Source organism: Toxorhynchites rutilus, chromosome 2 (genome assembly GCF_029784135.1).
Source record: "Toxorhynchites rutilus septentrionalis strain SRP chromosome 2, ASM2978413v1, whole genome shotgun sequence".
In the NCBI taxonomy this organism is placed as follows: Eukaryota; Metazoa; Arthropoda; class Insecta; order Diptera; family Culicidae; genus Toxorhynchites; species Toxorhynchites rutilus.
In genome coordinates this window covers 60,568,514-60,640,602 of record NC_073745.1, presented here as the reverse complement: position 1 = coordinate 60,640,602, position 72,089 = coordinate 60,568,514, and the positions used below count along the sequence as shown (strand labels likewise).

Genomic DNA, 72,089 nt, shown 5'->3' with positions numbered 1-72,089 from the left:
ATATCTCAACTTTACTCAAAGTTTTTGATATTTCTTCCCAAAAAACACGCTTTTTTCATTTGTTTGTCATTCTTTCTGTGGCAAACATAAAAAAAGTTTGTTGACGGAATTTGAAAGAACAGATTTCACTCTATGTAATATGTGATTTTCATGCACGGTTTTTTTTGTTTGAGTAAATTAAAATTGAAATCATGAGTTTTTGAATGAAAACTCATCAGTAACTTTGAGCAGGATTAAGATATTGACATGTTCTGCATCGCAAAATATTGGTATTGATAAGGTCCAAAAGTCGTACGAAGACCATTTTGATGTAGAGTTTTAAATATAAAAGTTAGAGTAGAAAAACTCGTTCTTTCATAGTTACCCTAATGCAACCCAGATAGAAAGCGCTAAAAACAACTTTGTGGGAGATATTTATTGTTTAGACAAAAACTGTCTTAGGAAAAGCTGTTACATAGGCTAGAGCGCCCATTTTTATGTTATCAAAAATAGGGTGACCAAAATTGTCGATGAAATGAAAAATCTAACTTTCTTATCTTTATAAATTGAGATAAACATAGTTTAACAATGTTGTAGCCCCAGTTATTTTAAACAACTTTGTACAACAAAGCTTTTTTCTATCTTTTAAAATAATCGATTTTGCGCTTTTTTCTAAGTTGCATTAGGGTCACCAAGAAAAAACGTGTTTTTTCTGCTTTAACTTTTATATTTCAAATGCTACATCAAAACTGCCTACGTACAACTTTTAGAGCTTATTGATAGCATCATTTTGCGATGCAGAACTTGTCTATATATTAATCCTACTCACAGTTATTGATGGGTTTTCATCCAAAAACTCATGATTTTAATTTTAATTTACTCAAACACAAAAAATAACAGAGTTTTGATAATCACATATTATATAGAGTGAAAATCTGTTCTTTCAAATTCCGCCCAACAAACATTTTTTATGTTTGCCCCAGAAAGAATGACAAACAAATGACAAGAGCATGTTTTTTGGGAAGAAACATCAATAACTTTGAGTAAAGTTGAGATATTGACAAGCTCTGCATCGCGAAATGTTTGTATTAGTAAGCTCTAAAAGTTATTCGAAGACAGTTTGTAGGTAGAATTTGAAATATAAAAGTTAGAGCAAAAAAAACCATTTTTTTCATGGTGGCCCTAATGCAACTTAGAAAAAAAGCGCTATATCGGTTATTTCAAGAGATAGAAAAAAAACTTTGTTCTTCAAAGCTGTCTCAAATAACTGGGTGTACAACATTGTCGAGCTAGGTTTACCTCTATCTGTAAAGGTTATAAAATATTTTTTTTTTATTTCATCGAAAATTTGGTCGCCCTATTTTTTATAACGTGAGGATGAGCGCTCTATCATATGTAACAACTTTATCGGAGACAGTTTTTGTCTAGAAAATAATTGTCGTCTAACTTTCTTATCTTTATAGATAGAGGTAAACATAGTTCGACAATGTTGTAGCTCCATTTATTTGAAACATCTTTGTAGAACAAAGTTTTTCTCTATCTCTTGAAATATCCGATATAGCGCCTTTTTTCTAAGTTACGTTAGGGTCACCATGAAAAAAACTGTTTTTTGCTCTAACTCTTGTATTTCAAATTTTACATGCAAACTATCTTCGAAAGACTTTTAGGCATACTAATACAAAAAAAATTCGATGCAGAACTTGTCAATATCTCAACTTTACTCAAAGTTTTTGATATTTCTTCCCAAAAAACACGCTTTTTTCATTTGTTTGTCATTCTTTCTGTGGCAAACATAAAAAAAGTTTGTTGACGGAATTTGAAAGAACAGATTTCACTCTATGTAATATGTGATTTTCATGCACGGTTTTTTTTGTTTGAGTAAATTAAAATTGAAATCATGAGTTTTTGAATGAAAACTCATCAGTAACTTTGAGCAGGATTAAGATATTGACATGTTCTGCATCGCAAAATATTGGTATTGATAAGGTCCAAAAGTCGTACGAAGACCATTTTGATGTAGAGTTTTAAATATAAAAGTTAGAGTAGAAAAACTCGTTCTTTCATAGTTACCCTAATGCAACCCAGATAGAAAGCGCTAAAAACAACTTTGTGGGAGATATTTATTGTTTAGACAAAAACTGTCTTAGGAAAAGCTGTTACATAGGCTAGAGCGCCCATTTTTATGTTATCAAAAATAGGGTGACCAAAATTGTCGATGAAATGAAAAATCTAACTTTCTTATCTTTATAAATTGAGATAAACATAGTTTAACAATGTTGTAGCCCCAGTTATTTTAAACAACTTTGTACAACAAAGCTTTTTTCTATCTTTTAAAATAATCGATTTTGCGCGTTTTTCTAAGTTGCATTAGGGTCACCAAGAAAAAACGTGTTTTTTCTGCTTTAACTTTTATATTTCAAATGCTACATCAAAACTGCCTACGTACAACTTTTAGAGCTTATTGATAGCATCATTTTGCGATGCAGAACTTGTCTATATATTAATCCTACTCACAGTTATTGATGGGTTTTCATCCAAAAACTCATGATTTTAATTTTAATTTACTCAAACACAAAAAATAACAGAGTTTTGATAATCACATATTATATAGAGTGAAAATCTGTTCTTTCAAATTCCGCCCAACAAACATTTTTTATGTTTGCCCCAGAAAGAATGACAAACAAATGACAAGAGCATGTTTTTTGGGAAGAAACATCAATAACTTTGAGTAAAGTTGAGATATTGACAAGCTCTGCATCGCGAAATGTTTGTATTAGTAAGCTGTAAAAATTATTCGAAGACAGTTTGTAGGTAGAATTTGAAATATAAAAGTTAGAGCAAAAAAAAACCATTTTTTTCATGGTGGCCCTAATGCAACTTAGAAAAAAAGCGCTATATCGGTTATTTCAAGAGATAGAAAAAAAACTTTGTTCTTCAAAGCTGTCTCAAATAACTGGGTGTACAACATTGTCGAGCTAGGTTTACCTCTATCTGTAAAGGTTATAAAATATTTTTTTTTTATTTCATCGAAAATTTGGTCGCCCTATTTTTTATAACGTGAGGATGAGCGCTCTATCATATGTAACAACTTTATCGGAGACAGTTTTTGTCTAGAAAATAATTGTCGTCTAACTTTCTTATCTTTATAGATAGAGGTAAACATAGTTCGACAATGTTGTAGCTCCATTTATTTGAAACATCTTTGTAGAACAAAGTTTTTCTCTATCTCTTGAAATATCCGATATAGCGCCTTTTTTCTAAGTTACGTTAGGGTCACCATGAAAAAAACTGTTTTTTGCTCTAACTCTTGTATTTCAAATTTTACATGCAAACTATCTTCGAAAGACTTTTAGGCATACTAATACAAAAAAAATTCGATGCAGAACTTGTCAATATCTCAACTTTACTCAAAGTTTTTGATATTTCTTCCCAAAAAACACGCTTTTTTCATTTGTTTGTCATTCTTTCTGTGGCAAACATAAAAAAAGTTTGTTGACGGAATTTGAAAGAACAGATTTCACTCTATGTAATATGTGATTTTCATGCACGGTTTTTTTTGTTTGAGTAAATTAAAATTGAAATCATGAGTTTTTGAATGAAAACTCATCAGTAACTTTGAGCAGGATTAAGATATTGACATGTTCTGCATCGCAAAATATTGGTATTGATAAGGTCCAAAAGTCGTACGAAGACCATTTTGATGTAGAGTTTTAAATATAAAAGTTAGAGTAGAAAAACTCGTTCTTTCATAGTTACCCTAATGCAACCCAGATAGAAAGCGCTAAAAACAACTTTGTGGGAGATATTTATTGTTTAGACAAAAACTGTCTTAGGAAAAGCTGTTACATAGGCTAGAGCGCCCATTTTTATGTTATCAAAAATAGGGTGACCAAAATTGTCGATGAAATGAAAAATCTAACTTTCTTATCTTTATAAATTGAGATAAACATAGTTTAACAATGTTGTAGCCCCAGTTATTTTAAACAACTTTGTAGAACAAAGCTTTTTTCTATCTTTTAAAATAATCGATTTTGCGCGTTTTTCTAAGTTGCATTAGGGTCACCAAGAAAAAACGTGTTTTTTCTGCTTTAACTTTTATATTTCAAATGCTACATCAAAACTGCCTACGTACAACTTTTAGAGCTTATTGATAGCATCATTTTGCGATGCAGAACTTGTCTATATATTAATCCTACTCACAGTTATTGATGGGTTTTCATCCAAAAACTCATGATTTTAATTTTAATTTACTCAAACACAAAAAATAACAGAGTTTTGATAATCACATATTATATAGAGTGAAAATCTGTTCTTTCAAATTCCGCCCAACAAACATTTTTTATGTTTGCCCCAGAAAGAATGACAAACAAATGACAAGAGCATGTTTTTTGGGAAGAAACATCAATAACTTTGAGTAAAGTTGAGATATTGACAAGCTCTGCATCGCGAAATGTTTGTATTAGTAAGCTCTAAAAGTTATTCGAAGACAGTTTGTAGGTAGAATTTGAAATATAAAAGTTAGAGCAAAAAAAAACCATTTTTTTCATGGTGGCCCTAATGCAACTTAGAAAAAAAGCGCTATATCGGTTATTTCAAGAGATAGAAAAAAAACTTTGTTCTTCAAAGCTGTCTCAAATAACTGGGTGTACAACATTGTCGAGCTAGGTTTACCTCTATCTGTAAAGGTTATAAAATATTTTTTTTTTTATTTCATCGAAAATTTGGTCGCCCTATTTTTTATAACGTGAGGATGAGCGCTCTATCATATGTAACAACTTTATCGGAGACAGTTTTTGTCTAGAAAATAATTGTCGTCTAACTTTCTTATCTTTATAGATAGAGGTAAACATAGTTCGACAATGTTGTAGCTCCATTTATTTGAAACATCTTTGTAGAACAAAGTTTTTCTCTATCTCTTGAAATATCCGATATAGCGCCTTTTTTCTAAGTTACGTTAGGGTCACCATGAAAAAAACTGTTTTTTGCTCTAACTCTTGTATTTCAAATTTTACATGCAAACTATCTTCGAAAGACTTTTAGGCATACTAATACAAAAAAAATTCGATGCAGAACTTGTCAATATCTCAACTTTACTCAAAGTTTTTGATATTTCTTCCCAAAAAACACGCTTTTTTCATTTGTTTGTCATTCTTTCTGTGGCAAACATAAAAAAAGTTTGTTGACGGAATTTGAAAGAACAGATTTCACTCTATGTAATATGTGATTTTCATGCACGGTTTTTTTTGTTTGAGTAAATTAAAATTGAAATCATGAGTTTTTGAATGAAAACTCATCAGTAACTTTGAGCAGGATTAAGATATTGACATGTTCTGCATCGCAAAATATTGGTATTGATAAGGTCCAAAAGTCGTACGAAGACCATTTTGATGTAGAGTTTTAAATATAAAAGTTAGAGTAGAAAAACTCGTTCTTTCATAGTTACCCTAATGCAACCCAGATAGAAAGCGCTAAAAACAACTTTGTGGGAGATATTTATTGTTTAGACAAAAACTGTCTTAGGAAAAGCTGTTACATAGGCTAGAGCGCCCATTTTTATGTTATCAAAAATAGGGTGACCAAAATTGTCGATGAAATGAAAAATCTAACTTTCTTATCTTTATAAATTGAGATAAACATAGTTTAACAATGTTGTAGCCCCAGTTATTTTAAACAACTTTGTACAACAAAGCTTTTTTCTATCTTTTAAAATAATCGATTTTGCGCGTTTTTCTAAGTTGCATTAGGGTCACCAAGAAAAAACGTGTTTTTTCTGCTTTAACTTTTATATTTCAAATGCTACATCAAAACTGCCTACGTACAACTTTTAGAGCTTATTGATAGCATCATTTTGCGATGCAGAACTTGTCTATATATTAATCCTACTCACAGTTATTGATGGGTTTTCATCCAAAAACTCATGATTTTAATTTTAATTTACTCAAACACAAAAAATAACAGAGTTTTGATAATCACATATTATATAGAGTGAAAATCTGTTCTTTCAAATTCCGCCCAACAAACATTTTTTATGTTTGCCCCAGAAAGAATGACAAACAAATGACAAGAGCATGTTTTTTGGGAAGAAACATCAATAACTTTGAGTAAAGTTGAGATATTGACAAGCTCTGCATCGCGAAATGTTTGTATTAGTAAGCTCTAAAAGTTATTCGAAGACAGTTTGTAGGTAGAATTTGAAATATAAAAGTTAGAGCAAAAAAAAACCATTTTTTTCATGGTGGCCCTAATGCAACTTAGAAAAAAAGCGCTATATCGGTTATTTCAAGAGATAGAAAAAAAACTTTGTTCTTCAAAGCTGTCTCAAATAACTGGGTGTACAACATTGTCGAGCTAGGTTTACCTCTATCTGTAAAGGTTATAAAATATTTTTTTTTTTATTTCATCGAAAATTTGGTCGCCCTATTTTTTATAACGTGAGGATGAGCGCTCTATCATATGTAACAACTTTATCGGAGACAGTTTTTGTCTAGAAAATAATTGTCGTCTAACTTTCTTATCTTTATAGATAGAGGTAAACATAGTTCGACAATGTTGTAGCTCCATTTATTTGAAACATCTTTGTAGAACAAAGTTTTTCTCTATCTCTTGAAATATCCGATATAGCGCCTTTTTTCTATGTTACGTTAGGGTCACCATGAAAAAAACTGTTTTTTGCTCTAACTCTTGTATTTCAAATTTTACATGCAAACTATCTTCGAAAGACTTTTAGGCATACTAATACAAAAAAAATTCGATGCAGAACTTGTCAATATCTCAACTTTACTCAAAGTTTTTGATATTTCTTCCCAAAAAACACGCTTTTTTCATTTGTTTGTCATTCTTTCTGTGGCAAACATAAAAAAAGTTTGTTGACGGAATTTGAAAGAACAGATTTCACTCTATGTAATATGTGATTTTCATGCACGGTTTTTTTTGTTTGAGTAAATTAAAATTGAAATCATGAGTTTTTGAATGAAAACTCATCAGTAACTTTGAGCAGGATTAAGATATTGACATGTTCTGCATCGCAAAATATTGGTATTGATAAGGTCCAAAAGTCGTACGAAGACCATTTTGATGTAGAGTTTTAAATATAAAAGTTAGAGTAGAAAAACTCGTTCTTTCATAGTTACCCTAATGCAACCCAGATAGAAAGCGCTAAAAACAACTTTGTGGGAGATATTTATTGTTTAGACAAAAACTGTCTTAGGAAAAGCTGTTACATAGGCTAGAGCGCCCATTTTTATGTTATCAAAAATAGGGTGACCAAAATTGTCGATGAAATGAAAAATCTAACTTTCTTATCTTTATAAATTGAGATAAACATAGTTTAACAATGTTGTAGCCCCAGTTATTTTAAACAACTTTGTACAACAAAGCTTTTTTCTATCTTTTAAAATAATCGATTTTGCGCGTTTTTCTAAGTTGCATTAGGGTCACCAAGAAAAAACGTGTTTTTTCTGCTTTAACTTTTATATTTCAAATGCTACATCAAAACTGCCTACGTACAACTTTTAGAGCTTATTGATAGCAACATTTTGCGATGCAGAACTTGTCTATATATTAATCCTACTCACAGTTATTGATGGGTTTTCATCCAAAAACTCATGATTTTAATTTTAATTTACTCAAACACAAAAAATAACAGAGTTTTGATAATCACATATTATATAGAGTGAAAATCTGTTCTTTCAAATTCCGCCCAACAAACATTTTTTATGTTTGCCCCAGAAAGAATGACAAACAAATGACAAGAGCATGTTTTTTGGGAAGAAACATCAATAACTTTGAGTAAAGTTGAGATATTGACAAGCTCTGCATCGCGAAATGTTTGTATTAGTAAGCTCTAAAAGTTATTCGAAGACAGTTTGTAGGTAGAATTTGAAATATAAAAGTTAGAGCAAAAAAAAACCATTTTTTTCATGGTGGCCCTAATGCAACTTAGAAAAAAAGCGCTATATCGGTTATTTCAAGAGATAGAAAAAAAACTTTGTTCTTCAAAGCTGTCTCAAATAACTGGGTGTACAACATTGTCGAACTAGGCTTACCTCTATCTGTAAAGGTTAAAAAATTATATATTTTTTTTATTTCATCGAAAATTTGGTCACCCTATTTATGACAACATAAAAACGAGCACTCTATCATGAGTAACAACTTTGTCGAAGACAGTTTTTGTCTAGAGAATAACTGTCAAGCTCTAAATGCTAATTTCCACTTAAATGCATCTCCTGGACCATTGTGCATTGTGCATTGGCCTCACAAGAAATTTCATTACGAAAAAATAAATTCATAATGAAAATAACGCTTACTGGTTATTTTGATAATTGTTACATAAAGATCAACAAGAGAACTCGTACAGCTCAAACTTTTTGAGGTGACCATCATCATTATTTCATTATTTCATAAAGAGAAGAAATTATTGTCTTTTGTGTGTATGTGTGTCCGTGTGTTTTTCATGTCAAGGCTATGGTGATGATGGTATTTTTTTTTGTTTTTATATTTATCTTAGTTATTCAATTGAATTTAAAAAATAATTGTGAAGCCTGCAATAGTTTGAGCCCGCGCACGTTGGCAAGCATAGAGAAACGTGAGATTAAACAAAACAAAAGAATTTTTGTTCGAATAAAACAAAGTCATTCCAAGGGGTTTAAAGTGGAAATCTGAGGTAAGCTAGGAAGCTTCTCAAAAGATAATTATATCAAAACTTTTCTGTGTTGTGGCGGTTCTCATTGCAGATTCAAGTTGACACGTTTATATCCCAGGTTGAATGTAGGGCCTGAAGTATCGGCTGTAATTAGGATAAGGTTTGCTCAGCTGTCTGGTCTCGAAAACGATTAACAGACCGTTGTCGGGTATCCAGTGAAGTGGGAATTCCCTTGTAAATTCAAGGCTAATGCTGACATAGGTATTGGGTTCAATTCCTGATCGATCATGGATTTTTTCGGGTTGGAAATTTTCTTGACATGCCTTGGGATATGTAAAGTAATGGGCCTGAAGTATCGGCTAGATCGGAAACGATTGCAATTGCAGGCCGTGGCCGGGGATCTGATGAAGCGGGATTTCCCTTGTAAATTCATGGCTAATATTGACATAGGCATTGGGTTCAATTCCCGATTGGTCTAGGGTCTTCCCGGGTTAGAAATTCTCTCGACATGCCATGGAATGAATACTGTAGATAAATGCTTAAATTGTTCTTTCGATTAGTAATCTATGTTAGTATGATATAATAAAGAAATACAGTAATTCAATTATTATCAATAAGATAACTCGTTCTGCTCAAACCTTTGTAGGGGAATGAGGGGGGGGACCATCATCATCATTTTTTATAAAAAAAAACTTGATTAGTATTTTATTTTCGTCAATATTTCTGGAGTAAAAATGAGAAAACTCCACCGCTGATACGATAAACTGGAAGAGAAGTCATGGTAGAACATTCACGTAACGAAAAATACTCCAAAAAATTACTCGATAACAATGAGAAAGTTATTTTCTGCAGACGAAAATTTACATCGAGCTGCTCTCTTTGTAGATCATTTTTTTGTTTTTATTTACAATTTTAACAGAAAGCCAGCTAGGTGTACACAGTGAGTGTCAAAGGTATTGATACACTGTATTACAAGTTTGTACATCATTAAAATTTAAAATAAATATGTAATTTATCAATTATACAGGGGTGTCCGTCTTTCCCGACTTTCCCCTACTTGGGTTTTCAAAATATTGCCAACATTGAACCTCGTGTTGGTCAACTATCACTCTGGAGAAATTTTGAAATCTTCGGATGACCAGATAAGCCCGGCGAATCACTGAAAGCTGTGTTGCATACAATCGATTATTGTGCTGGTTATGTTGATCTTGTAGCAAAAACATTTTTTCGTCCGAAAAGAGATCACTCACAAACCACTTGCCGCTTGAGAAGGTTACGACAGCTTTGACCTCTTGCTACCTTCTGCTTGTCAGAGAGGCCATGAACGTGTTGTTTCCTGTAACCTGTAAGCTCATAGCCCTACTTCAAAATGTGTTACATAGATGACTGAGTCATTCACAAATGCCTGGCCATTTAACATCCATGTATTTCGTATTTCGTATTTCGTATTTCGTATTTCGTATTTCGTATTTCGACTATTTTCACCGCCTGTGGGATTCTGACGGACCGTTTAAGGCCAGGTTTTGGTTAAATTTTGAATGGACCATTCTTCTTGAACCCAAAAGATGAATGTTCTGTACACTGTATACGTCTCAAGGGCACAAAGGATTTTCAGTACAAACGCACACGGAATTTTCACACGTGGCGAAGATTTTTCTTTAGTACAATTTTTAGAAAAAAAAATTGGTGGGTTATATCTACGATATAACCGCAAGGTTAACGTGGGACAACCATTGGCTTAGTAATCATTTGTTTGTATTGATTAAATTTTTGATTGAATGAAACAATTTTCGAATTCAATTGAATTCAACATATTTGCTGTGTAAGTAAAGAATTTGAACAAACGCCATGTAATGTAAGGCACCTAGGTTTTGATGGCTGTGTTAGGGAACACATTTCGGTGGGAACAAAAGTTTAACCAATTGCATATATTTACAATGCCAATTTCCCCAGGCACCTTGGTTTTGATGGCTGTGTCAGGGAACGCATCTCGGGGGCAACAAACGCTCTTCTGACATGCACGGATTTGTAAAGCAGATACGGCCAGGTACATTGATTTTGAAGTCTGTGTTGGGGAAACCGTAAATCAGGCTAATCTAAACGAGGCAGCTAGGGCGTTTAGATAACGCTTGACATTCCACAGTTATTCAATTGTTTATTTCATAAAAAATAACATTTTATTCATTGTGATAGATGCGTAGATATATTTCCGACCTTTCCGATCTATTAAGAAATGCATGTTCTGTGTTTAGGTTTTCATTTCACCCCCACATACTCCGGTTAGACGTAGTCTCACGTCAAAAAAAGAACCTTTTGCGACTTCCGTATAAACGATTCCCTTATTTTTCGCATTCTTTTTCTACTCCTCAATCATCATCACTTTACCACCCGGCAACAGATATCCGTTACTTCTTGAAACCACTATTCTCACGATATGCTCACTTCGCGATTGCGAATGATAAATAAGAAAGAATCGCGATGAAACCACATCAAATCAGGTGCAGTTGATTTGTTTCTCATTACACTTCCCTCGGGGTCATCGCGGTGTTCTGCTCTGGTTATCTTTTACGATTCGATGTCCCCTTTTTTTCGTCCAATGCGTGCCATCGATATCGGGATCGCAAAAGTGCCTTAATTTATCAATTTTGAATTTCAAATTCGCTCACATGCTGCGCTTCCTTTTTTTTACGCGCGTTTCGATTCCGGTACACGATAATGGAAGCCGAAAGGCACAACGTCGTCGTCGTCGTCTGGGTGTGGACATGTATCCTACCTGTGGGAAGGAAAAGCGTAAAAAAAAGCGTTTGATAACCAACGAGAATTATCTTCACACCTTTCCCGCTGGAGCCATCCTTTCGTCTTCTGGATGGGTGCGAAAAAAGAAAGAGACCCGCTAGCACCCGGAGAGGAAAAATGGGTACATCATCATTACATCGCAGTTCATCATAAAAACTGAGTGCGCCAAATTTATTGAATCTAATGGGAAATTTGACGGTTTGATTACTTTGAAGTAATTTAGTCTGGCGACAGCAGCACCGGTTCGGGATCGTAACGAGAGCCAATGGGTGATTAAAATTAATGTGAGGTGTGTTCCTTTTTGCTCTCGTTCGACGCGTTGATCGATTATGGAAACATATGACACTATTGTAAATTGCATTATTGGCAGTTGCCGAAAAAAACATTCTAGTGTTAATTTTTTTTCTTGTCTTACTTAACATAAGTCAAGTACTTATCACAGACAACCTCTTTAGAGCGGAGCATTCTATTCCACCACGCCTTCACAACGGTCAGAGACGCTCCAGTTCACCCTTGAAGGGTGTCTAACCCTTCATTTACCTTAGTTACTTTCAGGAATTTCATTGTTTTCTTCGGGCCTCGATCAAATGTAGACACAAGACGTGTGTTTAGCACATGTGACGCTCGGTTTTGCCTTATGTAGTCCATTCATTCGAGGGGCGCAAAAGATTCCTTGACTCCATCGATTGAAAGGTATTCCATGTGTTTTTTCTCCAGTTCCTTCCTTTTCCTTTTAACAATTTTTGGGTTCAACGATTTCAAAATCAAACTTTGGGAGGGAGAAGTTGTTTTTTGCCTTACACCAAGGAACATACGGTGGATGGAAAATATTTCATTCGAGGGGGTGATTCAGAGACCCTCAATTTCCTATGCCTGATTTCCAGTCATTGGAAATCTGTCGTAGGAACCATCGAGATATATGGTTGGATCAAGCTCATCCTTTTCTATCGACCTTTTACAGGCTTCCCAACGCAAATCCCAAAAGTCACCTCCCTTATTTGTGCACCCATCACGCTCTAGTGCCTCCCTATTGATCGTAATTGTACCTGACTATTCGCCCTTGTGCAGGCGGTGAACATCATCCTGAATCCTGTGCTCCCTGCTCTGTTCTGTTTCTGTCAGTTGGAACCTCGCTTTGTGGGATGTGCAACGGATCGACGCATCGGAACAAAGTGAAGCTCGTGCGGGCGATTTCTGTATGTCTGTGTCCCCTTGCTTCGTTTGTTTACGTTTGCGGAGTGGTACCGTAGGTGGGTGCAGGAAATGCATTATTTTGCGGAAGTGCATCGTGAAATAAAATAGGTAACGCGTGCCGGCTGTCGTGCAACATGTGGTGGCGCGCGATGGAAGATCGTCTGTCTGCGTCGTCGGTTGGTGTGGTTCTGCATGTTCCTTTCGGCGGTTTTTAATTGTTTGCCAGATTAATTGGATGTTATTTACGAAATCACACAAATGTCTGTCAGACGGTGCGTTAGATTTCCAATAATTATTTAGCATCAGCTGCTGAGTGTTACAAATTGTGGCAATATAAAATATTTCGAGTTAGTTTCATAAATAACTTTGCTTATCACCTCCAATATACAATTCCTTCGCACCAAAGAGTATACAGTCGGGCACTGTATACGCATTGGACGAAAACACTGTAACCAAGTTGTGCAGGTAATGTTGATCGATTTGTTCCCACGTCGTTGAAAGTTCCTCAAACAACAGAGTTTTGTTGGTCACCGTGCTTTTGGCCATGTTTGGCGTAGAACTACGTCTTTCATCAAGGGTGCCAAATCAGAAAACAGGTCACGTTTTTATGAAGTAAAGTTAACGTTAATAACTATTTTTGCCACGAACGGATTTTGACGATTTACATACCAAACGATTCGGAAATTCCCTAAAATTCGTTTGATACGCTATACGTTACAATCGCCTGATGTGTAAATGGTTAAAATTCATGAAAACTACAAGCGTTTCCATTTTCCCATACATTTATTCTGCTAATGTGTGAGCTTTTCTACCCGAGCCGTCAATAACGAGCAACTTATCGACGAGCAATGGAATGGAAATCATAAGATTTAAAGTCTCCGTGAACAAAGGAAAAGAAGAAGAACGAAGAGAAATATTTGCCTAGAGTATAAACAGTGGATCTCGCTGGGATAAACTTTCAGTATCGTTCTAGATATGAAGCAATGAACAGCTTGTCCTTCCTTGTTTCGCGCCATCACACGTCTTCGTTTCGGATTGAGCTGTGGACGCGACCACAATTGTGTGGGGAATCATCAAGCTAGGCTTTCGTCGGCTCACCAGCAAAGTGAATGTTCTGGAATTTAGCTTGTGATTTGATTTCGCATGACGGTATCGAAACTCTCTCCACCAAGGATGACAGCAGAGACTGAGGCAAATATTCAGTTTTTCCCCACGCAGTTTTTTTTTTATTAATCCGTTTATTTTTACAGGCTTAGTTACATAAGTTTAAAGGAGCCAAACTCTTAACTATATCCCCAAGCAGTTAACATTGTTTGTTTTCCGTCATCATAAAGGCTTCGTTGGTGCCTTTGACATTGCATCAATGCATTGAACTGACGCTATGGCGAAACAGGCGTTAGGGTTGTGCGCCAAAAAATATTTGGGAAATACCAAGCATCTTGAATGTCGTGCTGGGATGTTACGAGTTATTTGGGTTGCGACTGGGATGCAAAACTGCCTTCAAGTAGGATTCCATTTGCGCTAATTTTGATCATAATGAAGCAGTGCTACTCTTTTCGAGGTTTTTGAGATAACCAGAAAGAGTTTATTTAGTCACCAAAAAAGTAAGCGTCAGTCTGGAATTTTGTATGTGATTCGGTTTCACTAGCCACTAGCGGAACTTTCTCCACTAAGGATGACAGCTGCACTTATCTTGAGCATGAGACAGTTATGCAACTTTTTTCGAGGCCAGTAATATTAACTGGAGCGTTTCTTTTGAGAATAGCGCAAAATGATAAAAAGTGTTCATATTCCTAGTGGCTTCAAGCCGCCAATGTATGGTTCTGTATGCATGGTATGGCGAACGCTTGTTTGGCGCTTGGTTTACGTCAAGACGGGTCTATGGTACTAGGTGAGGCCGTTTTGTCACTAAGTTGGTTAGGGGAGCGGTATATGAAAACAGTACGGAAGAAAGCAGAAGGGGAATTATTTCCTTGAAGCGTGAAAGAGACAGACTGATCACGAGCGAGCTCCGGCACAAGCGTATTGTGTTTTGTTTACAAACAAAACACAGTAGATTTCCAAGATGGCTGAAGAGTGATTTTAGCAAGTTGGCCCACCTTAGGATATACTTCTACGCGCCTTGGTTTACGTTATACGAACGATGCCTAGAGGTGCGATTCCACTGAAGCAATACTAAATAACATGTAGCATGATATTTGATACTTGCAAGTATTGTCATTGTTGTTTTTTCCATGCGGTTGCAAAGATATATTGATATAAATATGAGATGTTGAATAATGGTGCTGGTGCAACAAGTATTTAATCGACTGTAGCCGAGTCTATACCAATTGCGGAAGAAACCATTATCTTATCGTCAACTGATTCTACAATTTAAAAAAAAACATTTTAGGGCGATTTAACCATTCTAGTAAACAGTTACTTCTAAAATTTCACAGCATTATAAAAGAAGTTATAAACAAGCGACTTATATAAAATAACAGCGTAGTTATACGTCAACAATGCGGTCGTATCTGGGACACAACCGCCTATAATTTTTAGATTAAGAATTGACCACAGATTTTCGGTCGGACTCAGATCGGGTGATTCTTCACACGAGATTGAGAACACTGCGAGACCTGTCATGTCATGGAACTGAGTCCGAATCTCTCACTTGAATTAAGTTTTCTTGCACTCGGTATTTTAAAATTCAACAATTAAGCAAAGAATTATTTCGCGGATATGTTTGACAATTTCATTATTCTTTGCCATTCGGCCCATCCAGGTGAACTTCAATAGGTTTGCAACTTGTGCAGCTCGAACACTGAAGCTTTCGCGGTATGTACGCAAGGTGATAACGGCGTCGTGAATGCTAGTGTTTCAGGAATGAACCATGATTTCGATTGATTCGGGTGCCAGGATCGTTCAATTTCAGTGCAAAGTCAACACAGTCACCGGATTTGTATTTGATCGGTTGATTGCGAATGTTCAGTACAGTGAAGGATAATGGAATGTTCAGCAGGGAATTAATATTCTTGTACGTGTCGGATGATCGGCAGAGTAGAGGTACTCCAGTCCGTGATATTTCCACCGAATATAATACACTATTTTTGTTTCCGCACAAGTATCTTTATTGTTCCGTACACGTATCGTATCACCACTAAACTGTCTACCTGTCCTCACTTTCAATCTGTTCCCCTAGTCACATAGCATTCTCTCTCCATCCTATTCTCTCCTCTCTGTCTTTTACACCTCGGTGACATCTTTAGAGAACCCCTATTGAACTGACAGGAGCCAACATATCGAGTATCCTACTGACATTTTTCCTTTGTTTTCACATCAATTGGGTATCCCACTGACAGTTCTGCTTAAGATTTTGCTAACGATCCTAGCATCAATCATAGCACCCGGCTGGTCCTTTACTATCGCAGGGGTACAACACTTTGTACCACCGCAGGGGTGTCACGCTTTTATTAATTATAACAACTCTAAAGGGCAGGTATTTTTAGAGAAGTTCTATGTGATTGTGAAACTACGCTGATTGCTAACAGGAGTACAGCAGTCAGATGTGGCATTAGGTTGAATGTTTCCCTCAGCAGTACCGACAACACAGGTAAAAGCAAACAAGGGAATGAATGTCAAAGTATGATGTTTATTGAGTCCCAAGAGTAGTTTCCAAAATTCAATATACCTCTAATCAGAATTAGATACAGTACGTCAAAACCTTTGTGTCACGTCATTTTTATGAATATTCCCGTCGCAGTGCCAGGTCGGCCAACGACTAGATGAACTAACAGCAGTAGGAATTGTCGAGCACAACAAGGAACCGATGGACACCTCCTACTGTTCGTCAATGCTCGTTGATCCGAAGCAGTCTTCCATGTTTCACAAAAAACACTGCGTCCGGGATGAACATGTCCACGCTGCTGTTCGCAGTTTTGTGTTTGAATACAAACATGATTTTTTCGTACCTATGTTTGAAAATGTGACATGTTTGTATTCGTAGTATGTTTTGACAAACGATGTTTAATCCTAATATTTCACATGATGTTCGAACATGGTGTACAGTTTCTCTTGCATTTTCACCCCAAGCACCGGCAGTGCGTAGAGTAGAAGAAGCGAACCACACCACCACCACTCAACGCGTGGTGTGTTGGTATGTTGACATGGAAAAAATGCTTTCCCATCATGACAATAAGTGCTTCGTCTAAAATATTGGGCAAATAAAATAAACATCTTTATCTGTTCTGAACAAAACAAACGTCGATTGATATCAGAGTTTTTCACAATTGATATCATTATTTAGTGCACGCATCAATTTATATATTGAATTCATGTAACATTCGCTATTATTAGCTATTTGAACAAATACTAAAATTGAATAGAGGGTGGCGGAGATTTTTAGTTACCCACAACAAATTTTAATAACAATATTTCTATAATTTTAATCGAATATAAAGTACCAGAATTATTCAGCAGTGACATGTTAGGCGTGACGCTAACCACTCGACCATGGGAGCAACAATTTTGGCTGGATCTTTGAATACAAATGGCCAATACTGCTTGTTCGCGACGAACGCGACCCGAGCTATAAAACGAGCAAAGAAGAGGAGAATAAAGGATGATGCAATCTCATGCACACATAGCATATGTAGTGTAGTGTAAGTGTAGCTCTTAGTTTTTTCCTTCATTAAGTTTGTGATAACATCGAGACATTAATGATGTGTTTTAGCCGCTGAAATTTCTCTGCTGGTTCTGCTGTGTGCCGCTGAAGGTTGCATCTACAACTAATTTTTGGGTATTTATTTTTTTGGTCAGCATCGCTGTGCAGTCGGTTCCCCAGACTTCAATTGACGAATTTACGTTGGATTTACAACCATATGGCGCAGCGAGTAAATTGAGGATGTTTTGTTTTTTTGGTATGAAATTCGTCCAAAGAAAATTAGAGAAAAAAGTAGAAAAATCAGAATTTATCTTCAAATTTCCCGATTTCATGTATTCTTTCCACGCTGAAAAGGTTAGAAAATAATCATTTTACAATGTGCTATGTGTATTACGAGGAATGGGTTGTTATAAGCTAAGTGGTACGGACTCAATCCACTTAATTTTCAAGCAAATTCATGCATGTTTTCAAGCGATTTCTTGCAATAAATTCTCAGACCACCAGAGATGTCAGATTTACAAATATGTTTGTAAATTTACAGACATATCTGTAAAACACTTTTTATTTTTGTTGCAGACTTTTTGGATATAACAATATTTCACAGGTTTTTGAAAAATAAGTTTCGAAAATAAGAATTCATCACATCAAAGATATTTGACTCACCGTATGACATTTGTCCATCGTTTTAATACAGAAAAGTTATTATATTTAGTTACTATACCTGCGGCCCGGCAGACTTTCTGGTTGGCTCATCTGGTGTGTATGAAGTTTGGAACTCATACACATAAGTACTTTTGCCCTGACATCATTGCAGACTGCAGGTAGGGAAAAATCTTGAACGAAAATTGTCTCTGATAATTATTTCCTGTTCTGGATAAGATTGTTTTGCTAAAATGCAAGGAGATTTATAGAAAAAAACATTTAAGTTAGGGTCACGCCTACGTCTATGTATTTAAACAACATCGAATAAAATTATTCATTCAATTTTCAACAACTTATATTTGCTTTCGGGTCTGCTTATGACGAAATATGGGTTACTGTTCGATATTGTTACCACAGACGGTTCATGGCCGTGTGGTGATCTAAAACTTGTATAGCCTTGCATAGCGGATGGAAAATATACACTGCATTTTCTTATAAATTTCACCAACGACAAGACCGCAAGCCTTGGTGGATGTCCAATATATCAACGAAGAAATACTGATTTTTATAACAATTAACAACGCGTATGTATGTGTATGTATGTATGTGTAGATCGTTGAAACATTTAAACACACTTACAACACATAAGTTATTTTTTATTTTACAACTAAAATATTCACTAGAAATATTTCTTATGGCAGAACAACGTTTGCCGGGTATATATACAGCCATTCCATGCAAAACCGATATAGTGATTCTCATACTTTCGTCAAAAGTGGCAATTTTGTTCTTTATCGCAAAACATTAGACCCGTATTTTTAATTTTTTCATTAAGGTGCTCATTTCTATTTTAGGGTAGTCCGAATAATCATTTTTTTCCACTTTTTCCCAAAAATGACAAATGAAAATTAATAACTATTGAATCACTGAACCGATTTAGATGATCGACATATAAAATTGAAACTAATGACCAAGCCTTTTATTAAAAAATATTTAACTTGCGATTGTAGTCGTTTTTTTAAATTTTCTATGACTTTGGACTAGAGGGCGCTATATTTTTTTATATTTTTTCTTGAAAGCTGAGGATTTTTTACTTAACATATCTCGATATCAGAGATACTATTTTTTCGTTTTTTAGATATGATTTTTCAAAGTTAACCGGTGGTTCGAAAAATCATTTTCCTCCTTTGTACAAAAATGACTTTCTGCAAATAATCATAACATTTGAACTACTGAACCGATTTAGATGATCGATATATTGACTCTTTGCGGTCGTATTAATTTGGGTATGGGTGTCGTACTGGTAGGAATTATTTTTCCCTGAAAAATCAGTGATACATGCAAGATTTTGGAAAATGAACATGTTTTTAAATATTTTTTTTTATGAACTATATGCATACGTATTAGCTTAACGATGTATTTTAATTTGATGTTTTAATATTATTTTTTTATTTTATAAAAAAATATATATAAAAACATCAAATTATATTTTATGATTGATCTTCGTGTGAAATCTTTCGAAACAGTGTCCAAGAGTAAATCATATGAAGTATCATTAATACATAATTTTATTTTTATTACCCGTAAATATGAGACTCTTTTGCTATTGATGCAATAAATGTGTAATTAATGCCAGCGTTAATGTGTATCCGAAACGATCAGCACTTTTCACTTTTAACAAAGTTTTTTTTACATGAGGTTATACAGAATACGTAACACACTTATGCAAACAATTATTCTACTCTTCAAAAACAACTACTTCTACACCAGAAGTTACTCAAATAATGATTTCTGCGTATCTGAAATGATTCGAACTTTTTACTTTGTATAAACAAATATTTTGTCGCTTGGGACACTTTTACGATTATTCAAATAATATGAAACATTTATGCAAACAGTAGTTCTAATACTTATCAACAATCTCTTCCATCACACCAGTGTTACGATGGCTAAATTCTGCTATTGTGAATGCATTCCTATGCATTCAACGCACTGTGCGTTGTCTTGTGTGGGTGACTACTTTATTTGATACTGCATACCGTTATCTATTACTCATAGGAGTACCGCATTGATTCGTGAAAAGGTTTACCAGACATCAAACTACGTTTAGGAAAAGCATAAACTGTTACTTAGTTGAGTGAAAAATAAGATTAGCATGGTTTCTTGCTGTGATGGCTGAGAGCAGACAAACGACCACAAAGAGTTAAATTGAAGCCAATAAGCAAAATTTGAAAAAAATATCACACTTGCGGGAAGATCGGATTCTAGTTGCATAGGTCCAGTTTAGTCACATAGGAATATTGATCAAGTACTTGAAACATGTTAAACTTACAAAATTATAACTTAAAAATGATAATTATAGCATCTCTGATATCGAGATATGTTAGGTAAATAATCCTCAGCTTTCCATAAAAAAATGTAAAAAACCGAGAAAACTATGAAAAACTAACTCAATCAATAATTACAAAAACAAAAATTCAATTTTTCGCAAAAGTAATATTTTTTCAAAGAAAAATAACTCGTAAGCTTCAATTTGATTCGATTAAGTGGTTCGAAAGTTATGAATTTTTAAAAAAAGTCGTTTTTGGGAAAGAGTGGAAAAAATTGTTTTTTTTAGACCACCCTAAAATGGAAACGGGCACCCTAATGAAAAAATAAATATAAAATATAAATGAGAACCACTATATCGGTTTGGCATGGAATGGCTGTATATATATATATATATATATATATATATATATATATATATATATATATATATATAATACAATCTTACGTGCACGTGTACAAAGTATTAATGAATGTGTAAAAATTAACGTTAAAAGACATTTCTATTGGCGATCTAACGTACAAATCTACACCTAGGCGGCGCTGCGGTGAAAGTGATGATGGTTTTAAATTTTGCTATGTGAGCTTATGGAAGGCTTGTAGTTCTTTCCATAAATTACAATGTTATAATCATAAAAGATTATTTGATTGTGATGAGTTTATAAGAAATTTAATTCTGCGCAATTTTATATATAACATGTTATTTATTTACCTCTTTCAGTAGTGAAAACTATAAAAATGTTGACAATGGTTGAATTAAAGAAGGAAATTCGAGAGCACAATCAATCACAAGTAGAAAAATGCACGATTCCTGCATGTGAGAACTACCTTGGAAAGCCCGGAAGTAAATTATACGTGATTTGTTTTTGAGTTTTAGGTTACATTAGCATCATTTTCTTAGTTCAAAAACAAAATCCGAATGTCTCACCGATCGTTTACGTTTTGCGTTAGATCGCCACATTTTTAACAGACTTTTTTTTAAAATCATTTGGCATCACTTCGTTCCACTTTTTATCGAATATTTCCAAATCGCAGGAGTAAACATTTACGTTACTCTGACTTCGCTTGTTTTTATTCCGTTCGGGAAAACGTTATGTCAAAGAAAGGGGACATTAAAAATGCGTTGCTCAGTGAGAGGCTGAGATGCTCTTTCAGAGATGCAAAGGTTAATCAAACAATTTACAGAAAAATTTAGTTCGTTCATTTTATAATTTTACTTATTTTTGCCCTTGATAACAATACCCTTTTTATAGTGTTGATTATCATAAGAAAAATAGCACTCCTGATCGTTGGATCTCTTTCGACATTTCAATTGGATCTTTTTTGACAGCCGTTTTGATTCAGTTCGCACTACCTAGGTTATGAGCAAGATGCTGAACTATAGGTGTTTCGTTCATGACATATTCAGGACATGACGTGAGACGAGTAGCGAGACGTTACTTTCAGAATGATTTACTTTTTGTTTGGGTGTGTGGTTATGATTTCAATGCCAACTCGCTAAGGAAAATAATTGAAGGAAAAAATAAGCAAATATATATTCGTGGAATATAGTGCACAACCTCCTTTTGCTCTAGCCAATTACTTGTAACGGCCCTTTCCGGAGCTTCTTCCCGGTTTATGCACAGCATTCTCCACCTCCCTGAGCGAAATCAGTGGAGCCACAATCAGCATTATTTTTTGTCACCATCGCCGTAAGCTGATAGTATTCTTTTCCCTGCCGATGGGAGCCAAACAGAAGTACATTTTGCTTGGAAAGAAAGGCGAAAAGATATACTAAAACATCCTTCTGCACTGTTATGATTCGACAATAAAGAGCGAACAGCTATTTTGCCTACGAATGCATTTGTCACCAAAAGATACGACTTGTTTTTTAAACAAATTTGTTGACGTGGGACTACGTCTAACCGGAATATATGGAGGGTAAAATGAAAACCTAAACACAGAACATGCAGGAAAAAATGAAAGATTTCGAATGCTTATAGCTCGAACATTTCGTACTGGATAGGAGAGATGTTTGCATCACTTGATAGGGAATATTTCTACGCATCTATCGCAACTAACAAAATGTTGTTTTTCATTAGATAAACAATTGAATAACTGTAAAATATTAGGCGTTATCTAAACGCCCTAACTGCATCGTTTTGATTGGCCCGATTTACGGTTTCCCTAACACAGCCATCATGAAAGTAGGGGGACTTTTGTTCTCATCGAAAAATGTTCCCTAACACAGACTTTAAAACCAAGCAGCGAAATCGGCATTGCAAACACACGAAAGAGCCTAGAGGCGAGTGAACTGAAAAGTTTAAACCCTCTTAAAGCCAAAAAGAAGAAGAAGAACACACGAAAGTAGGGGGAGCTTTTGTTCCCACCGAAATGTGTTCCCTAATAGAGATTTCTAAACCAAGGTGCCTGGAGAAATCGGTATTTCAAAGTCATGCAAGTCGGGGGTATTTTTGTTCCGACTGGAATGTGTTTCCCTAACACAGACTTCAAATCCATGAAGCGTGGGGAAATCGGCATTGCGAATTCATACAAATCGGGGGTATTTTTGTTCCGATTGAAATGTGTTTCCCTAACACAGACTTCAAAACCGAGGTTTCTGGGGAAATCGGCTCTGCAAATAAATGCAAACTGCGAGTACTTTTGTCCTCGCTTGCCTTTGTGCAGAGTGGAATATGTCTGTCCTAACATGATCTTCTAAACTTAGGAACCTGGGAAAATCGTGCAGCCACTAGAAGCGAATGAACTTCCCAGTTTCAAGCAAATTCGAGATTCGAGAAGTATGTACACTTTTGGGTGTAAACTTCAGAGGGAAATGTAAAATAAAATAATCGTTTGATAATTTTTTTTTGTCTTTATTGGAAAGATTTTCAGCCTTAGGCTGGTTCATCAAACGTTTGATAATTCTTCCATACATATATTTTGTTCTAGTCATCATACCAAACGTAAAAGGTCCGTCATTAAATTTACTTGTAACGAAGTACAATCAATCACAAAAAATGAATAGACTTTACACGGCATTTGTTCATTTTTTTCACTCACAGAGCAAATATATTGAACTCAATTGAATGTGGAAACTGTTTCATTCAATCAAGAATTTAATCAATACAAACGAATGATTGCTAAGCTAAGGTATTTCCACGTCAACCTTGCGGTTATATCATAGATATAACCCACTCATTTTTTTTTCACGAGCAATGGCCGAACAGCAATTTTGACATTGCGGTCCACCTATAGTACAACACCTTGGTTATGAGTATTGTAACTTAATTTTTTTTTAACTAAGTAAACGATGAATAGGGTGTTTTGCGCTAAAAATACAGCAAATCCTTCTCGTATCGGACTCTACATAATCAAAGATATCAGCCAATTTGATATGAAATCAATATCATCGCAATTATCCATAGTATCAATAACCGATATGCATTATCAAACTTAAAATTTTCGAAGATTATCTATGACTTTGGTCAAATCGCGTGTTGAAACCATCGTAAATATACAAAACTCCAACTTTCTTACCATATACTGACGACATTCAATGGCTGAAATGAATCTAAATTGAAATAAAATGAATAATCACCACCGAATCTTGCTTTTCAGTGCGTAAAATAAACAAACACCCTCACTTTTGTGGTTCTGAGTTCTAGTGTAGATGTCGCATGAGCTGATTCAGCTTTGCATAAATTCGTCAATTGCCAACATGCACGCAAAAAAATTCTCATAGAAAGCTTTCTTTGCACGAAACCAAGGATTGTTTAATCAGACTTCATAGCGTGGACATGTGTAAGTGTTTTTCGGAAGACTGATCCGAAGCATTCCAACGACTTCCGTTTGAGTATACGAATCGGTCCAAATTGTTTGAAGGGGAAACACGAAGAGGTCATTCAGCATTCAGAGGTCACTGCCTAGCGAGGTGAACTTACAACCTGTGGTGAGCATTGTGAAGGAGTGTGAGATCCTCGAAGGCTTGCAAGCGCAAACTAGTTTTTTGAGAGATTCATCAAGCGAATTCTTTCACGTTAAGCTCCATGAAGAGTCGTGACGATTGACAGACTTCATGACCGTGTTCGGCATGTTTCGTTACGCTTGTCTGCCTTTGGACTATACAGTTCTCTGGATGTTTTCCAAGAGGTGTTGAATCGAAGTATTTTGATGAGATGCGAGGGAGTGTGCAACTGTAGGGACAATACACTGATTTTTGGGGGAACAGGGAAAGAACATGGTCGGAGTCTATTCAATCTATTCAATTCAATTCATATTTATTGTTCCGCCCTTAACATTTACAGGTTGTTCTCTTATTTGCTAGACAGAAGATTTGGTGATCCTTGCAGCTGTGAATTAACTATGTTCTATCATTTGAGACAATAATAACTTGTTTTGTTTTAATAGGGACAGGAAAAGTTAAAAAAAACCCGATGCGCTTATTTAAAGATCGATGATAGTAAGAGGAAAAGTTTGATGAAAATATATTATAGCTATGATGGCACTATGTTTGTAATGAGAATATTTTCTGACATCGAGCATCCTGTACAAACACTTTATATCGAGTTTGATTTACGAAAGCGCACTTCAAGCTCTAAAGAAACGTGTTCCTGCTACCACTTTCCGACGTCGTCCTCCATCACTTTGGTGGGACAAGGAGTGTTCAAAGGTCTACCTTGCAAAATCATCCGCTTTCAAAAAATTCAGGAAAACTGGATTAGTGGAATGGTTTCGAAAGTACCAAGCTCTAGAAGCCAAACTAAAAGGTCTGATTAAAGCAAAAAAGCGTGGATATTGGCGGAAGTTCGTCAATGGTTTGTCAAGGGAGACAGCTATAAGCACTCTTTGGAATACGGCTAGGAGAATGCGTGGATGGAACCATACGAATGAAAGTGAGGAATACTCTGACCGATGGATTTTCAAATTTGCAAGAAAGGTTTGTCCCGATTCCGTTCCTGCACAAAACGTCGTACGCGACATTCCGCTCCAATGCGATTATGAGAATTTTTCGATAGTAGAATTCTCAATTTCTAGAGCTTGCCACTCAGAATGCATTCAAGGCGTGTTATTTGGCATAGAAATCTCAACTAAGTACTAATAAAAATGACGCAAGTAATACTACGTTGAGACGGCGAAGTTCCTCTAGGAACGTTAGTGCCATTGAAGAAGAAGAAGAAGAAGAAGAATTCTCAATTGCCCTCCTCTCATGTAACAATTCAGCTCCGGGGTCGGACAAGATTAAATTCAACTTGTTGAAGAATCTTCCCGACTTGGCGAAACAGCGTTTGCTGAACTTGTTCAACAAGTTTCTGGAGCTGAATATGGTCCGGCATGACTGGAGACAAGTGAGAGTGATAGCCATACGGAAACCCAACAAGCCGGCTTGCGATCACAACTCGTATAGGCCGATTGCAATGTTATCCTGTATTCGTAAATTGTTAGAGAAAATGATTCTACTTCGTTTGGACAAGTGGGTTGAAACGAACAATTTGCTGTCAAATACGCAGTTTGGCTTTCGCTGAGGTAAAGGGACGAATGATTGTCTCGCGCTGCTATCTTCTGAAATCCAAATCGCATTTGCTCGTAAAGAACAAATGGCTTCCGTTTTTCTCGATATCAAAGGGGCATTTGTTTCAGTTTCCATGGAAATTCTCTCAGAGAAACTTCATAATCGTGGAACTTCGCCAATTCTAAATAATTTCCTGTACAATTTACTGTCAGAAAAGCACATGTTTTTCAATCATGGCAGCTTGAAATCTTCTCGATACAGTTTTATGGGCCTACCACAAGGCTCCTGCTTAAGCCCCCTCTTGTATAGTTTCTACGTCAATGATATATGTCTAACTAGAGATTGCACTGCATTGCATTGTCTCAACTTGCAGACGATGGAGTTATTTCCATCACGGATACTAATCCCGCCGTTCTGCAAAAATCCTTGCAAGATACCCTGAACAACCTGTTCACGTGGGCTCTCAAGCTGGGTATCGAATTCTCTACGGAGAAAACCGAAATGGTCGTTTTTTCTAGGAAGCACGAACCCGCCCAATTCCAGCTTCACCTATCCGGTAAAGCGATCAGGCACTCGATGTTTTTCAAATACCTTGGAGTATATTTTGACTCTAAATGTACCTGGGGAATACACATTGCGTATTTGAAACAGAAATGCCAGCAAAGAATCAATCTTCTCCAAACAATAACCGGAACATGGTGGGGTGCCCATCCAGGAGACCTCATTCAGTTATACAAAACAACGATATTATCAGTGTTAGAATATTGCAGTTTTTGCTTCCGATCAGCTGCCAGGATTCATATTCTCAAGCTGGAGAGAGTACAATATCGTTGCTTGCGTATAGCAATGGGGTGTTTGCATTCGACACATACGATGAGTCTCGAAGTCTTGGCAGGAGTAACCCCGCTTACTCTTCGATTCACAGAATTATCCTACAGATTTCTCATCCGTTGCAAGATCATGAATCCATTGGTGATTGATAACTTCGAAAATCTACTCCAACTGACTCCTCAGTCAAGTTTTATGTCTTTGTACCATGATTTCCTTACCCATGAAGTGCACCCTTCACCAGGCATTCCCAACCAAGTTTGCTTCCCATACTTTTACAATTCCTCTGTCAATCTGTCCATGCGACCAAAAATCCATGGAATCCCAGATCATCTCCGCTCCGATTCTATTCCGCCGATATTTTCGGCAGAATATGGGAAAGTTAGATCTGATAAAATGTTCTTTACTGACGGTTCATTCATAAACGGGTCTACTGGCTTCGGCATCTTCAATGAAAATTCCAGTGCCTCTTTCAAACTCAAAGATCCTTGTTCCGTGTATGTCGCTGAACTGGGTGCGATATATTACGCTTTAGGGATCATTGAAACATTGCCCATCGACCATTATTTTATTTTTTCAGACAGTCTCAGCTCAATAGAGGCAATCCGTTCAATGAAAGTTGATAAACGCTCATCTTATTTCCTAACAAGAATAAGATATCTATTGAGTGTTTTGGTCAAAAAATTATTCAAGATTACCTTAGCATGGGTCCCCTCTCATTGCTCGATTCCGGGGACTCGCTAGCTAAGGTGGGCGCTTCAGAAGGCACACTTTTTGAAAGGCAAATTGCTTATAACGATTTTTTTCATATTCCTCGTCAGGACACACTCGTTAGTTGGCAGCGCATGTGGAGTGAAGATGAGTTCGGTCGCTGGTTACACACGATTATCCCTAAGGTTTCGACGAGTGCTTGGTTTAAGGGATTGAATGTCGGTCGTGATTTCATTCGCGGCTTATGTCCAATCACTACAACCTAAACGCGCATCTCTATCGCATTGGGCTCGCAGCAAACAATCTTTGTGATTGTGGCGATGGCTACCACGACATCGAGCATATTGTCTGGTCGTGTATCCGGTTCCATGCTGCTCGCTCTCAGCTCTCTAGAGCACTGAGAGCAAAAGGCAGACAATCGGATATCCCCGTCCGGGATATCTTAGGTAGCCGTGATCCTGATCTTCTGCTTCATCTATACCTGTTCCTCAGAAACGCCGATGTCAACGTTTAATGATGTTTCCTTCGTTGTGTCCCTGTTTCATATCCCTCCTATTCGATCTATAAAGTTTTACTTAGTCGCGGCAATACATACACACACTCTTTACAGATGCACGGGCCAAAGGTTGTGCAGTCCACTGATGATTCAACAAGAGCCAAAGGTTGTACCGCTCATGACAACTCTATACGAGCTGATGATTGCGCCGGCTAGTGACCATTCTATCCTGGATTCCTCGAGTCGAGAAGACGCACCACGCTAGATATGGGGTACATACTAGGGGGGCGTTGCTGATTAATGGTCAACTGCATCCCAATAGGAAGTATCCCGTGTCGGGCATAGGTACAGAGCATTGGAGACAGCAACATCACAATTACGAAAACACTTGTAATACTAACCTCGAGCCAACCGCGAGTAATCGGTTACATATTACTAACATAGTTATAAGGCAAACATTGTCGAAATATTGAACTCCCGGCCCCGTCAGGTTGACGCCATATGAGCCTTAATAAAAATATATATTTTGGATAAAAAAAAATCGAGCATCCTATCCAAAACTTTTCTAGGAGTCTAGATGTCCATTCGTCAATTGGTTCAATGTTGGCAATTTCGTGAAGGTCTTCTGTAGGGTGGTTAAATTCCAGATCCAGCATCATTTTTCATAGTTAATTTTGTCTAGTTTGGAGTTTTTTCCTTTGGGTTAGCGCGCAGCTGTGCCAAGCTGGATCCATACGTTAGGGTGGGTAGAAATACGAGTTTGTACAGAAGCATCTTGTTTGTTACGGTTAGTCTCGAACGTCGGCAGATTAAAGGGTAAAGCATCTTAGTCAGCTTATCGCATTTTTGCAAAGAGGCAACAATGTGTTTGTCAAATTTTACTTTTTTTATCCAGCATAAAACCAAGATACTTCACTTGGTCAGTCCACTGTACAGGCTGTCCGAGTACAGTCACTTCTGATTGCGGCAGGTGTAGCTGGCTACGTCGTCGAGTGAAGAAAATAGCTTGCGTTTTCGCAGGATTTACCTTTATTCTCCAGCGTTTTTGGAAGTCTTCTAGTGCATCTTGTGCTGTCTGCAATTTATCGATGGCCTTTTCCGGATTTTTGTCAGCAACAATGAAGCCCGTATCGTCAGCAAAAAGTAGTAGCTGACTCCATCCACCATTACTACATCCGCAGTGAAAATATTATATAACACTGGACTAAGAACACATCCTTGAGGTACTCCAAACGGAATTGACTGGCAGGCTGAAAGTTTTCCGTTGACAATGACTTGGAAGCGTCGTTCTTTCAAGAAAGATTGTAGAAGCTTGAGAATATATGGAGGGAAATCAGCCACTTTCATCTTATGAAGAATTGCATCCTGCCAGACGGAATCGTAGGCTTTCTCGACATCCAAAAGTATCATTCCAGCAGATTTTCCTTCGCGGAATTGGATCTTGACGTGGTTTGTTAGCCTGTTGACCCTGTACTCAAGTGAGTACGATGCGTTCCAGAATCTTGCTCATTGTGGAGAGAAGTGTAATGTCCTTACCCGACTTAGGAATTGCAGTGACGATTGCATGTTTCCATTCACTAGGGATGTACGAGAGTCGCAAACAATCATTGATGATTTTGGTCAAAACTATGAATCCTTTCCGTGGAAGGTTCTTCAGTAGAACGTTGCGAATTTTGTCCTTTCCAGGAGCTTTTCGGGGTTGTAAAGTTTTGATGATTCCCTTCAGCTCTTTGGGTCGAATCAATGGGACATCTTCAAGGACTAGGACAGTTGCTGCTATTTGCTGTGCTGATTCTTCTACAGCCTATATTGTGGTTGGGTTACTAGGTAGAGTGTTACCATGAGCGGCGGAGAAACTCTCTGCGAGAAGATTTGCTTTTTCAACCGGAAGAACCCAAAAGTTGTCAAATCGGAGGCGGACTTCAAGAGAAAATGGATTTCTGTTAAAAAAAAAAACTACAACCTGACGTTGTACAGAACCTTATGGACGGGGTAAAGAGGAAGGTGCGAGCATACGGGCTTGGGCTCGAAGTATGAATAAAAAAAAAATGCCAAAAGTTGCTTAATAGTTTTTATTTTACTGTCTAAAATTTTCAAAAGGATCGGTCTACTGGGCGAATTTCTACAGCGTTTTTTCCGTGATGCAATTTGATGTGACACACCCTTTACTGTAAAATATGTCGGATTTTCTCTTTATTTTGCTCCATATTTGCGACACTATAACTCACGAACGACTTAACCAAACAAAACACTGTCAAGGACTATATTATAGCGCGCAAAAATACCTTTCCAACGTTTTCGTTCTGGTGTAGAGGTCGTCGAAGATGCGCCACGCTCCGGAAGGCCTGTCGTCGAAAATTGCGAATAAATCGCTGAATTAGCCGAGAAAGACCGGCATAGTAGCAGCCGTAGCATCGGCCAAGAGCTGGGGATAAGTCATAAAACCGTTATTAACCATTTGAAGAAGCTTGGATTCACAAAGAAGCTCGATGTATGGTGTGGTATCGTGCGATGGGCCCACTGTACTATGATTAGATACTATTTACATTGGACCGTGCTAGAAGAATGAGCCATGGTTTTGACAGTGGGTTATATAATGTCAATGTATAGAACTAACGAGGCAGAATAAAGAATGGCGTATGAGTGACTAGTTCGATTTCAGATTTATGCGCGTTATTAGAGTCACAATCCGAAAACCATCGACATCACATTGGCGACGAGGATAAAACATGTAAGTAAAAGCTACTTTAAAAGAAATATTGTGTGAAGTACGAAAATGAGTGCTATTTTTGGTCAAGTGAAGATCACATTATTCATAAGCTGGTCAGGGCTATGCCCCCTCAAGAGAAAATTTTCAGATGAAAAAGATGGCCGCCAAGATTACATATAGGCCTTGTGAGTTCTCGTATACATATAAAGAAAAAAAAAAAAAACAAAGTTTATGGACACAAGTGAAACGTTGTGGGGATAATGGATTAATCTATCGTGTGAAGGGAGAGGAGAAAATATAACGGGAACACTAGAGTTGGCGGGCTCGTCATGCTATAAATAGTACAGGTATCAGCGGGTTCGCTTATGTTTGAGACGGCAGGATTGCCAGAATACTGGAGAAGAGGTGGGATCACTGCATACAGCTGGCAGGATTGCCAATAAATTTGAGAAATCATTTTTGCTGCACGATGAAGGGCAGGATTGCCCAGTTGCTTTACATGATGGCAGGATTGCCTAGAGATTTGCGCAAAGCGGGATCGCTATCGGTTGATTTGACAGGGTTGCCTTAGGATTGGGAATAGGCTGTATATCAAAGTTGATAGGTTTGCGGGTTCGCTATATTTATAGAAATATTTTGTCAAGTATCGAATAAATGAGTTGAGTTGGTAAACATATCAACTGACTGAATTGAATTGAGTTATGATTCAATTCTACAGGAGACCCTGACTTAACATTTACAAAATTAAATGTGAGAAAAAGCTTTCATCTCGATTGGAAGAATTATTTTGGAACACAAAAAAAAAAAAAAAAAATCTTTTTATGGCAAGTTTATGAATAATGGGCCTTTTTTTTTTTGAAGGGTATTGAAGTGTTAAAAAAAAAAAGAAAGATTTTTGATTTTTCTTCTTTATTTTTCATACATGATAATACAGGACTAGTAGCGATGCAAGAATCAAACCGTTCCTCACTTCGATGGAATCTTCCCAGTTGCCAGTAGCATGGGCAAAATGGAAAAGAGATCTTGAAGCGTATTTTGAAGCTGAAGGAATAGTTTCACAATACGACAGACGTTCGAAGTTGCTTTATCTAGGTGGCTCTGATCTTCGTGATATTTTTGATAATCTACCAGATGCTGGAAATGTACCACACGTTCTCAAGAACCCTCCGTATTATGATAAGGCTATCGCAAAACTGGATAGTCATTTCGAACCATTTCGCAGACGAACCTATGAACGTCATTTGTTCCGCCAAATTGCACAGAAATCCTCAGAACGTTTCGGTGATTTCGTTTTGCGTCTAAGGACCCAAGTAAAACGATGTGAGTACGAAAAGCCGGACGAAATGATCCTAGATCAAATCGTTGAGAAATGCTTGTCCGAAAAGTTGAAGCAGAAAATGTTAAAACGGGATATGTCGTTGGAGGAAATCGAATCTGTGGGAACGTTGCTAGAAGAGAGTATTCACCGGTTGAAAGATTTTGAAGGAACCAAACCTGAATCAACTGTAAACAAAGTGATTAAGTGGCAACCGAGATGGCAACCTAAGCCAATAGAGAGATACTCCTCTGGGTCCGAAGATCGTTTCGTTCGTCAGCAATCTACTAAGTCTTTCGGAGCTATTAGCGGAACTACTCATTATGGAAAACTGAGAAGAGAGCCAGGGCGCGGTTCAGAAGCAGTCTGTTTCTCATGTGGTAAGCGAGGACATGTAAAAGGCTCTGAAATATGCCCAGCCAAGCGAGCGACTTGTTTGAAATGTGGTGGCGTTGGACATTTTGCTAGACAATGTCTAAAACGAGTTAATAATGAAGAGCGAGGTACTGGTCCCCCGAAGAGAATCCGAATGGTAAAGCAAGATGGAGATAGAGACCAAGATGAAGGATACGTTTTCTATGCTATGGGAGAAAATATTTTCCTGTTCAAAATCGGTGGTGTAGACGTCCCGATGATTGTCGATTCTGGGGCTGCCGCCAATATTATCAGTGAAAACGCCTGGACTCAGATGAAAAACTTCGCCGTTCAGGTTTGGAATATGTCTAAGGTAGTAGACAAGGTATTCACTGGATATGCATCATGTCAGCCTATGGAAATGATTGGTAGTTTCTACGCTACGGTGGAAGCCGGGAATAGGAAAGTGGAAGCTAAATTCTACGTAGCTAAGAACGGACAACAATGCTTGTTGGGGGACAAAACAGCAAAGGAATTAGGTGTTTTGAAAGTTGGGTTTCATGTTGCATCGATTGCAGAGTATTCCGAAACGGAATTTCCCAAATTCAAGGGACTGACAGTTGGAATTCCCATAGACAAAACCGTGCAACCAGTTCAACAAGGATATCGTCGAGTTCCTTACGCGCTTGAGGATAAAGTAGTAGAAAAGTTGGATACCTTGTTGAAACAAGGGATCATCGAGCAGGTTCACGGCCCATCGCAATGGGTCTCTCCACTAGTTCCTGTTATGAAAGATTCTGGAGATGTTCGATTGTGTATCGACATGCGGCGTGCCAATGCAGCTGTGCTGCGTGAAAAACATCCACTTCCAATGGTAGATGAGCTACTTGGTTCTGTCAGCGGGGCAAAGATGTTTTCGAAAATTGATATTAAAGACGCATATCACCAGTTGGAAATCTCTGAGAAATCGCGCCCGATCACGACCTTCATTACAAAAACTGGACTTTACAGGTAGATTCACATTTTAGAGAAATTTTTTATTTCTACTTTGTCAAACTGAGAGCAAAATTAATCTCCAAAACTTCATATTTTTCTTAGTTTGCAAAAATAAAGAATGATTTGGTTGACAAAGTCGATTTATTATTTCATCTTATTTATTGATCACTAACTGATTAAATTGAACTCTAGGTTTAAAAGACTTATGTTTGGCATAAGTTGTGCCCCGGAAATCTTCCAGAAAACAATGGAATCCATGTTAGCTGGATTAGACGGGGTTATTGTTTACCTGGACGATATTGTGGTGTATGGAGAAACGAAAATAGAGCATGATGTTCGACTTCTAGCCCTGCAACAGCGTCTGGTGGAATATGGGGTACTATTGAATGAAAAAAAGTGTGTATATGGGGTTGAAAAGCTTGAATTTTTGGGTCATATTCTAAGTTCAAGTGGAATTAGACCCACCGAGGATCGTTTGGCAGCTATTTGCAGTTTTAGAGAACCTAAAAACATCTCGGAGCTGAGAAGCTACTTGGGACTTATCACCTATGTAGGACGATTTATTCCAAACCTTGCAGCTAAAACCGAACCACTCAGACAGTTGTTGCGCTCGGATACATCGTTCCAATGGAAAGAGGAACAGACAGCCGCTTTTGAAGCAGTGAAAAAGGCAGTAATTAATATTAAACATATTGGGTTTTTCAACAAACGAGATAAGACTAAGCTTATAGCCGATGCTAGTCCGGAGGGACTAGGAGCTGTACTTTTGCAGGAAGGTGCAGGAATTTCGAGAGTTGTAGCATTTGCCAGCAAGTCTTTGACGGAGTTAGAAAGGAAATATTCTCAGACGGAGCGAGAAGCTTTGGCGTTAGTTTGGGCGGTAGAGAAGTTTAGTTTGTACTTACTGGGTCAACGGTTTCAGCTCATCACCGACTGCAAAGCATTAAAATTTTTGTTTAACCCTCGCTCTCGCCCCTGTCCTAGAATCGAAAGATGGGTGCTACGGTTACAATCGTATGATTATGAAATAATCCATGAACCAGGTATCAGTAATATTGCAGATGCTTTGTCCCGCCTTTCGATATCACAAGCTGTGCATTTTGACGAGCCATCAGAAATCTACATACACCAACTTGCTGAATTCGCCGCGGCAAATGCTGTGAGTTTGACTGATGTTGCTGAAGCAACGGTTGAAGATACTGTACTACAGGAGCTGCTGAAAGCTCTGGAATCAGGCGTTTGGACCGATCTAGTCAAACCGTTTAAGCAATTCAAATCGGAATTATATTCATCAGGAAACGTTGTGCTGAGGGGAGATAGATTAATAATTCCCGAAAAATTACAGCAGCAAGTAATGGATTGTGCACATGAAGGGCATCCGGGAATGTGTTTGATGAAAAGACGGTTGAGGCAGAAAGTTTGGTGGCCCAAAATGGATATTCAAGTGGAGAAGTATGTACGAAGTTGTCAATCGTGTACACTTGTGTCGTCCTTGTCTCCTCCAGAACCGATGTTAAGAACGAAAATGCCTGACCGTGCATGGGCAAATATAGCGACAGACTTTCTTGGTCCGCTCCCCAGTGGACACCATCTTTTGGTTCTCATTGATTACTTTAGCAGGTTTACTGAAGTAATTATAATGACCCAGACTACAGCTGGCCTCACCATTAAAGCCCTATACGAGACCTTTAGTCGGTTTGGGATTCCAGAAACTCTAAGAACAGATCATGGCCCCCAGTTTGTTAGTGAGTCCTTCAATGCATTCTGTAAAGAATACGGCATCAGACATCAAAAAACAACCCCCTACTGGCCCCAGGCAAATGGGGAAGTCGAGCGGATGAACAGCTCCATTCTCAAACGCTTGCGGATAAGTCAGGAATCAAATCAAACCGATTGGAAATGGGATTTGAGAAGCTTCCTTCTGATGTATAATTCAACACCGCATTCCACAACAGGGGTAGCTCCGTCAGTTTTAATGTTTGGTCGAATTCTTAAAGACAAGCTGCCGACTGTGAATCAAGCGTGGAATGATAAAAATGAGGAGACCAAAGATAGAGATTGGACGAAAAAAGTGCAAGGAGCAGAATCATGTAACGAGCGAAGAAAGGCCGAAGAATGCACGTTGAAAGAGGGAGATATTGTTATCGCCAAGAGAATGACTAAGGAGAATAAACTTACAAGTAACTTCAGCCCAGAACAGTATATTATAATCAGACGAAACGGAGCCGAAGCTGAATTACGCTCAAAAATATCTGGGAAAACCTATTTTCGGAACGTATCTCACCTTAAGCTGTTTTGCGGAAACACGACCGAATTCACTGAAGAGGCAGCAACCACGCGAGAGGATTCCAATGAAGCTGTTATTCCGATCACTCCTACAACGATGCCTGAACAGGATGAATTAAGGAAAAGTGCCCGTGATAGACGCATTCAGAAGCCGCCAACATATCTACGAGATTATATTAAAAGAGTGAAATCAACCGATAAGTAAGGGGGGGAATGTGGTATCGTGCGATGGGCCCACTGTACTATGATTAGATACTATTTACATTGGACCGTGCTAGAAGAATGAGCCATGGTTTTGACAGTGGGTTATATAATGTCAATGTATAGAACTAACGAGGCAGAATAAAGAATGGCGTATGAGTGACTAGTTCGATTTCAGATTTATGCGCGTTATTAGAGTCACAATCCGAAAACCATCGACATCACATATGGGTGCCACACACGTTGACGCAAAAAAACATCTTTGACCGTATCGACGCATGTGAATCGCTGCTGAATCGCAACAAAATCGACCCGTTTCTGAAGCGGATGGTGACTGGCGATGAAAAGTGGGTCGCTTACGACAACGTGAAGCGCAAACGGTCGTGGTCGAAGCCCGATGAAGCGGCTCAGACGGTAGCCAAGCCCTCATTAACGGCCAGAAAGGTTCTGCTGTGTGTTTGGTGGGATTGTCAAGGAATAATTTATTATGAGCTGCTTCCCTATGGCCAAACGCTCAATTTGGACCTGTACTGCCAACAACTGGACCGCTTGAAGGTAGCACTCATGAAGAAGAGGCCATCTTTGATAAGCAGAGGCCGCATTGTCTTCCATCAGGACAACGCCAGGCCACACACTTCTTTGGTGACGCGCCAGAAGCTCCGGGAGCTCGGATGGGAGGTTCTTTTGCATCCGCCTTATAGTCCGGACCTTGCACCAAGTGACTACCACCTGTTTTTGTTCATGGCGAACGAGCTAGGTAGTCAGAAGTTAGCCACATAAGAGGCCTGTGAAAATTGGCTATCCGAGTTCTTTGCCAATAAGGAAGCGAGCTTTTATAACAGGGGTATTATGAAGTTGGCATCTCGTTGGGAACAAGTCATCGAACAAAACGGCGCATATTTGACTTAAAACAGATGATTGTAACTAATTTTATGAACAAATGAAAATTCAAAAAAAATACCGCAGGACTTTTTTGACAGCCTAATATATTCCATGATGCATTTCGGTGCGCTCCAGGGAAATAAACGGCAACAATGTAAATGGGTTGAGTATCAGCATGGATTTGGACACCAACCGATTCGATAGCACTCGTGTTGATATTTACTTGAGTGAATTTTATCTCTTTCCTAATAGCAATGAGAACCCCACCTCATCTTTCATTGTCACAGCTTCTTCTATCCGCTCGGTCGCAATTGTAGTTAGGGTGGTAGAAAGCATTATTCGGTTTTAGCCAAGTTTCAGTAACTGTAGCGACGTCGATGTTGTTTGTTTACAGAGAAAATCGAAGAACTCAACTCGTTTCTGCAGGACCTGCCGTTCCAATTCACTATGTTGAGACGATCGGTATTATACATGGTATAGGTACTTCATCATCAGCTCTGAAAGAGCCAGAAATTGCTGTTGCCTGGAGTGGCATCCACTAAGGCGAATAAACATGTCCCTCGCGAGACAGAGGAATTCGGAGATAGTGAACAGGTTGTCACTGGTGGATTCGTCGACGAGAGCGGGCGCACCGTCTCTGGCGGTGGATAAAACTTGCGCGTAGGACTTCTGATTTGATGATTGCTGGGTCACCCGGTTTGATGGAGGCGCTTCATCACCTGTGAGTCTTGGAAATGAAGTATTCGTCACACGTGGTAATGCTGCACCAGGTTGCTTTTTCCTCTTCTGTAGCTCTTGAAGGTAAGTTTTTCTTGCAGGACAATTTCGGAAGTTTGCCGTATGATTAGCACCGCAATTTGCACATTTGATTTCTGATGTATTGTTGTTATCGTCGTCAAAATCAAAAAGATGCTTGCCGCCACATTTCACACACTTAGGAGGAATATTGCAATTACTCGAACCGTGACCAAAAGCTTGACAACGGTGGCATTGCGCTACATCATCGGGTCTTCTGACAAAAAACCTCCACGTCACAGCAATGTTGAATAATGTGCGATTCACATAGAACGTTACGGAAAAGAACGTCTACGTTCCGTCAACGTCTCCACCAATTCACACATGCAGTCAATGCTTGCACCAGCACCGTCACGTCAAATGTCAAACGAATGATCTATTCAATGTTTTTCATGGTGTCGCCATCTACAACAATTTTGAATTGCAATGCCCTCTTTCAAATCAGCATACCTAGAATCAGTCCTAAATTTAGAAAAAAAAACAGGGAAAATCATTGAAATATATTATTTAAATGCCTAAAACCTGTAGTCCCGACCCTTTTTTAACAATAATAATATATAGACTGTTTTTCTCAGCTAGTCGTGAATTGATTTTAACTGAGAAATTTGAAACTGGGAGATATGTTGGCATAAAAAATGCAGCCAAAATCAAAACAAAAGCCGAGACACAAAGCCCAGACAAAAACCCAACGAGCCGTCCGTCTCCGTCAATTATTCTTTTCTACAAATCCTGCCGGTCGTTTTCGTTGAACTTATACTGACGGGTCGTTACGTTGCCGGTGTATGTGAATGTTTTCATATGAATTGCATGGTAGAATAACTGACGTAACGGAACGTGACGGGGCGTGAACGTGACGTGGATGTTGTATGTGAATCGCACTTAAGGCTTTAGTTTTCTTCAGGTCCTGTAGCTTTGTGTTTCCTCGGGCAAAGTAGAGAAGATAGAGAGCTTGCTGGTCCAGCGTAGATTTCGAAGTAGATAGCACCTTCATGTCTCGAAGGTGAATGTTATTGACTTCAAGTTCGCTTTTTAGGTCAGGAATCGCAGTATTTGATAGTCCAGATAACACGAATTTTGTACAGACATTTTCCGAAGTATCATGGGTATAATATTGCACTTTAGCAGCTTTCAGGGTGGAAACTGCTTTGGCGAAAGCATTCTTCGATTTCGTCAGAAATTGTACTGATTTTTTCGTGTGCTTCAACACGTAGGGGCAGCTTTCATCAGAAGGGATACCCGCCTCGCTTAGTTTCTGGAAGATGTCCAATGATATGAAATGGTGGAACTCTTACTTTAGAAGAGGATTGCGTTTGTGTGTGTAGATTTTCAGTATCAGCTTCATCCATGTCGTTTAACAAATCAAAACTGTTTTTAGTCGGGACGTTTAACATTGCCGTAGATGTTTCGGATAGATCCATTGTAGCAGGAGGCTGCGTTGTCGTCGACGAATTATCTTGTTGATGTCTAACCTGAGATACTGCCGGGTGGTTGCGTCGCAGCTTGTATTGTTGGTGAAGCAAACTATCATCAACGATGTTAGCCAACAAATCATCGGAAAGTGAGGTTAGATTGACACACTGAGTATCTTTATTCTTTCGGCCGATATTTTGCGACGACTTGGAGGTTGCATTTTGTGTCTCCTGGTTTTTGGCTTCCCCAGGATCATAACACGCGGTTTTTGTATGAGTATATAACGGGAAAATCGATTTTTTTTTCGTACACTGATATAATGTGGACTTGTTAGTTATCCAACGCCTACTTCAAAAATGTCCAATTATTCGTGTCGCATTACAGGTCTGTCTAAATGGCTAGATGTCGCATTAGAGGTAACCTACTGTACTCCAACGACCCAGAAACTGCCAAAAAGTCAATTTTAATAAAAGTTGCGTTTAAGAGTTTTCTCAAAAATACGACGATTTATATAAAAACTAGAGTCTCTTAAAATACCCAGGCGAGTGAAGAAGAACAATAAAAGGTCTATTCCAAAACGTTCATTAACCAAACTGGAACACCACAAAGACAATTTTCATGAAAAAATGAAACTTCAGAATATATCAAAAATTAACAAAGAAGCTGAGGCTATCCTCATGAAAGAATTTTGATTTTATGGGAGTTGTCAGCTGTAGGAAAAAGTGAGAACGCAATTATCGATATCGAGATATTTTTCTTCTTTTATTGTTATCCAGCAAATTTTTGCGTTTGTTCTATTTATTGCTAACCATATCCTAAAAGCTTACTGTAATAAATACACAAAATGATTCGGAAAATGTCAATCGAGAAATCACTAAACCTTAAATAGGCAGGCATTCACTGATCCTTTCTTTCTTCTTCTTTCTCCTGATAACTTCTCAGCAATTGTTTCAGTCGTTGGATCTCTTCATCCTTTGAGCGCAACTCAATTTCTTTGCACCGAAGCAGCTGGTTTTTGCTTTCGATCTCTATAGTCTTGATAATCAGTTCCTGCTCCTTCACGATCAGTGTTTCACTGGTCCGAATTTCCAACCGATTCAGCTCCTCCAGTGGCTGATCCGTTTCGGCAATTTTCTTTCGCAAACTTTGGATTTCTTCCTCCTGTCGCGTGATGCTTTGGCGCAGCCCCGAGATCACTTTGTCCCGATTGAGCTTCATACAGTTGACGGCTTCGGTTAGGGCAAAAGTTGTTGGCCGCTTGACCGGTCTAACGTTAAGTAGATCCTTAAGTAACATGCTGTATTCAACATCGAGATCCTTCGGAAACTGTCCCTTCCGCACTTGCTTTATCATCTCCGCTCGCTCCATGTCGGTGTCAAAAGCGAGCAACAGTTCCAACAGAATAATTCCCATACTGTAAATATCGGACTTGGGGTCACACTTTCCCTCCAACTGTTCGGGAGCCGCGTAGAGAGGCGTTCCGAAACCACCTCCCGTGTGGGAGCTCTGCAGTGGACAGGCAAGACCGAAATCGCCCAGCTGGATGGACAACGATCTGTCGTGATCGTTTACACTGACAAAAATATTGCTCGGTTTGATGTCGTGGTGGACAATACCCCTGGAATGGATGTACGTGAGGCCATTCAGCAGCTGGTGGAGGATATCCGTAACCACATCCAAATGCTGGAAAGTATTGTTCGATTGTTTCTCACTCTGCACAGAACCAGGAACTGAGTTTTTGGTATTTGCCATAAGGGGTTCACTGGAACAGCTCTCAGAGCTTAACTGAGAAGACTGCCGACAGAACGAATTCATCGGAATGGTGCACTCAACCCGGGGGCTTTGTAGAAAATTACCGTAAAACTGTTCGAAACATTCGGACCGATTGCGCTCATCTAACCACTGACGGAGCGTCAAGTGGCAGAGGGTCATCTGTATGTAAAGCGTGGCCCATTTTAGTTTAACATGAGGCTGTGATTCTTCCACACTGATGACACTTCCACGCGCTTCTTCCAATTCCGCCAATTGTTGGTTATTTTCTTCCGCTCTGGCATCGGAACCTTCGCTGTGTTCGAATTGAATACTGAAACCATCATCCGTATCATCAGCGCGCCTCAGCGAGTCTTCGTAAGAAGCTTTCGTGCGACGGGATTTGGACTGAAAAAGGCATTGTAAGAATATTCAATATTCACTAGCGGTGATGAAAATATTTTACCTGAAATCTTCTAGATGTCAAACTAATAGAATTGGCCATGGAACTTTCCTCCTCTTCTTCCTCACTATCGTCATCCAATGTTGTCATTGAGTTATTCACATTTTTATCCCCGGATTCTTTCCCGTTTGCCAAAAGTGGTTCCAACCAGGCCGCTTTGTAAGGAACAATATTGATATGGTTGAGACTAGCGAGTGTCTTCACCTCAGCCAAATGTACCAACACATTTTTGATAGTCGTCGACCGGATGGTAATCTTCTTAACCGCATACACAATCCCGTCCAGATTGTTCCGTGCCCGGTAGACTTTCCCAAATCCACCGCCGGCAATGAAATCAAGCTCGGTGAATTCCCGATGATACCGCGACCACTCCAAACCTACCGGTTGCTGCAGTGGCCAAATTTTATCCAATGCCAGCACCGGCAGATCTTGTCCACGTGCGATGCTAACCAGCTGATAGAGAGCCTTCTGGTACTGACTGCGCATCATTTCGAATTCGCCCATATCGTAAGTCTCATCGATCAAATTGACGGCATGAAGCCGTTCGCAGATTGTTTTGTACAGTTCCTGTGATCGCTGGGGGTCCGCCTCCAGCAGTGCGCACAGCTGCTGAACCAAACTCTCCACCAGCAGTGAAACTGGCGTGCTGGCTTTAGCCGCGATGCGGCTTTGCAGACCATTGCCAATTAATTCCGTTGAGGCGCACGCTGAGAATAAGTTGCTTTTTGGTCGAGCTAGAACATTTTCAAAAAATAATATAAGTGTGATAAAAAGCACTCAAATCTTTCGGAATATTCTAGATTGTACCAGAAACAAACCACATGCAGCTTAACTTACCTATATCGAATTCGGTTATCGTTTCTAGTTTATCCCAATCCGAACCAAAACTATCGTCATCCTCGTCAGATTCCATTATTTCACCATCAGATAGTAGGTTTTACAAGAGGATAACGATACATAACTATTAACGGGTAGTGATGGATCGTGCGGTAACTATCGATTTATGGGCAGAAATAGCAAGACCAAAACAAAAACTGCGATAAGTTTACTTTGCGCCGATTCTGACAACATGCAATCACATGTTTACGCGGCATGGGTGGGTTTTGGGATGAAACGATAATTGTGAACGTGATCCAATTTGTTTCGGATGATATATTACACTCAGAAAATATTTAGTATACATGATTCTAGTTTGAGCAAACAGAACAAACTGATTCGATGATCATTTCTCACCGAGGAACATAAGTGCCATTTAAGACGAAGAAGAACTTTTTACGAGAGGTGATTGAATTGATGGAAAACATTGATTCAAATGTCAAAACACAAATTGAAACAAATCTCGCATAGCTTTTGAAAAGGTCCTTTGTAACATTTACGTTAATCCGAGAAAAACTAAGCTGAAGATCAGAAAACTGTCCTGCGAATTGCATTAAAAGGAATCGATCTTTATCACTACTTTTACCACCAACAGTCAATGATAACTCTGAAAAAGTAATTGTAACTGTTGTTCCATGATTTACAGGATCTTTCAGGTTAAACGCTCACGCAACAAATTTTAATCATCTCTATTCCGGTACACGATCGAGTTGCATGATGCATTTTGTAACCCATTCGACTTCGATTAAGCACATTTATCAATCCGTTCGACTTCGAATTATTTCGAAATTTTTTTCCATCATTGCAAGGATGCCAAATTTACAGACATGTTTGCAATTTCACTGATATTCAATTTTTGTCGCAAACTCTATCCTGTTGCACACTTATATTTTCAGTTGCAGACTCCAGGGATATGGCATGCATTTTCTTTATGGCTTGATTCAGTTCCCTGCGCTAACAACCTCTTTTCTCAGACATCACATTGCGATTCTTGCGATTGCATAGGTAGCTGGCAGTGTATAAAACACATCAACATTTCAAATTTTCGTCGAAGACCTTCAAACAAATCATCTGGAATCTTAGTTTTACCTTTTATTCCAATGTATTCCAAATGCGCAATAAATTATTTTCTGCAGAAACTATAACTTTCATAACCATTTGGCGTTTTTTCTTTGTTTTGGTTACACAGTTGTCTGACTGCTGCGATGAAAGTTTGATGTTCGAAACTCACCGCCCTTTAGGATTAGAGGGAAACGGTTACAATTTTCATGCACAACTCTAACATTACGACCTCGATGCTGTTGAAAATTCGAATTATTTCTTTTTTTAGTTTTTCCAAATTTTGTGGCTTATTAACATAGCAACGGTCCTTCACGTACCTCCAGACGAAGTAATCGACGACGAGAAATGTTGAAATTCTTACCAAAAGAGGACAAAGTTCCATTAGGGCTTCGGTTGCTCGAGTAATACGATTTCACTAAAAAAGTCACAGGAGGGTTGTGTCTGAGACACGACCGCATAGTTGACGTAGGATTCCGTTAGGTCATCTGTTGATCTTGGCTATGTTTGAAGAATTACATCTTTAAACTCTTTAATAATGATTTGGTTTTGATGTCTCTGTTAGGGAACACATTTCGGTAGGAACAAAAGTTCCCCCTCCTTCATGCGATACATCACTCCAATAGCAAACACTCCTATTAGCTAATAGGTTTATGATTATAATTAGTACGTAAGCGTCATTGGGGTTCTGTATACCTGTTGATATGTTGAATTAAAATAAAATAAAAAATGTATTTGCAATGCCGATTTCCCCCAGGAAGCATGGTTTTGATGTCTCTGTTAGGGAACACATTTCGGTGGGAGCAAAAGCTCCCCTACTTTCATGTTTTTGCAAAGACGATTTCCCCCAGACAGTTTGGTTTTGATATCTCTGTTAGGGAAAACATTTTGATGAGAACAAAAGCTCCCCCTACTTTCATGTATTTTCAATTCCGATTTCCCCCAGGCAGCTTGGTTTTGATGTCTCTGTTAGGGACTCGACGCATGTGTCGTCAATTTCGACCAATCAGAAGTGAGTATTTCCGTTGGGATAGGGGTTGAGATTTTTCAATTGTTCGATAGTTGGTTTCATGACATATATTATTTTCTTCAATGTAAAAATAATTGTTATGGAGTGCCGAAATCGGCTGACGCAAAAGTATCATCAATCCATCATGAAATGACTGAGCAATGAGCGTTTGAAATTGGACAATTTTCACGATGTGCTCGATTTTCGATTTTCAATTTGTAGCCCAATATGATCCAGAAAGACGCAATCCTACGTCAAAATAAACAGTATTTTTTATCGGTTTTATATAGTTTTTGTGGTAAGTGGAAAACAGTAAAATAAACTCTTTTGTTTCAAAACAAATTGATAGTCCTGAGAAGGACTGGAATGGTTTAATGGGTTGTACGGAATCTGCTGCGTCGGATGTAGCAGTTTAGTTTTGGAAGCGGTAGCTTTTACGGATTCGCTGCTACTTTCCTTGACTTTGGCGCCATCGGCTTCTGTGCGTCGATTTGCGAGGGTTTGATTGGCACAACCACGACGAGCTAAACGACGGATAGCGAGTGTGATACCATGCACTTCGCTCCTCGGCCTCCTTTGCCGCATCCAATTGTTGATGTGAAGAGGAGCGCACCAGCAATGTACACTAGATTTAATTCGATGCTCTCCGCTGCTTCCTCTTCTTTGCTCCCTTTGCCGCACCGTATCCGTCGTTGGTTGCCGATGGCTTCCTCTCCTTTGCCGCACCGTATGGTGTTGGATGATTTGTAGAGCACTGCACACTAGAAGCCCACATGTTTGCCGATCTGAGCGTTGAACGAGAATGAGAAATCCAAAAATGCTACCGTCCTTTTATATCAGTTGGTATGTTTGACTTATCGGGGAACGAAAGAAGCGAAGCAGGCGAAAAAGAAATGACGTCAATTTCGACCAATCAGTACCGTTTGGATAGGGGTTGAGATTTTTCAATTGTTCGATAGTTAATTACATGATATAAATTATTTTATTCAAGGTGAAAAATTGTTATAGAGTGCCGCAATGTTTTGATGTAAAAATCTCATCAGTCCGTCATGAAATGACTGAGCAATAAGCGTTTGAAATTGGACATTTTTCTCGATGCGATCGATATTCGTTTTTCAATTTGTACCCCAATATGTTCCCGAAAGACGTAATCCTACGTCAAAAAACACGTTCTTGTAAATTGTACATCTCGATCAGACAGAATGAGGAGCCGAATATTATCGTGGGGAGAAGTGGGGAAAAAAGAACCGTTTATAACTTAGAACTTGACAATAGTTTCCATAGCTTAGTCATGAGCTACTCTGCTTTTATAAAGAGACGCCCTGAAAAAAGACAACAGCTGGGCGTTTAAGCTTGACGCCAACAGAGAATTCCTGTCGGTACATGCAACCAGTCGATCGTAAACGGTGGCCCAAAAGGGACCGAAAAGAAAAGGAATATGACATCGAGTAAGTGCGGGGTTTCTTTCTCCAAACCACAAATACTGCCACCTTGCAATCGATTTATCGACCTTTCGTATGTATTTGAGAGTCAATTTGGAGCCAATTTTTTGCCAACATGTGCACAAAATCAACCTGCGGTGCTCGATCCATATTATAGTTGTTTTTGTAATGTTTTAAAGTAATTAGAAAATAAATGAAACACCATCGATCACATATAATAATTTTATTTCACATTTAAGCAATAATCATAAACTGTTCGATACCGATTATTAAGTTATGATTAGTCTAGGCTTCCTCCTGTTCTGGGATAGTGAGCTGGAATATTTACGACATCATTCGTAACAGTAACAGTTAGAACGGCTTCACAGCAGCGCCTAGTTCCTACAATTTTATAAGTTTCAGCAAAGGATCTTCGTCCATATTTTGCCCCTTACGGTGCAATTAACTTTTGAAATTAAATCAAAGAACAATATTGATTATATTGAATTGATTATACTGAATTATATTGAACGAGTATAAATCAGAACGTTTCATACTTAGGGTTTGTTTGACCTGTTTGACCGAAGCCAAATATTTGACTCATTTTGACAGATAAAATTTGATCAACGTGTACTCATCAAATATATTCGACACAAAACACGACAAACAGATATTCAGCTATTGGATGTCTAAAATATTTTTTCAATCTGTTCTTCCGACCTGTCTAATGTTTTAGTCATTTTTTTCCAGTTCGATGTTTGACATTGTTTGCCACTGTCGATAATTCAAAAGTAGCAAACAAAATAGTGTTTGTACACATATCAACCAAACTTTAATCTGTCAAAAATTGTCAAATATTTGACCTCTGGACAAACAGTGTACGGCCACCTTTAAGTACACTGTACAAACACTATTTTGTTTGCCACTCTTCAATTATCAACAGTGACAAACAATGTCAAACATCGAACATAGAAAAAATATGATTGAAATATTTAGGGTAACCTAAACATGTACTGGCAGGTTCGAAAAACAGACCGAAAAATATTTTAGGTATCCAATAAGTGAATATTTTTGCTTGCGTGTTTTGTATCGAAAATATTTTAACAGTACACGTTGATCAAATTTTGTCTGTCAAAAAGAGTCAAATATTTGGCTTCGGTCAAAAAGTATATGAGCAGCCTTACGCATCATGATTCTCGATTATTTCTTTGTTGTGTTTCGAATGACAGCTCAGAGAGAATTGCAAAAAGCAACTGCTGCTATGATGCCGTTTTGCTCAGTGCATGCAGCATTTTTAGTGTTCGGTTGACGATAGGTCGATATCTCGTTCATCTATTTCATTGTGGGCGGGCGTTATACCTTCTCGGATGCCTGCAATACAAAAGGCTCTCATTCCCGAGCCCAGTATGCATAAGCATGTAAAATGTCAGCTGAAAAACTGTCTCTACTTCAAAAGTATGTTGTTCGCGACCGGCATCGCGAAAGAGCAGCAAGTATCCATTAAAGTTGCTTTCCGTTTCCTTTCCTATCCTTTTTCCCATTCAAGGTCTCCTTCCCTTCCGAAATGCAGTGTGTGGTGCTTAACACAACCACAAACATCAGCAAAAAAATCAGTATAGGATGAAATGCAACAAACATCACCAAACAGTGAAATAACGATCCCTACTGTCGTATCCGGACATCATTTTTGCTGTCTGGTTACGATTTTCCTTCCGCCGATTGAAAAGTACCCCGCTGCTGCTGCTGCTCGATGTGTGCTCCGCTGATGCTGTCCCAAAAGTACGCTCCGCTACTATACGACTGAACTCTGCTGCTGCTGCCCGATGCGCACTTCGCTGCTGTCCAAAAGGTTAGATCCTCTGCTGCTGCTGTCCGATGTGTGCTCCGCTACTGTCCAAATGGTCGGTTCCTCTGTTGCTGCTGCTGTGCCCGATCCACTAATGTCCGAAAAGTTGGTTCTGCTGCTTTCCACTGTGTGCTCTTCTGCATCCAAGTTAAGAATCAGCTCGCTCGAAATTGCGCGGCCATTTATATAGCGGCGTTCATTATGTTTCCCTCCCGACGATACTCTGTCGTTTCACCCGCCCATCGAAATACAAGGGGACATATTAGGGATATATTTTTCTTCTTTTTCTTTATGCTTATGAATTAAGTACACAATCCGGTGAATGTTTATTTATATTTATTTGTACCACATCTCTTTCCTACACCTACCAATATTTTACCATTTCAATTCCAACCTTTTCCCAAGAAAAATCGCGAATAAACCCATCTAGTTTTTAGAAGTATTCCAATTGTTGTTGTTCAATTCTCCAGTACAAGCACGTTCCCATTCCTGAGTTGCGAGGCTGAAGGATACCGTTCCTTTCAATGATGTGATTCACCATATATTTTTTGGGATTTTCATTCAGTTTATTTTGTTTTTTTGCTTTCGCTTTACTACAAATTATAAAGTTTCTAAGCTCAAATTTCAGGCTGCCTGGCAACTCCACTTTCATAATAATAAATTACAGAATCTCTGAACGCGCACCATACGAGCAAAACAGTTATGTTTTCGTATGAATGGAACAACATAAACAAAGCGCATTTATCTGTTGCAGTGAGTAGTAGCCTTGACATTACCGAGATTCTATGTAAAAAATTGTGCAGAAAAGAATCCTTATTTTATTTATGCTAAGAACGATTGAATTTAATATGATCTTAAATCCTAATCGAAAATAATCTAAATAAGCATCAAGTGCTGCATTTACTTGTACAGTTGAGTTTAGACAAAGACGAAAAAATGGCCAGCGCAAATCGATTCACTTCGCCCACGCCTTCCGGCAGTGCGGTGGGACCGAGCACGAGCGGTGCCGCGGCAGCTGGGCATGCCGGACCCATCACCAGTGCAGCTAACCGGTGGAAACGGATGCTAGACTGTGACGAGTTTGTGGGATCAAGAAGATCCAAGCATACCGTGGTTGCGTACAAGGATGCGATTTATGTTTTCGGAGGGGACAACGGGACGAAAATGTTGAACGATTTGATTCGGTTCAGTGTCAAGGACAAATCCTGGGGGAGAGCGTTTTCTACCGGGACTCCGCCCGCCCCCCGCTACCATCATTCGGCGGTGGTCCACGCCTCGTCGATGTTTGTTTTCGGAGGGTACACCGGAGATATTCACTCGAACTCTAATCTCGCCAATAAGAACGATTTGTTCGAGTACAAATTTCAGAATGGTCAGTGGACCGAGTGGAAGTTTGTCGGTCGCACGCCGGTACCGAGGAGCGCGCATGGCGCGGCTGTGTACGATAACAAGTTGTGGATTTACGCCGGGTACGATGGAAACGCTCGGCTGAACGATATGTGGACCATTAGTTTGACCGTAATATTTGAAAATGATGTCTTTGCATAGATGTAATGTACTTCTTGCTTTAAATTCCAGGGTGAACCTCGCCAATGGGAGGAAGTTCAACAGAAGGGCGATCGACCACCAACTTGTTGCAATTTCCCCGTGGCGGTGGCTCGTGGTTGTATGTATGTATTTTCCGGACAAAGTGGACTGCAAATCACGAATACTCTGTTCCAGTTCAATTTCAAGGATAAAATGTACGTTTTTTTTTATTTCAAACTATAATCAAAATATTAGAAAATCGTGATTTTTTGCAGTTGGCGTCGCATTTCGAATGAGCATATTCTGCGCGGAGCTCCTCCACCTCCGGCGAGGCGTTACGGTCATATCATGGTACACCATGATCGGTTCTTGTATGTCTTCGGAGGTGCAGCGGATTCCACGTTGCAGAATGACCTGCACTGCTACGATCTCGATTCACAAGTTTGGTCGACAGTGATTCCTGCCACCGAATCACAGGTTCCAAGTGGACGGCTGTTCCATGCTGCGGCCGTGATTGGCGATGCCATGTACATATTCGGGGGTACGATCGATAACAACGTCCGCAGTGGGGATATGTATCGTTTTCAGTTCTCCAGCTATCCGAAATGTACGCTACAGGATGATTTCGGTAATTTTCTACTGAATCGGCAGTTTTGCGACGTCCAGTTTGTGGTTGGGAGTGAGGAGATCAAGATTCCGGTGCATGTTGCGATGATTGCGGCACGGTCTCAGTTTTTGAGATCGAAGATTATGTGAGTGGCAAAATCCTATATTACAAAATAACAAATATTTTAAAGTAAGAAAAGTTTATTACAATAACAACACCAAGTAGGGGAAGACGGGTAAAACCGCCCCCCTAAGAAAACCAATTTTCAGTTAAACGTCCTTCAGGATTTCCCCTATCTGTTGTGCTGCATATCACTGAGTATATTGAGTATATAATAATCTACTACTAAAAATGTGTAACTGTTGATTGTATAACTTTTTTGGAGTTTTTTCATTAATTTTTGGAATGATAAAAAATTTTTTTTTTTGCTGGCGGGGTACAACAGACCACATGAAGTCTGAGAGATGTTATTTTCAGGAACAGGAAGGAAGGAACAGTGTTGTCTAAGGTACTAAATGTTAGGGTTGTTCATAAACTACACACAAACTTTTGGAAAGGCTATCCAAATTCCACGTGCAGAGTTTTGAAAATATTCGTGAAAAATTTACCAAATTTTCGGAATCTTTGAGGACGATTATCTACGTGGGTCTAAAATCTCTCAAAATCTGTTCACGTGGAGTCTGAATGACCACGAAGTAGGTATTCCTTGTTCCGATTCGATATGTTGTTTCGTTCAGCCAGCTCGAATGCCAGTTCCTTGACATCGCGTAGAATCGATTCTCCAGCTGCAGCAAATGCTCCACCAGTTCTTGTTCCTGAGTATTGGTAAAAACTAGATTACTGAATCCGAGCTTCATCGTCGGTGATTTATTGCCTTTGATTTGTTGGTGGTTCTAGGAATTCCAAAACTGACTGATGCTGTCCTGATGGACATGCCGTTATCCACTGTAGCTTTAACCATATTCAGTCTATCAAACATCCATCGCATCCGCGACGATTTCCCTATGTACTTTCGAGGCACTTGTGTGTAAAGAGACGAGCAAAAATATGGTATTTTATTTGATATGAAAATCATTTGATATCACAACGTGTGTCGCACCTTTTGCATTATTTTGTACTTTACATGCATTTAATATTATATGTTACATACCCATTTACGCAGGCAGAACCGGAACAATCTACTGAAGGACTGGGATACTGACAACTAACGAAATACACAATTTCGTTAGTATGTTTTGTTCACAATTGAGGGGCTTAGAATGAAAGGGGTGTAAGTGACTTGATCGATTTCTCTTCATCAACTTTTTCTTTAGTTAATAACTCAATTGCAAAAACGGAAATAATCATGAGTTTGAATTTTGTACATCTGATGAAATTATATGAGGGGCTTAGAATGAAAGGGGTGTAAGTGATTTGATCGATTTCTCTATATCGACTCTCTCTTTTGGTCATAACTTAGCTGCAAATACATTCCGTACTGTATTTGGCAATGTGGAATATAGGCCAGAACCTCATCTATCGGACTCTATAGCAACCTTAAATTGGAACGTTTTTGCAGTTGAGTTATTAACTAAAGAAAAAGTTGATAAAGAGAAATCGATCAAGGCACTTACACCCCTTGCATTCTAAGCCCCTCATATATAAACAATTTCCCAATTCTATGGTTAGTAAGGTAGAAAACCGATTACACGCGGTTGACTCGAGTTTAGAAGGTTGACATTTTTTTCAGGAAAGGATGGGATATAAGGAGATTATAAAAATGTTGATGATCATATTGGAGTGTGTAGCGCAGCGAAATAAAACGACCGATTAGGTAGAGAGAACCAATATAACGGATTTTTATTCAGAGAGGTGAGAATAAAAGAGTATCGATAATCAGCGTTGCCAATGTTCCAGTTTAAACTGGATTCTTCCAGTTTTTTTCTTCGATCCAGTCATCCAGTTGAACCCTAAAATCTTTCAGTTTTCTGGAATATCGTCCAGTTTTATCCAGTTTTTCATATGTGTGCCCTAGTTTTATTCATTTTTTGTAAAATAAATTTACAATGATAAAAATTATCTGTCCCTCCCTCTTCCTATTCCTTATGTAATTTTATTTTCTGACATTTATCATTCGACCTCTCTGGCGAGGTTGCTACTCTCTTCTATCAGCGATTTCATGGATTTTATGAAGCGATAAATAAGAAACTCTTCAAGTTTTGCCCAAATAAAACCGTCCCTCAAATATTGTTTCACAGTAATTACAGTTACAGTTTTATGAACTACATACAAATACTACACGAAGCATTCTATTTCTCAAGCATTGAAATTGGTAAAAAATTAATTTAGATAAGTCATAGCCGGTCTTCTTAAAATAAAAATGTTTTACAGGATCCAGTTTTCTTCCAGTTTTTTTAAGAGCAATCTTCCAGTTTTTTCAAAAATATTATTGGCAACCCTGTCGATAATAATGCGTGATGTAAAAGTCTCCACGGCAGGATTGCTATGCCATCAGATCACACTCAGTTCTTAAATCTATTCGTATATTTATAGTGTATTTACATTTCAACTTATTCTACTGTTTATAGCAATGGGACCAATTACTCGCAAAGGAAGATAAGGAGGGTATAAGGATATAAGGACAACCACACACGAAGATCGATAGCTTTAATACCAGGGACAGACATACAGCTGTACTTGCGTTGTACGTGTACAGCGTTGTACAGGTACCATCGTACCATGACAGACATACTTTGGTTGTACATTGTACCGTATGTCAACTGACAATCAGATATTTTTCCAATTTCCACCACATATTTCAATGAAAAAGGTTTTTCTTTAGTGTCTAAACTCTCAAACACAACAAAAAAGTTTCCAATCTGAGTTATTAACTTAAAAGAAAGTCAATGAAAAGAACGTTTATCAAGTGATTTGATTCTGCTTGTTCATGCTACCCACCACTAACCGTCTATGGCGCTGCGCTCAGTACAACTGTAGCCATGTACAGCGGTAAAACAGGTCGGTACAGGTATAGCGATTGTACCGAGTTGCTTGCATGGTTCTAGCGCTGTACATGGTGACAGACATACTATTTTCGAAGTACAACGCAAGTACAGCTGTATGTCTGTCATAAGTATAAGGAAAACATATATTTGGGACATGTAAACAAGGTCTAACCGAGCCAATACATCTCTCATCGTCACATTGTGTTGTTTTCTAAATTCGATCTGGCGACCAGGTACACCTCGCACGACAAACAACGTGCTCGATGTCGCGATAACCTTGGCCACAAACGCAGAGATTGCTGCTGGCAATATTGAAACGGAAGAGTAGTGCATCTAACAAACAGTGATTGGACATGAGTCGGGAGAAGGTGCGAATAAAGTCCCGACTCAAGTCCAGACTTTTGAACCACGGTTTGTGGCTAACCTAAGGGATAATCGAGTGAAACCACCAGCCAAATTCATCTTCGTTCCACTTGCGCTGCCAGTTAGCGATGATATTTTTACGGACTAAAGAATAAAAATCATTGAATCATTTTTGACGCTGATAAATATCGTCTTCAATTGCATCTACCATTGCTAATGAGTCAGCCCTCACTACACGGAACTGAGCAATGTAAAAGGACCCAGATAAGGAAATGACATAACAGCGTCTGGATAAAGCACTCAAAATTTCTCGTATTCTCTCAAGGAAGTACGGCGAGTGCTTTTTCAGCCTCACTGAACGGATAGCTTCGACAGAGCTAAGACTATCCGTTACAATGTAATAGTGTTCAACAGGTCGTGAGGCTACGCTGTCCAGCGCCCAGTATATCGCTGCCAATTCAGCAATATACACTGAGCAAGGATTCTGAAGACTGTGAGAGGTGCTAAAAAATTCGTTGAACACTCCAAATCCTGTGGACTTATTCATAGAGGGCCCATCAGTAAAGTACATATTATCACAATTGATACGCCCATACTTTGCATTGAAGATCGTAGTAACGATCCCCGATCGATGATTATCTGGAATTCCATGGATTTTCTCCTTCATGAACAGATCAAAATGTACAGAGAAATTGATGTAGTCAGAAAAAACAAACACGGTTGGAAATATACGAAGAAGGATCAACCTGCATGGAGATAAATTCAGGATGTGAACTCATGAAGCCAGAATGAAAATTTAGCTCGATCAATTGCTCAAAATTTTCGATTACCACTGGATTCATAACCTTACAGTGGATGAAGAAACGCTTTCACGTCACTTACACTTCACTTAGTCTTTTTGTGTCTATCATCATTGTCACATTGTCACTGTAAACTCCGTGAAGTGACGAAGTTCATTCCCGTTTATAAGAGACATGTCAGCAGCATAGTTTTGGGCGTTTGAACGTTATGTGGGTTGCATAATTTCGGACGTTTGAACGTTATGTAGGTAAAATTAATAAGTGTATGAGATAATATTCCATTCAATTGAACGTATGTTTTAGAATGGCAAGTTTGCGATTATACCTCGATGATTCGATATTTCAATGCCAACTATTCGGACTCATTCCATGAATCATTTGTTTGGTACGTTAGTTTGCTGAATCAAACGCTGGTTTAAAGATGAGAAGGAATACTTGGTTGCTCTTGAATAATGTAGTTGTTGAACATATGGGAATGCAGTTTTATTTCCTCTTTCTATAAATTACTCTAGAGATAGAGCATGACTATCATGAGTTTAATAATCGATATTTCGCATACTCTTGTACTTAGCTCTGTCTTACTCGTTCGAAGAGTGAGAAGAATTTAGTACAGGTTAACGTTAGAATTATTTTTTAAGAACCGTTTCTACAATTTTGATGAATAATAATATCTTCTATATCTCAGAATAAATCCGAATTTATCCATCTCATGATCAGTATAATCTGAGCTACTTCCATATGGGATTCTGAAGTTTAATCCTCTTATCCTTCCCATTCTCGTGTAATTTGATATACGGGACATGAGGTTTGATATAATTATTTAAACAGAAACTGGTCAGTAGCGTCGGTCAGATGCATAATTTTCATATGGGACATCTGATAGGTTTCAAGGAATTTGCCAAAAGCAGAAAATGATTCAGATTTTCTTTAGACGGATATCAACATTATGGAAAAAGAACTAGAGAATAATTTAAAAATTATTAATCAAAGCTTTGCAATGATAGATTATTTTTTTTCTTATTTGAAACTTAAATATTCTTTCATTCAAAGTATGTCTTCAAAACAATTTCGTTGGAAATGCTTTGATCTATTACGTAAAAACAATGGCCTTATTCGATATAACTATCGTCCTGATTCGGGTCTTGTCTACCAATTGCGAATGTTTGAATTACAAAAACCAGCTTTGCAATGTGGGAAAAACATTACAGTTATTATTTTATATTCAGAATATCAACGAATCAATTCTATACATAATCAATCATAATTATCGTTTTGGGCCAGTGGCCTCCATTGCCATTTGATGGGGTTGCAACTCTCTGTTAGTCTAATCCTTAGAATAGAAACAAAAAAAAAATTCATTTAGGGCAATCGAAATTAGACCTTTCGCCATGTTTCTATCGGTCTACGGGAGCTACATCTCTAGTCCTCAATTATATCCCATAGCGCATTTATCGAATCCAAATAAACAAATTTACGTTCTCTGGATACGTCAGGATTTCGTTCTAACAATGCCACCAAGCGGGTAAATTGCTGTTTGTTTATCTTTTCTTTCTCTAAAAGCAAGACAAGATTCAAGATGTTAGCAAAAAAGCTAAATAAATCCGTAATTAAACTTACTCCATTCCGCGTGACTAGCTTTCACCATCTAAAACACAAGTGACAAATATACTTGTTTTCCCCCGTGACGTGACAGTATCGTGGTATTCATAATAACACCGAGTTCATCAAAGTTGTCATGACGGATGAACTCTTCTGAATTCTACACACATGGTGACAGCCGTAATACCGTTGTATATAATTCACTTCCTTTTCACCGTGAAGTGACGTTCGTGATCAGGCCCTCAGATTCCTAATATTGGCCCCCCAAGTACATTTGGAGTCGAACCAGACCCCAAGATACCTGAATGACATTGCATGATCGGTTTATTCCAAAGTTGAAGCTTTGGTTTTGCTGGTTCATGCTTCCTAGAGAAAAACCACCATCTTTGTTTTCTCCGTGGAGAATTCGATCCCTAGCTTAATGGCCCAGGTTTAAAAATTGTTCAAAGTATCTTGTAAGGGTTCTTGCAAGTCGGTATAAAAGTTGTACAAAAGGGGGCTTAAACATGAGCCCTGAAGGAGGCCCATGTTAGAGAACCGACTTATTGCCCAATCTCCGTGAGAAAAGTTCAAATGTTTCTCACAAAGCAAGTTATATAATATATTATTCAATAGACGCGGCAGACCCCGAGAGTGTAATTTGTTTGACAAAACCTCTATTGAAACAGAATCAAAGGCCCCGTTTATGTCCAAGAATACTGAAGCCATTTGTTTTTTTTTCGGCGAAAGCCATTTGAATTTTTGAAGAAAGCAACGCAAGACTATTATTCGTCCTCTTGCCCCTGCGGAACCAATATTGTGTATCTGAGAGTAGGCCATTCGTTTCAACCCATCGATCAAGGCGAAACAAGATCATTTTCTCCAACAATTTCCGTATACAAGACAGCATTGCTATTGGGCGGTACGAATTGAAGTCGGACGCGGGCTTTCCGTGTTTTTGAATAGCTATAACTCGTACTTGTCTCCAATCATCTGGAACAATTTTTTGCTCCAGAAACTGATTGAATAAATTCAACAAGCGATGTTTCTCAACAAGTTGAACTTAATTGTATCCGTTCATGGAGCCGAATTATTACAAGAAAGGGGAGCAAGAGAGAATTCTACAATCGAATACTCGGAATCAAGATCACACTTATCTTGTTGTATATCTCGAAAAATTTTTTGCACAGGAGCGGAATCGCAACAAACCTTCCGCGCAAAATCAAAAATCCATCGATGTCAATATTCTTCGCTTTCATTCGTTGAAGAGCGATTTCTCATGTTTCGAGCCACTTTCCATATTTTTGACGTAGGACTACATCTTTCATTTCTATACTTTGATATTGAATGTAATGCAAAGTGTCCGGATTAAAAAGCGCCCGGATTCAAAAACATTAATGTAAAAGAGAGTTAACTCGACTGAAAATTTTTCAGTTCGGCCTGCAAAAACGAAATTAATTGGAAGAGTACAGCATAATGCATAGACGTGAGTATGAGCTTCCCCATCTCACATTCCAATAAGATTAATGGGTTTCCAAGAGGGCGCGCTACATACGGATACGAATGATTTCAATAACCTGTTTTCGAAGCTATTATTGAGCTATTGAAACAATTTTTCAAGTCAATAGATTGCAATCATATAACTCTTGGATACTTTATCTTTTGTATGAAATTTGTATGAAATGATCCGAAGCAGAATGAATCACGCTTAAAGAAGGGATGAAACGCGTCACATCATGCCCAAGGACATCCAGCTGGCCCATCGTATCCGAGGAGAGCGTGCTATTAGCTTAGCATAAAATCAACGGCCCTTTTCAGGGCTTCAAATTTGATGGATAAGAGTTCAGAAAAGTTTTTTACAGACCAAACTGAAAGGAATATTTTCGTTTGGACGCCATTAAGAATCGAGAAAATTTAGGAAAGATCTAATCGTTGCTGAAAATTAATCTGCCAGTCCCCTGGAATTGAAAAATACATTCATGCGAAAGAGTTTATTTGAATGTTTTCTAACCATATAACACAGCGACCAAATATTTTTCAATCAAGTGCTATTAACAGGTGGTTATCGAGTTAGCAATAACCACTGGAGGGCTGGAAAGAACTAATCATTGCTGAAAAATAATCTGCCAGTTCCCCTGGGAATTGAAAAATAGATTCATGTGAAAGAGTTTATTTGAATGTTTTCTATCCATGTAACACTGCGACCAAATATTTTTCAATCAAATGCTACTAACAGGTGGTTATCGAGTTAGTATTAACCACTGGTGGGCTTCGAGTATCGAGGAAAATCTGAAAAGAATTAATCGTTGCTGAAAAATACTCTGCCAGTTCCCCTGGGAATTGAAAAATACATTGATGCGAAATAGTTTATTCTAATGTTTTCTATCCATATAACACTGCAATCAAATACATTTGGTTTTGTGATTTTTCAATCAATCGCAATTAACAGGAAAGCTTCTGAAAATTATTCTTCCCCATCAGTAGGATATTTCCGTATCCAATATTGGATGCATAAAACCTTGTGCCTCCAACGTAACGCTCTCGTTTTCGAATGTCCCCCAAATATTCATTCATTCAGAATGAATTCAGATTCAACTTCAAACAAATGATCTCTAAATCAACGATAGTCCTACGTCACCCTTGCGGTTATACCATAGATATAACCCACTTACTGTTTTTTCTCATTGACGTTCCTCGTGACAAACCTCCCACGAAATTCCGCCAATAAGCACGTGGTTTCCAATGGAGGTAAACCATCTCTGGAAGTGACGGTTAGAGCAATCGCGTCCGCATATTCTTTCCAGTCAATGTGTCTTGTGAGTTCATATGTATTATATGAATCTATAAACATTCAGAAGAATTCGACCCAATGGCGATGGAAATTTTGAATGACAAGTGATCACTACCGTTGGGGTCCTAGATTACATTCCATTTGCAATCTAGCAGGTTAGCAGGAGGTACACGTGTTGTTTCCCCAGTATTCAAAACGGTCATATTGAAGCTGTTACAAAGGTCATAAATTAACAATGAACTGTTGTCCTCGTACTGTTCCCCCCAGGCAGTTTTGTGAGAGTTGAAGTCTCCCAAGAAAGAATTGACATTGATACAAAACATTTTGCATGGAGTGTTAAGGGATAGTACACTCTGGAAGCTTGAAAAAATAATAGGAGTGCCGGTATGCTTTTGTGTTTTTTTTTCAAAAATGAATGCTTTATTCTGCAAAAATGGTTACAAATTTAATATTCAAAGTATTGCCCATCGTTAGCCACAATTTTTTCTCATCTTTCTGGCACTTCACGGATCCCTTTGCGGTAATAATCAGCCGGTTTGTCGGCTAACCACGAGTCGATCCAATTTTTGACTTCATCAAAATTGGAGAAATGCTGGTCAACCAGGCCATGTTGCATCGATCGAAAAATGTAGTAATCGGACGGAGCAATGTCTGGAGAATACGGCGGGTGGGATAGGACCTCCCATTTCAGCGTTTCCAAGTATGTTTTGACCGGTTTCGCGACATGCGGCCGAGCTCGTATTGTGGCCGTTTTTCCTTCAGTACACGGGTCAAACGCATCAATTGTCGTCGGTAGAGTCGTAATGGTTTCATTCGGTTTTAGCAGCTCATAGTACATCAAACCCAGCTGGTCCCACCAAATAGACAGCATACGTTGCCCGACGTTTAGGATTGTCGTAATGGACCCACTTTTCATCGCCAGTAACGATTCGATGCAAAAAATCCTTTATTTTATGCCGTTGGAGCAGTTGTTCGCACGTGAAAAAACGGCGTTCGGCATCTGGTGGCTTCAATTCATACGGCACCCAATGTCCTATCTTTCGAATCATTCCCATTGCTTTTAAACGATCGAATATGGTTTGCTCAAATACTCCAAGTGTATCTGCAAGTTCTTGTTGCATTTGTGACGGATCTTGATCGAGTAACGCCTCCAATTCTTCATGTCCAAACTGTTTTGGCGGACCGGAACGTTCTTCGTCTTCCAAGTCAAAAAGACCATTTTAAAAGCATGGTCACCATAAACTTCCACCAAAGTGCGATGAATTTCCGAGGCCTTTTTCTCATATTGAAGTAATGAAGTAACACTCCCCGCAAAAACACTCTTGTTGGTACGAAATTCGACATATTCGGAGTGGCAAAAAACTATGTTATTTACGCTTCAACTTTTTCACATATACTGAAAAAGACGCGTAATGACAGTAGCTTTCCAACGAATGTCTGGAAGTTTGATTCACTGGGATAATAATCAAGTTACGCCATTTGTTGTAAAACTGAAGAAACTTTCCGGTACACCTAATATCTTTCGAATGAATATCCCATACCAATTCGTTCAGTTGATTAGGAGGTATTAACACCCATAATCTTGTTGGTCCGGCGTAACGTTCTCGTTTTCGAAATATTCCTACAAACAAAAAGATAGATGTAGTTGATGAGTAGTTTACGAATGGTTGAACATAGAATCTAGAGTTTGAACTCTGGTGAATACAATGTAATTTTCTAGGATCTACAGTCGTATTAGCAGATGGTTATATCTAGGTTTTTTTTCTGTACTGTGACAGATCTCAGTAAATCTCTAGTGGAAACTTCATCATGTTAGGATCCGATTGTTATTATATTTTCAGAGCCGCTCGAGATGCGAGGAATCTTCAGGAAGTTGCTGATGGAGAGCATCCAATGTTGGAGGTTCAGTTACCGGACGTTCAACCAGAGGCATTCCAAATGGTGCTCAACTACATCTATACCGATCGGATTGATTGTAAGGGGTCTTCCAAACACTTGAATGATATAAACTGATTTTCTGAAACAAATCTAGTCAAGGATCCATTCTGCAACAAAATCGTTTTACTGATGATGGACGTTTACCAGCTGGCAGGACAATTTGCTATTCCCCGTTTGGAGCAACTATGCGTGCAATATTTGGAGTTTAAAATCTCAAAGACCAACGTTTTGGACGCTCTGTATAACGCCGATCGGATGAGTCTTACCCTCATCAAAGATCACTGTCTTGGATTCATCACAAAAGAAGATCACTTCTACGACATCGTTATGTCCGCAGAGTTCGCCGTTCTCGAGAAGCCGTTGATTGTGGAAATAATCCGTAAGCGATTGAATCCAAGCCGACATTCGACCGATATGAAGTACGATAAGACAATCGGTACTTCGCTGGAGAATGATATGGCGGTGTTTCTAAAATCCGGCGGGCAGGAGTTTTGCGATATAAACCTGGTTCTGGAAGGGAACGTTATTCCGGCGCACAAATCAATCCTGGCGGCACGGTGCACCTACTTCCAGGCTATGTTCCGTTCTTTCATGCCAGCGGATAACACCGTGAATGTGAGTAGTATCGCATTTCTAGCATCGGATTAATTAACTCAATTTTTTTGAAATACTTCCAGATCCAAATTGGTGACATCTCTCCTTCGCAGGAAGCCTTCAGCTCGCTGTTGCGCTACATTTACTACGGTGACACCAAGATGCCACCGGAGGATTCATTGTATCTTTTTCAGGCCCCCTGCTTCTATGGCTTCACCAACAACCGACTGCAGGCCTTCTGTAAGCACAACCTCGAAAACAACATAACTTACGACAACGTGTTGCAAATTCTGGAAGCGTCGGATAAAATGAACGTACCGGACATCAAGAACTACGCCCTCCGCATGGTGGTGCACAATTTCTCCCAGGTTGCACGGTTACCCAAGATGCAGGAGTTGACGCGGGAACTGCTGCTGGATGTGATTCTCGCTATGGCCGATACCAAAGGCGAGCACAAGCGCATCAGCCACGATGTGTCCTTCGTTAGTTTCTACGGTGACATGTGAAGGATAGCGTTTCTGCAGCCGGTTCTCAGCATTCTTCTGGCTTGGCTTAGGAACAATAATGAGTTGTTTTGAACATTCGTGGAAAGTGGACAGAAAGTGGAGTCCTAAATATATTAGAGAAATTTGAAACAACTTTCCATGTAGTCGTCATCGGTGTTCTGTGATTGATGTTTCACATTATTGATGGGCTTCGTTCCATTTGCGTGAAGATATGTATTACATAATTGTGATGACCACGCTAAAATATTTTATTGATCGGTTTTTTGATTGAATTTAGAAAATTAATATTTCTGTGATGTACCTTTGTAGCACCAATAAATATTTAAAAATGTTTGCAAGCAATCAAACGTTGTTTTATTCGAAACCAGCTGACCCGTCGAATGTCCCGTTTAAAATTGATTTTTTTTATATGAATTTCTTACTAAGCCAACGTTTGAGAGTCCAATCGCAGTACCCTTTATTGATTGATCTTCACCAGAGAATCATTGCCGTTTTCGCTTCACACCATCGGAACATGAAGCATAAATTCGCAAACACTAAATCCAAATGGACCATGTCATGTCGATGTCGGACTTATACTTATTTTTATCAAAAATTTCTCTTCGTAACATTAATCTACGGGAAGAGACGAACACAACAAAATAAAGACAGCTTAAATCGGACCATTCCTTCCTCGGGTTTTGCGCGTACCAACACTTTTGACGATCCATTTTTATTTATACAGCCATTTCATGGCAAAGCGATATATTGGTTCTCATATTTTCTTGAAAGTTGGTAGGTTTGTTCCTCATCGTAAAATGTTAGACCCGTATTTTTTTGACGTGGGACTACGTGAAAATAGTAGACAAAATACTAATAACAATATAGTGAATCAACTAATATAGGAAAAATAATATTTGGAGTACACCGTTAAAAAATCTCATTTAAAAATTAAATTTGACATTTAAATTTAATATATTTAATATATTAATTTGACGTGAAAAAGTACATCAAACGTTTTGCCGTAGGAACTAACCGTTCTCGAGATATTTCTCGTGTAACTTTTGAAAAGGTCCTATGTAACAAATGTAAACAAATCGAGTTAATGGATGCACGCTATTAGGCTGTCCACATACCACGTGGACAGAAAAATAACGATTTTAGATTTCCCCTTCCCCTCCGTGGACAAGGGTGGACATTTTCATACCCCTACCTCCTTTGGCCACGTGGACATTTTTCCTTTTTTAATAATTAAGGAAACAACTGAATTGCGCCTGAATTTCATTTAAGTTTATTTTATTTCAAATTTTACTAGCTGTACCCTGCTGTATCAGCTTTGTTGTGGCTCATTGTTGTCGTACGGTAGAGAAATGAGTAGCATGACAAAGCACATGTTTCGTTTAATTTTGAAATACTTTTGCGTAAACAAGATTTTTCTTGTTTTTCCAGTATCAGCGAAGATATGCAGGCTATCTAGTTTGCCAACACGGAAACTCGTAATGTAAAGTTGAACCGGTGATGAACAATCCGCATCTGAATATAAACTACACAACTTCAAAGATTGATCTTGAGCTTTACTAATTGTGATTGCAAACGCCAATCGAACAAAAATAAGTGGGTTTAAAATTATTTTCAAATACAATTTTAGTTCAGGATTTTTTCAATACTTGCAATGAAATGTGTTGATATCACATATAGTACAAACATACAATAATGTTAATTTGAGTTCTCAGCTTCATTTTATCGATTTCGATCGCATAGAAAATCGACAGGCTGTTTTGAAATGTTCTATACAAGACCAAGTTATTGCTTTGACAAATGCATCGTTTTATGACAGAATTACAGCGTTTCAAAACCCACTCAAAATTTTCGATGCCGCATTCTGGTCCTTTATTTTTTGTTGAGTGCAGATCTTTGCCCACTCCGGAGTATGATTGATCACAGCAAATGCCAATTCTCGCGTAACTTTTGAAAAGGTTCAATGTAACATTTTCGGTAACTCGAGAAAAACAAAATTGAAGACTGGAACATTATTCCGCGAATTGTCTTGAAATGTGTCGACTACTTTCATCACTAGTAGTCAATAATAACTATGAAACCAAAACCAAATTGGATCTGTTGCTCCATGATTTCAGTTTGAAATTGAAGCCTAGAAGCGAGAAATGTTACATTGGACGTTTTGACTGGCCACGTTAGCACATTGGACAAATTATGTTACATGATACGAATTTGAATCTTACTATTGAACAACAATCCAAATAGCAGCATTTCGTTCTAAAGACAGTTTATTATTGCTATCACTTGTTGAATTGCACTGAAATCGATAACAACACCTGAAAGAAGCAGAAACTCAAAACGACCTTGTGTGATTTGACTGTTTCGTACTTCGGATGTTTCGAGTGTCGAAGGAAAGTGGCGTCCGAAGTAACAGTCTAGGGCTCAAAATTCGAATTTGTACATTGGACGTTTTTTGTATCGACGATTAAAAAACGAAGAGGATAGATACTTGAACGATTGTTTTTGTATGGAATTCAATGATATAAAACTAATGGTGTGCAGCCATTAACTCGATTCACCTTTAGTCGGTAGCGCAATACGAAACCTTTTCCGCCATAGTTCGGAGAATTTTCAGAGGGTATTAAAAGCGTATTAAAATATTTTATTATTTTTTTAAATCCTTATCGATCATTCTGCAATTCATTAACCCTTTGCGGTCGTATGTCTGATCTCAGCCACCACAGCAAGGAATCATACTGAATACTTTATCCAACCACATGCAATAATTTACACTTCATTTGTACGAATTTTAATGTCTAGTGAATTTGATCACGAATTAATACGCAGTTTCTATAGATAATAGATAACGGTACTCGATGTAAACAAAAAGTTATTAGGGTGGAGAGATAAGAGGATCATAGGAAATTATGATGACTAGTGGTGCATGGATTATCTTACGCAAATGTAAATATTATATCCTAGGAATTGATGAAATTCCAAAAATTGAAACATTTCGAGAAAAGTAATACAAAAATGATTTTACACGCAATTCTGCATGCAAAACTATACAGACATTTTTATTCTAACACTAACTTTTCTCGAGTTAGAAAAGATCTTTAGAAATTTATATTTGATGAAAAAAACATATTCGTAATATCATGAAAACTCAACCATTATGAAACTCTCGCTTAACTTTTGAAAAGGTCCTGTGTAACAAATGTGAACAAATCGAGTTAATGGGTGCAAGCTATTAGTTTTCAATCATTTATTGCATTACAAAAACAATCATTCACGTATCAATCTTCTTCACCTTTTTATCGTCGATACAAAAAATATCCAATGTACAGATTCGGATTTTAAGCACTCGGCTGTTACTTCAGACGCCTCTTTCCTCCGACGCTCGAAACGTCCGAAGTAACAAAGCAATCAAAACAACACGAAGTCGTACTTCGGTCGTTTCGAGTTTTTGTTTCTTTCAGGTGTTGTTATCTATGTCAGTGCAATTCAACGAGTGATTACAATAATAATCTGTCTTTAGAACGAAATGCTGATGTTTCGATTGTTCTTCAGTAGTTAGTTTCAAATTCTTATCGTGAAACGTAATATGTCCAATGTGCAAACAGGGGCAGTCAAAACGTCCAATGTAACATTTTAAAATAAATTTAAGTAAATTTCAGCTCAAATCACGGAACAACTGTTACGATTGGTTTTTCAGAGTTATTATTGACTGCTAGTGGTAAAAGTAGTGATAAAAATCGATACCTTTTAAGACAATTCGCGGAATAATGTTCGGGTCTTCAACTTCATTTTTCTCGAGTTGACGAAAATGTTACATTGGACCTTTTCAAAAGCTACGCGAGATTTCATGTTTAAGATACAGTGTCTCAAACTCGTAATCGTACGCCACCATGCAGATCTATTTCCCTTCTATAGAAAGTCGAAAGCGAGCTTTCGGAAAATTCTATTTAGATAAAGTCATGATGTCATATGAGGGGCTTAGAATGAAAGGGGTGTAAGTGATTTAATCGATTTCTCTACATAGACTCTCTCTTTTGGTCATAACTTTGCAGCAAATACATTCCCAACTGTTTTTCACAATGTGGAAGGTAGGTCAGAACCTCATCTATCGAATTCTATAGAAAACTTAAATTGGAACGTTTTTGCAGTTGATTTATTAACTAAATAAAAAGTTGATGAAGAGAAATCGATCAAGTCACTTACACCCCTTGCATTCTGAGCCCCTCATATAAGAGTTAACAGGTTTGCTTTCTGTATTCAGAATAATAGTTTTTATTTATACCATGGACAGACATACAACTGTACTAGCGCTACTTACTTTGGTTGTACATTGTACCGCATGTCAAACTGACAATCAGAAGTTTGAATTTATTGCATTGTATTTTCACCAATATTTCAATGAAAAAGGTTTTTATTCAGCGTCTAAACTATCAAACACAACAAATATGTTTCCAATCTGAGTTATCAACTCAAGAGAAAATCAATGAAAAGAATGTATACCAAATGTTTTAATTCGTTTTGTTCATGCTACCCACCACTAACCGTCTATGGCGCTGCGCACAGTACAACTGTAGCCATGTACAGCGGTAAAATAGGTCGGTACAGGTACAGCGATTGTACCGAGTTGCTTGCATGATTCTAGCGCTGTACATGGTGACAGACATACAATTTTCGAAGTACAACGCTAGTACAGTTGTATGTCTGTCATAAGTATAAGATTAGGCGAATGTATGTGCTAGTGTATAAAAATTGACACATACTCATATTCGTACGGTGGTTGAAATCTCAACTCGATTTCGAAGGAGTTGATCAATCTTAGAATTCCATCATAATTATGGTGTCCCTTCCCAGGTAACCAGTAAGCACTTAGAAATAGTCTTCAATCAGCACTGTATCCACATATAGAATACTGAATAAATGCTTATCAAGCGCTATTAACCAATATAGGATGTATATAATGCTAAAAAGGCGAAATATGGGGCTCTTTTAATGCTTGAGTTACAGCTTTAAATAAGCATTACTAAAGCTTACTTATGGCTATCTAAAACATCACTTGTGATGGCAGCATTAAATAAGCATCATTCATGCTTAAATATGATTCCATAAAAACGTCAAGATGTTTTTCTTCCGTTTTTTTTTCTAGGAAAAAGCCATTGAAATCAATCGACAGAAAACAAAAAAAAAATCATATACATTTCATGGGCCCACCACCCACACAGATTTATTGCAGATTATTGCAAGTTGTTTATTGAGGTTATAACAGTATTCTTCTTTATTTAGATCTACGGCACACTGTTTGGAATGAGAAATAATTATTATACGAAAATTACCTTATGAGATTCGAACAGGGGTACTTCAGCAACATGTGCGTTCCTCTGTTGTGCCTTTGCTATCTGGACCACTGTTGATATAGATGAATTAGTTGGAAATAGTCATATTAAAACAACTGCTCAGGTACCTGCTCAGAAAGATCATGTATGAGCGGGTTTTGTTGGCCGGCTTGGAAGCATATTTTTGGCCTAAAATATCCATGTTATGTTCTTTTTGAGACAAACACTTGCATCCAGATATCTAATGCTGAACGCATGAATGTTTTATCCTAATGCTTATAAGCATTATATGAGAGCACTAATTGCGTATATAGGGCTTTCATTAATGGTTATTTTCATATGTTTTATCTTAACGCTTGTAAGCATTATATGGTAGCAATCAATGTGCATATATGACCTTCATTAATGCTTATTTTAATTAATGTGTATATGCTTTAATAATGTTGATATAAGGCCTAGAAGCATAAAAAAGCAGATATACTGCCATTTTGCATGAGAGATGTTGAAATAGTGCTACAATAGAGCTAAAAGTTAATGCTTATGGCTACCTGGGTTGTTTATTGCAACTATCTTTAGCTATCTTTAGCCGTTATCTTCGAGTTTTTTTTGTGTATTTGGAAGGAATATTCATCCATTTTTTATCAAGTGGTTTTTAAAATCGTAATTTTTAGAAATTTTATGGTTTCTAAATTTTGTACACAGATAACTTCCTTAGTTCAGTCAGCTCGCGCAGTCCGAAGCCGCCGGACGCAAAGTTGTTCGTGTCCCTTATTGTGTTGGAACAATACCGTTATCGGTTTCGCTGAAGTGATTGTTTCGCCCTAACGGTGTTTTCTTTATTGCGAGAGTGAAGTGATAAGTAATCACAACCAGCGGAAGGGAGAAGTCCTCCACTGCGGGCGCTGTGAGCGTGTGCCGTTCCATCGTCATCGTATTGTGGTGCGATACACCATTGCTGTTGTGCCAAGCGATCATCACGTGGTTCGATTGGAGCACCGTTACAAATCATCCGCACCGTGCGCTTCAAGTATTTTAGTATATATATATATATATATATATATATATCGATTGGAGCACCGTTACAAATCATCCGCACCGTGCGCTTCAAGTATTTTAGTATATATATATATATATACATATATATATATATATACATATTAGGTTAAGGATTTAAAAAAAAAAGAAAAAGTATAATTGTATATCTGCCATAATAGCAGAGTGCGATCCTCTTGATATGGACATTGAATCTGATGTTTCCTCCTCACTAACTACTGGGAAGTCGCTTTTTTGGCAAACTTTTCCACTTCGCCCCCTCAATCTCCCGCTTCCGATTATCTCCCGAACTTGCCTCCCAGCCCAACTGTTCCCGCTCCCGCTCAACAATCGACCTCGTCCTCCCGCTCAGTTGTCCCCTCTCCGCGTGTCAAGGTCTATCCAGATGATGCATCTGGATCTGGTCCATGGGTTGTTTTCTTCCGGCCAAAACCCAACGGGAAATCGCTCAACGTCATTCAGATCATGAAAGATCTGACAAAAAATTATTCCTCCGTGGTCGAAATAAGAAAGGTTCGACCGAACAAACTGCGTGTTGTCGTGGCTGATCGGAAGCAAGCTAACGAGATTGTTGTCGACAATAGGTTCGTACTAGAATATCGCGTCTATGTACCCTGCCATAACGTAGAAATTTCGGGGGTGATTACAGAAACGGGTCTGGCGAGCGCATGAATAAAAGAGGGAGATGGCAGATTTAAAAAGCTCCCTTTGACGAAAGTTAAAATTTTGGACTGCCATCAATTAGGAAAAGTGTCCCAGGAAGAGGGGTAAACAAAATTCACGCCGTCCGTCTCGTTTCGAGTAACTTTTGCTGGTTCCGCCCTCCCTGACTACGTTATGGTGGACAAATTGAGGCTTCCGCTGCGTCTCTTCGTGCCAAAGCCCATGACTTGCAACAAATGCAAGTCAGTTGGTCACACAGCAGACTACTGCGCCAACAAGGAGCGCTGTGCCACTTGCGGAGAGCAACATGTGCAAATCCTGCAGTGCGACTGAGCATAAGTGTCCATATTGCGGGGGGACTCCACATGTGCTCTCAGCTTGTGAAACTTACAAGAGTCGCTGGGAGAAACAGAAGCGCTCTTTAAAGGAATGCTCGAAACGCACTTTTGCGGAAATTTTAAAGGGCGCTTCTCCACAGGCCCAACAACAACAACATCCAATCTCCTCACACAATATCTTTTTCACGTTGCCAGTTGACGAAATGGAATCGGACACAGCTCACGGGGGCACACCGTTTATTTCCCAAGGGAATCCCCGGCGCAAAAATGTGACCACTCCCAAAATTCAATCACAAGTCCCTCCGGTGATATCCCCTGTTAGCCTAAAAAAACGAGTGTAGCGGACAAGCAAAATCAGGTTCCTCCTGGCTTCCGTGGGAATAGTTCACCTTCGAACAACCCAGCACTCGAGGGGACATCAAAAACCCCAACTGTCCCTATTTTTCCGTCCAGCTCAACTTCCCAATCGGGATTTATAAAGTTGTCTGACCTTTTGGATCAAATCTTCAAGTGTTTTAACGTTTCCGACTCCATCAGAACCATTGTCATTTCAATGCTTCCAGTATTAAAGGCAATTTTGCAACAATTGATGCAAACATGGCCCCTCCTTGCAATGATTATCTCTCTTGATGTCTAATTTAAATAGAGAGGTCGGAGATATCACTGTTTTACAGTGGAATTGTCGTAGTCTTATCCCTAAATTGGATACATTCAAATTTTAAATTCATAAGTTCAATTGTGATGTTTTTGCTCTATCTCTCTTTCCATGATTTCAATATTATACGCTTGGACCGTGATGACAGATACGGAGGGGTGCTATTGGGGATCAATAAGTGCCACTCATTTTTTCGAATTGACCTTCCACCTATTGGAGGGATTGAAGCTGTTGCTTGTCATGCCAACATCAGAGGAAAAGACCTCTGTATTGTCAGCTTGTATTGGCCTCCGAGAGCTGCGGTTAGCCGCAAGCAACTTGTTGACATGTGCTCACTCCTTCCTGAGCCACGATTGATCTTGGGAGACTTCAACTCTCACGGAACTGCCTGGGGGGAACAGTACGACGACAATCGTTCATCGTTGATATATGACCTTTGTAACAGCTTCAATATGACCGTTTTGAACACTGGGGAAACAACACGTGTACCTAAACCTCCTGCTAACCCAAGTGCTCTTGACCTCTCGCTTTGCTCGAATTCACTATCGTTGGATTGCAAGTGGAATGTAATCCAGAACCCCAACGGTAGTGATCACTTGCCAATCAAAATTTCCATCACCATTGGGTCGAATTCTTCTGAATCTATAAACATGGCATATGACCTCACAAGACTCATTGACTGGAAAAATTATGCGGACGCGATCGCTCTAGCCATCAATTCCAGAGATGGTTTACCTCCATTGGAGGAGTATAACTTCCTTTCTCGTTTGATCTATGACAGCGCAGTTCGCGCTCAAACGAAACCCATTCCAGGTTCCACCATTTCCCGAAGGCCTCCCAATCTATGGTGGGATAGCCAATGTTCCAAGCTTTATATAGAAAAATCGAATGCATTTAAAGCTTATCGGAAACGTGGAACTCCTGAAAATTTTCAAACGTATTTAGCCCTTGAGAATCAGTTCAAAAATTTGATCAAAGGAAAAAACGTGCTTATTGGCGAAATTTCGTTGGAGGTTTGTCACGAGAAACGTCAATGAAAAAATTATGGAAAGTGGCTCGAAACATGAGAAATCGCTCTTCAACGAATGAAAGCGAAGAATATTCACATCGATGGATTTTTAATTTTGCACGAAAGGTTTGTCCCGATTCCGCTCCTGTGCAAAAAATTGTTCGAGATATACCACAAGATAGGTGCGATCTTGATTCTGAGTTTTCGATGGTAGAATTCTCTCTTGCTCTCCTTTCATGTAACAATTCTGCTCCGGGATCGGATCGAATTAAGTTCAACTTGTTGAAAAACCTCCCTGATGTGGCGAAACATCGCTTGTTGAATTTATTCAATCGGTTTCTGGAACATAATATTGTTCCAGATAATCATCAAGTACGAGTTATAGTTATTCAAAAACCCGGAAAACCCGCGTCCGACTTCAATTCGTACCGCCCAATAGCAATGCAATAGCAAATGAATTCGTATCCATGCAGGTTGATCCTTCTTCGTATATTCCCAACCGTGTTTGTTTTCCTGACTACATCAATTCCTCTGTGCATTTTGATCTGTCCATGAAGCAGGATATCCATGGAATTCCAGATTATCATCGATCGGGGATCGTTCCTACGATTTTGGAAGCAAAGTATTGGCGTGTCAATTGTGATAATATGTACCTTATCGATGGGTCCTCTATGAATGAGTCCACAGGATTTGGAGTGTTCAACAATTTTTTTAGCACCTCACACAGTCTTCAGTATCCTTGCTCAGTGTATATTGCTGAATTGGCAGCAATACACTGGGCGCTGGACAACGTCGCCTCACGACCTGTTGAACACTATTACATTGTAACGGATAGTCTTAGCTCTGTCGAAGCTATCCGTTCAGTGAGGCCGGAAAAGCACTCGCCGTACTTCCTTGAGAGAATACGAGAAATTTTGAGTGCTTTATCCAGACGCTGTTATGGCATTACCTTTGTCTGGGTCCCTTCACATTGCTCAATTCCGGGTAATGAGAGGGCTGACTCATTAGCAAAGGTAGGTGCAATTGAAGGCGATATTTATTAGCGTCAAATCGCCTTCAATGAATTTTATTCTTTAGTCCACAAAAATACCATAGTTAACTGGCAACGCAAATGGAACGAAGATGTATTGGGCCGGTGGCTCCACTCGATTATCCCTAAGGTTAGCCTCAATCCGTGGTTCAAAAGTCTGGACTTGAGTCGGGACTTTATTCGCACCTTCTCCCGACTCATGTCCAATCACTGTTCGTTAGACGCGCTGCTTTTTCGTTTTAATCTTGCCGACAGCAATCTCTGCGGTTGTGGCCATGGTTACCACGACATCGAACACGTTGTTTGGTCGTGCGAGTTGTATCTTGTCGCCAGATCGAATTTAGAAAACTCCCTTCGGGCTGGAGGAAAGCAGTCCAATGTGCCGGTGAGAGATGTGTAGGCTCGGTTAGACCTTGATTACATGTGTGATTGTTCATACATCCTTTTCCCCTCCTTTTCGTCCTTCGCGAGCTATCGGTTCCCTTCCTACTAACATTAGAATAAGTTAAATTGTTAATACATATTAGATGTAAGGATAGTTTTAAGAATTGAGTGTGAAGTGTCAGTGTGAATGAGAATGTGAATGTGAATATGAGTGCGAGTGTAAACACACATCTCCTTACATCCCATCCTTTTCCTAATGAAAATGTGTCACCCTTCTAAACTCGAGTCGACCGCGAGTAATCGGTTTCCTATTTCATTAACCATAGAAATGAGGAAACAGCATGTTGATATATGCTAGTTGAAATATAGTTAAGAGTTTGGCTCCTTCAAACTTATGTAACTGAGCCTGTAAAAATAAACGGATTAATAAAAAAAAACTTCCTTAGTTTTTTACTGGGATTGATGTCGGGAGATTTTAAAGGAATATCAATAACTTTTGAGCAATTGTAATGTGATACTTATGGCAGACATACAACTGTACTAGCGTTGTACTCCGAAAATTGTATGTCTGTCACCATGATAGCACAGACCCTTTAACTCTCATATGACACTATGACTTTATCTCAATAGAATGTTCCGAAAGCTTGTTTTCGACTTTCAGTAGAAAGGAAAATAGATCTGCATGGTGGCGTACGATTAAGAGTTTGAATCACTGTATAGTCATATTTACCAAGGCGCATACAAGTATATCCTAAGGTGAGACCGTTTCGTCACTAAGTTGATTAGGGGAGCGGTATATGAAAACAGTACAGAAGAAAGCAGAAG

The 72,089-nt window shown here is 38.5% G+C and overlaps 3 protein-coding genes across 3 annotated transcripts; 2 read left to right on the top strand and 1 right to left on the bottom strand.

Annotated features, from left to right (window-relative positions):
• Positions 1 to 31,432: 31,432 nt before the first annotated feature.
• Positions 31,433 to 33,142, top strand: LOC129765784 (uncharacterized). Its single transcript, XM_055766213.1, has one exon. It carries the CDS (start codon positions 31,433 to 31,435, stop codon positions 33,140 to 33,142), a length of 1,710 nt encoding a protein of 569 aa, XP_055622188.1.
• A 6,303-nt stretch (positions 33,143 to 39,445) lies between these two features.
• Positions 39,446 to 41,976, bottom strand: LOC129767640 (eukaryotic translation initiation factor 2-alpha kinase 1-like). The gene is made up of 3 exons (XM_055768721.1): positions 41,747 to 41,976; positions 40,913 to 41,643; positions 39,446 to 40,854 (listed from the first exon to the last, which is right to left on the bottom strand). Exons 1-3 carry the CDS (start codon positions 41,820 to 41,822, stop codon positions 39,595 to 39,597), a joined length of 2,067 nt encoding a protein of 688 aa, XP_055624696.1. The 5' UTR covers positions 41,823 to 41,976; the 3' UTR covers positions 39,446 to 39,594.
• Positions 41,977 to 47,833: 5,857 nt separating this feature from the next.
• On the top strand, positions 47,834 to 61,144 carry LOC129769570 (leucine-zipper-like transcriptional regulator 1 homolog). Its single transcript, XM_055771924.1, has 6 exons — positions 47,834 to 48,638; positions 48,699 to 48,862; positions 48,923 to 49,399; positions 59,612 to 59,745; positions 59,803 to 60,323; positions 60,386 to 61,144. The coding sequence occupies exons 1-6, from the start codon at positions 48,057 to 48,059 to the stop codon at positions 60,806 to 60,808; spliced, it is 2,301 nt and encodes a 766-aa protein (XP_055627899.1). The 5' UTR covers positions 47,834 to 48,056; the 3' UTR covers positions 60,809 to 61,144.
• Positions 61,145 to 72,089: the final 10,945 nt, after the last annotated feature.

What these genes read in the sequence shown, in the direction of transcription:
- LOC129765784 (XM_055766213.1), top strand. Translation starts at nt 31,433, where the DNA reads ATGGAATCTTCCCAGTTGCCAGTAGCATGGGCAAAATGGAAAAGAGAT.
- LOC129767640 (XM_055768721.1), bottom strand. Translation starts at nt 41,822, where the DNA reads ATGGAATCTGACGAGGATGACGATAGTTTTGGTTCGGATTGGGATAAA. An exon ending in GATAACCGAATTCGATATAG is followed by an intron (nt 41,644 to 41,746) that starts GTAAGTTAAGCT and finishes AAAATGTTCTAG; the next exon opens with CTCGACCAAAAAGCAACTTA. An exon ending in TGACATCTAGAAGATTTCAG is followed by an intron (nt 40,855 to 40,912) that starts GTAAAATATTTT and finishes TGCCTTTTTCAG; the next exon opens with TCCAAATCCCGTCGCACGAA.
- LOC129769570 (XM_055771924.1), top strand. Translation starts at nt 48,057, where the DNA reads ATGGCCAGCGCAAATCGATTCACTTCGCCCACGCCTTCCGGCAGTGCG. An exon ending in TTCAATTTCAAGGATAAAAT is followed by an intron (nt 48,863 to 48,922) that starts GTACGTTTTTTT and finishes GATTTTTTGCAG; the next exon opens with TTGGCGTCGCATTTCGAATG. An exon ending in TTTTTGAGATCGAAGATTAT is followed by an intron (nt 49,400 to 59,611) that starts GTGAGTGGCAAA and finishes TTATATTTTCAG; the next exon opens with AGCCGCTCGAGATGCGAGGA.